General features: G+C 48.5%; 8 protein-coding genes across 9 annotated transcripts; 4 read left to right on the top strand and 4 right to left on the bottom strand.

Annotated features, from left to right (window-relative positions):
- Nucleotides 1-21,142: 21,142 nt before the first annotated feature.
- On the top strand, nucleotides 21,143-25,175 carry LOC542113 (Nucleosome assembly protein 1-4). Of its 2 annotated transcripts, NM_001111745.1 has the most exons (12): nucleotides 21,302-21,369; nucleotides 21,453-21,496; nucleotides 21,585-21,680; nucleotides 23,197-23,289; nucleotides 23,407-23,497; nucleotides 23,572-23,633; nucleotides 23,718-23,902; nucleotides 24,006-24,183; nucleotides 24,270-24,313; nucleotides 24,426-24,624; nucleotides 24,715-24,738; nucleotides 24,933-25,175. In NM_001111745.1, the coding sequence occupies exons 1-12, from the start codon at nucleotides 21,303-21,305 to the stop codon at nucleotides 24,990-24,992; spliced, it is 1,143 nt and encodes a 380-aa protein (NP_001105215.1). In that variant the 5' UTR covers nucleotide 21,302; the 3' UTR covers nucleotides 24,993-25,175. The 2 variants fall into 2 exon arrangements, with proteins under 2 accessions (XP_035818325.1, NP_001105215.1); XM_035962432.1 differs by lacking the exons at nucleotides 24,715-24,738; nucleotides 24,933-25,175 and having other exon boundaries at nucleotides 21,143-21,369; nucleotides 24,426-24,639.
- A 2,536-nt stretch (nucleotides 25,176-27,711) lies between these two features.
- LOC100276867 (uncharacterized) lies at nucleotides 27,712-29,875 on the top strand. The gene is made up of 2 exons (NM_001150571.1): nucleotides 27,712-28,039; nucleotides 29,290-29,875. Exons 1-2 carry the CDS (start codon nucleotides 27,724-27,726, stop codon nucleotides 29,331-29,333), a joined length of 360 nt encoding a protein of 119 aa, NP_001144043.1. The 5' UTR covers nucleotides 27,712-27,723; the 3' UTR covers nucleotides 29,334-29,875.
- A 2,090-nt stretch (nucleotides 29,876-31,965) lies between these two features.
- Nucleotides 31,966-33,502, bottom strand: LOC109942483 (uncharacterized). The gene has a single exon (XM_020544543.2). The coding sequence runs from the start codon at nucleotides 33,500-33,502 to the stop codon at nucleotides 32,459-32,461; it is 1,044 nt and encodes a 347-aa protein (XP_020400132.1). The 3' UTR covers nucleotides 31,966-32,458.
- Nucleotides 33,503-51,465: 17,963 nt separating this feature from the next.
- Nucleotides 51,466-53,135, top strand: LOC109942192 (putative inactive cysteine synthase 2). The gene is made up of 5 exons (XM_020543902.1): nucleotides 51,466-51,740; nucleotides 51,979-52,106; nucleotides 52,201-52,403; nucleotides 52,535-52,759; nucleotides 52,874-53,135. Exons 1-4 carry the CDS (start codon nucleotides 51,603-51,605, stop codon nucleotides 52,705-52,707), a joined length of 642 nt encoding a protein of 213 aa, XP_020399491.1. The 5' UTR covers nucleotides 51,466-51,602; the 3' UTR covers nucleotides 52,708-52,759; nucleotides 52,874-53,135.
- A 618-nt stretch (nucleotides 53,136-53,753) lies between these two features.
- LOC109942482 (uncharacterized) lies at nucleotides 53,754-54,797 on the bottom strand. Its single transcript, XM_020544542.1, has one exon. It carries the CDS (start codon nucleotides 54,795-54,797, stop codon nucleotides 53,754-53,756), a length of 1,044 nt encoding a protein of 347 aa, XP_020400131.1.
- Nucleotides 54,798-59,225: 4,428 nt separating this feature from the next.
- LOC103639792 (uncharacterized) lies at nucleotides 59,226-63,102 on the bottom strand. The gene is made up of 5 exons (XM_020543984.2): nucleotides 62,188-63,102; nucleotides 62,032-62,074; nucleotides 61,749-61,951; nucleotides 59,870-60,002; nucleotides 59,226-59,781 (listed from the first exon to the last, which is right to left on the bottom strand). Exons 3-5 carry the CDS (start codon nucleotides 61,913-61,915, stop codon nucleotides 59,725-59,727), a joined length of 357 nt encoding a protein of 118 aa, XP_020399573.1. The 5' UTR covers nucleotides 61,916-61,951; nucleotides 62,032-62,074; nucleotides 62,188-63,102; the 3' UTR covers nucleotides 59,226-59,724.
- On the top strand, nucleotides 62,316-64,111 carry LOC109939155 (putative inactive cysteine synthase 2). The gene is made up of 5 exons (XM_008661068.3): nucleotides 62,316-62,722; nucleotides 62,957-63,084; nucleotides 63,179-63,381; nucleotides 63,511-63,735; nucleotides 63,850-64,111. Exons 1-4 carry the CDS (start codon nucleotides 62,585-62,587, stop codon nucleotides 63,681-63,683), a joined length of 642 nt encoding a protein of 213 aa, XP_008659290.1. The 5' UTR covers nucleotides 62,316-62,584; the 3' UTR covers nucleotides 63,684-63,735; nucleotides 63,850-64,111.
- Nucleotides 64,112-64,236: 125 nt separating this feature from the next.
- Nucleotides 64,237-65,773, bottom strand: LOC109942481 (uncharacterized). Its single transcript, XM_020544540.2, has one exon. It carries the CDS (start codon nucleotides 65,771-65,773, stop codon nucleotides 64,730-64,732), a length of 1,044 nt encoding a protein of 347 aa, XP_020400129.1. The 3' UTR covers nucleotides 64,237-64,729.
- Between the last annotated feature and the right edge of the window lie 2,728 nt (nucleotides 65,774-68,501).

Below are 68,501 nucleotides of genomic sequence, written 5' to 3'. Positions count from 1 at the left end.
CGTATTTCCTTTATACAGAATACATGGTCGCTTCGGCTGTTTTGAAATACAGCTAGGGGTAGAACTTTCGGAGGTGCTCTATGTTCCAGGAGTTCCCAACTTCCGTGCCATCCATTTGGGTGAGGCGATATGATCCGGGACGAGTGACTTCTGCTACTACGAAAGGTCCTTCCCATAAGGGTGATAACTTGTGCCGTCCCTCCCCCGCTAGAATTCGGCGGAGGACGAGGTCTCCCATCGAAAAGAAACGTTGCCGCACAGCTTTGTCGTGGTAGCGCCTTAGAGTCTGCTGGTATCGTGCTGATTGAATCACCGCATTCAGTCGTTCTTCCTCAAGTACGTCAATATCCTCCAGCCTAGTAGCTTCGGCTTCTGCTATGCTTTCGAAGATCAATCTTGGCGCCCCAAACTTGAGATCAGCGGGTAGCACTGCCTCCGACCCATAGACCATGAAGAAAGGAGTGTTTCCATGCAGGGCCCGGCTAGGTTGGGTTCTCAAGCTCCAAACAACATAAGGCAATTCTCTTATCCATTTTCCTGCGAATTTTTCATTTTTATCGAAGATCCTTTTTCTAAGTGCCTCCAATATCATTCCGTTGGCTCGCTCAACCTGCCCGTTGGCTCTCGGATGGGCTACAGATGCATACTTGATCTGAATGCTTTTTTGCTCGCAGAAGTCAAAGAATTCTGAACTGGTAAAGTTGGATCCCAAGTCAGTGATGATACTGTTCGGTATCCCAAATCTGAATATTATGCTTTGTATGAATTCCACGGCTTTAGCAGAGGTTAAAGAGGCAATGGGCTGAAACTCTATCCATTTAGTGAATTTGTCAATTGCCACCAATACATGGGTGTATCCTCCTTGAGCTTTCTTGAAAGGTCCAATCATATCCAATCCCCAGCATGCGAAAGGCCAAGTTACTGGTATGGTTTGTAGCTGCTGCGCTGGCATGTGCTGTTGCTTCGACAGATATTGGCAAGCTTCGCATCTCCGAACTAACTCGGCTGCATCATTCTTCGCCGTCGGCCAATAGAATCCTGACCTGAAAACCTTTCCGACTAACGTTCTGGATGCTGCGTGTACTCCACACTGCCCTGCATGGACTTCCTCCAGAAGTTGCTTCCCGGTGGACGGGAGAACGCACTTCATGAGGACGCCTGACGCGCCCCTCCTGTATAATACCTCCCCAATGAGTGTATAGTGAGCTGATTGTCTGGCAATGCGCTCTGCCGAGTTCTTGTCATCTGGCTCTTCTTCATTCTTTATATACTTGATAATCGGTTGCCTCCAGTCATCAGAGTCTGACTCGGGTTGATCTATGATAATGCACTTTTCTATTTGATCCGTCAAGATGCTCGGCTGGAGAATTTCTTGCACGAAGACCCCGGGCGGGACTTGAGTCCGACCGGATCCAAGCTTGGACAGTACATCAGCCGCCGTGTTCCGATCTCTTTCTATATGATGAAACTCCAGACCTTCGAATTTATCTTCTAGCTTTCGGACGGCGGCGCAGTATCTTCCCATTGAATCACTTGAACAATCCCATTCCTTGTTTATCTGACTGATGACTACCAGAGAATCTCCGTACACCATCAGTCTCTTGACACCCAGTGATATAGCGATGTTTAATCCGTGTATCAAAGCTTCATACTCGGCTGCATTGTTAGAGGCCGGGAATAGCAATTGGAGTGCATACTTGAGGTGCTCGCCTCCAGGTGCAGTGAAGAGAATTCCTGCTCCTGCTCCCTGCAGCTTCAGCGAGCCATCAAAATACATTCGCCATACTTCTGCGGTTTCTGGATTATCCGGCACTTGCTGTTCTGTCCACTCTGATACGAAATCGACCAGTGCTTGAGTTTTGATGGCAGTGCGAGGTCGGAACTCGATATCATGGGATCCCAACTCGCAAGCCCACTTGGCTATTCGGCCAATGGCTTCCTTGTTGTGAAGAATGTCCCCTATTGGAAAACCAGTAACTACTATGACTTTGTGGTCGTCAAAGTAGTGGCGCAGCTTGCGGGCAGTTAGAAGTACTGCATATAATAGCTTCTGAACTTGAGGATACTTTTTCTTCGATGGGCCTAGAACTTCACTGATGAAGTAGACAGGATGTTGTACCGGGTAGGCATGCCCCTCTTCCACTCGCTCGACTACCAACGCAGTGCTTACCACGTGAGTCGTGCAAGAGATATATAGCAGCAAATCTTCAGCCGGCTGAGTCGGCGTAGCTCGCCGGGGCGGTTTCAATACTGGCGGTGTTGCCAGGAATTTCTTCAGTGCGTCTAGAGCTTCTTGTGCCTCTGAAGTCCATTGAAACTTATCCACCTTCTTCAGCAGTTTATAAAATGGCAGACCTTTTTCTCCCAGCCTGGATATGAATCTGCTCAGGGCTGCCATACATCCAGTGAGTCGCTGAACCTTCTTTTGCGATCGAGGAGCTTCCATCTTCATGATAGCTTCAATCTTATCTGGATTAGCTTCAATTCCCCGGTGGCTGACAATAAATCCGAGTAACTTTCCTGCTGGTACCCCGAAGGCGCATTTCTCAGGATTGAGCTTCCATCTATATCTTCTCAGGCTGTTGAAAACCAGCTGTAAGTCTTCGATGAAGTTTTCCGGATTCTCCGTCTTAATCACCACGTCGTCCACGTAAGCCTCCACACGCTTGCCCCAGTGATCGGCTAAGCATGTTTGAATAGCTCTCTGATAAGTCGCTCCAGCGTTTTTGAGGCCGAACGGCATGGAGGTATAACAGAAAGCACCAAACGGGGTGATGAACGCCGTTTTTTCCTCGTCTTCTTTTGCCAAACTAATCTGATGATACCCGGAATAGCAATCTAAGAAAGACAGCATCGAACATCCAGCGGTGGAATCCACCACCTGATCTATCCTTGGGAGCCCGAAGGGATCCTTCGGACAGTGTTTGTTGAGATCAGTATAGTCGACGCACATGCGCCAATCCACTTTATTCTTTTTGAGTACAAGAACATGGTTGGCTAACCACTCGGGGTGTAATACTTCTCTAATAAATCCGGCCGCGACCAAGCGAGCTAACTCGGCACGAATGGCCTCTCTCTTGTCGGGCGTGAAACGACGCAGCTTTTGCCGGATCGGCCTCGCCTGAGGATAGACTTTCAATTTGTGCTCGGCCAGTTCCCTCGGGACTCCCGGCATATCCGCAGGTTGCCATGCGAATACGTCTCGGTTATCTTGCAGGAACTGGACGAGCGCGCTTTCCTATTTGTCATTTAGACTGGAGCTGATGATGGCTGCCTTGCGCTCATCAGCAAACCCCAAGTTGATCCGCTTGGTGTCTTCAGTCGGCCGCATAGAGGTCGCGGCCTGAGCTTCGTTTGCCGGCACGGCGAGGTCTTCTTCAGGCTTAGAGTTCGCCGGTGTAGAAGGAACCGTTGACGGCTTGGTGGTGAGGGCTGCTTGGATGGCCACTCGGAAACATTCTGCGGCGCCTTGGAAGTCGGCGCGCACAGTTATGATTCCTTGTGGTCCTGGCATCTTCAGTATCATGTACGTATAGTGTGGGATGGCCATGAACTTGGCCAGCCCTGGCCTCCCGATGATGGCGTTGTACCCGCAGTCGAAGTTCGCCACCTCGAACCTCAGGAACTCGGTTCTGTAGTTATCCGGAGTCCCGAAGGTGACCAGCATGTAGATGTGGCCCAGCGGGTATTCCCCTTCCATCGGCACGATGCCGAAGAAAGGAGTGTCTGACTCGTGGAGCTCTTTGAGGTGAACTCCCAAGCCTTGGAGCGTACGGGGGAAGGTGACGTTGATGCTGCTCCCCCCGTCCACTAGCACCTTCTTCACCCGGCTCTCTCGGATCACCGGATCGACGAGGAGCGGGTATTTGCCCGGGTGGTCGAAGTTGAGCCATTGATCCTCCCGAGTGAACGTGATTGGGTGTTCCGACCACCGGTACGGGGCGGGAGGGCCGGTGGTCGCCACCAGTATCTGGCGATCGTTGAGCTTTTGTTGTCTCTTGTTCTCCTGCGACCCATGTCCACCGAAGATGACGTTGACCTCCCTGTCAACGCGCGGGAATGCTCCTCCTCCCCCCTCCTCCGGCTGATGGGGCTGTCGTGGTTCATCTGGTCCTCCCCTCGGCGGAGGAGGTGGTAGAGGTTGGAAGGGTCGGCCATGCCCGACGGAGTGCTCGAAATCCCGGCAGTTGCGGAGAGTGTGGCGCATATCCTTGTGGTACGGGCACTGGGCGTCGAGGATGTCGTCCAGCGTGCGTTCGCCTCCACGAGGTCCTCCTCGGGCGCGAGAGGCGGGTGGTCCGGCGGCGTGTACCTCTTCGCGAGGCCTCTTCTCCCAGCGCTTGTCGGGCGGCTGGTTCGCGTCGCGTCGTGGTGCTGCTGGTGCGGGCTTTGCTCCTCCGATGAGGTCCTGGGCCCGCTCGTCAGCGGTGATGTAGAGGTCGGCTTCCCGGAACAGCTCCTCGGAGGTAGTCGGCGCCTTTTGCAGTATGGCTCGGACGAAAACCGAGTCGTTAGATCCTCTGTAGAAGTCCTCGATCACGGCCGCCTCCGTGACCTCGGGGATGCGGTTTCTCATGGTCTGGAACCTTTTAAGGTATGACCGGAGAGTCTCATCCCCCCGGCGCTTGATGGATTTGAGGTCCCATGGTTGCGCTGGCTTGTCGGAGAGAGATTGGAAGTTGGCGGTGAAACGTCGACTGAAGTCTCCCCAGTCGTCGATGCAGTGTCGGGGTAGATGTCGTAGCCACTGCAGCGCGTCTTGCCCGAGGACGATGGGCAGATACGCAGTCATGACGTCTTCGGATGCCCCGGCAGCCCGAGCAGCGGTGGTGTAGACGGCTAACCAGCCCCCTGGATCCTGCTTAGGTTCATATTTGTCGACATTGGATACCTTGAAGTTGGGAGGCCATTGGATGGCCCTAAGGCGCGGAGTAAGGGCGGATACTCCGCACGTGTCCTCCTGTCGTCGAGGATGTCGTCTGTCCCGGGGAGGGGAGTGGCGGTGGTGGTTCCTCGACCGTCCCCGGGTGGTTCCACCAGTTGAAGTTGTTGCCGACTCAGTTCGGGTGGCCTGGCTTTGAGTCGGGAAGCCATGATCTCGATCATACTCCTCCCGACGGCGAATTTCGTTCTCGTGCCGCCGTTCGCGCGAAGCATTGATAGAGCTTCGCGCGTCTCGGCGACTGTTGATGGCGTGTCGCAGATCGTTCGGCGGGTGAGCGAGCGGTAGAAGATGGTTGGCTGCCTGAGTGAACAGGCGCCGGTATCCCTCGGCGTCGGGGGTCCGAGGAAGTCCGTCAGCTATCCGGGCTAGAACGCCTCCGACTTCGCTCGGCGTATTCATAGCTCGGGCGAAGTCGGGGTTCAGGTTGCGCCCGAAGAGCGGATTCTCGCGTCGTTGCCTTGCATCTTGCTCGGCTTGCTCCTGAGTCCGACGGCGATCTCGTCGTCGGGAGTTCCTTCGTTCCCTGAAGATGCGTTCTTCCAGAGTTTCTCCTATCTCTGAGACCTCGTCTCGCGAGACAGGCTGCTCCGGATCCCGTTCTCCAGCTGCGTGATGTCGTCGAACGTTCCTGCGTCGATTCCTTCGTCGGCGTGATTCTCGCTGAGGCGGTTCTTCTCCAGGCGCGGTCGGTTCATCGTCGGAGACGGCGGGCGACTCTGCTCTCCCGATGAAGAGGACGTCGGGGTAGAACGGTATTGCTGCCACGACGACTTTCTTTCCGTTCTCCTTTGAGGTCGGAGGAACGGGAAGAACGACTGGCCTCTCCCTGGTCTCCTTCTTTCTCACGACCCGTGTCCATTCTTTCGTCGGGGAAGTAGACAGCGGAGTCTTCCGGGTCAGCGAGCTTCTCGCTCCAGCCTCACCGGAGACGATCTTTTTCCGAAGAGCCGGAGGTATCGTCTTTCCAGCATTTTCGGAGTTTGTTGGAGGAGACTTCTGTTCCGGCAGATCCGCGAGGCGGTGTAGAATTCCTTCTTCGTCCGCCACGGATGAGATTGTCCCGAAGCAGAATATGGATCCGGGACGCATGGTGATCTTGTTGTGGAAGGTGACGGCCATTGAGCTAGCTTGGATCGTCGACACACCCCCTACCTGGCGCGCCAGCTGTCGGTGTTTTGGGTCCGACCGCACACCTGGGGTTGCCCCTCAAGGTGTTTTTAGGAGTAGGACGGTGTCAACGACTGTAGCAAAATGGTTCGTGCCGATCGCACGAGGGACAATGGACAAGATTTGCAGGTTCGAGCCGCTTAGAAGTGCGTAACACCCTACGTCCTGGTGAGTATGTGTGCGTGGTTACAAGAGGATTCTCTGGATAGAGGACGCAGAGAGTTTTTGTGGGTGGCTAAGTAGAACAGGGTCGATCGATCTGAAGGGGTGCCCCCTAGGCCTTATATACTCGGCCGTGGAGCAGTACATGTGATACGATAACAACAAGTAGCTGAAAGATAGTGAACCTCTTGAGTTTATCCCTACGTAACCTTCGCCGACTTATCCTCGCACGGCTCTGTTGCATGGGGGCTTCAGCGCGGGAAAGTCGGGTCTCTGTTGTGATTCATTCGTTCGACGTTGTGGACCGCCTGTGTTTGCACTAATCAGTCTCACGTCTTCTTTGTTGGTTGTCTTTCCCTAGGCCCACGAAAGAATGACCTTACGAATTATTGGGCCCTTGGGCCTTTCGTGAGGCCTTTTACTTCTTTAGTGGACCCAGGGGATATCTATTCCCCACAGGTTTGGACTCGCCTCTACGAGAGCGTCCGCCAAAGCGAAGTCGCTTGGCGGGTCGAGGCTGAATCCAAAGGGCGTGAGATGGGAATCGGTGGGTACCTCTTGGTCGACGGGCGGTGATGAAGTTATGTCAGGGACTGACTGCACCGTCGTCTCAGGTACGACGGTGACGCCCAGCAAGCCTTTCGCGAGCGTGCTGGCGTCGTCCGTTTGGTTGGAATTGGCGTGTTGCGGGGAGACGGCGCTCGTCTTCGTCTCAAACGCGAGGTCGATGCCCGACGTGCCCCCCGTTGGGGCGCCGGTGCTGTCGACTCGCTCGACAGCCGACGAGGTGCCGCCTCCTGCTTGGCCTTGGTTGCCCCGCCTCCTCCTCCGTCGGCGGGGGAGAGGGCGGGGTGAGCTCGAATGTTGTTCTTCCACCACGCGGGGAAGACGTCGTCGATTCCGCCGCCGGCGGGCGGGCTGTCGGCCGCCATTGTCGCTGTCGCACGGCGGGGGAAGGAGTATCATGTCGTAGCTGCCGTCGAGGGACATGAACTCAAGACTCCCGAAACGGAGCACCGTCCCGGGCTGGAAAGGTTGCTGGAGACTGCCCATCTGGAGCTTGACAGGAAGCTGTTCATCAACACGCAACAGGCCCCTACCTGGCGCGCCAACTGTCGGCGTTTTGAGACCGGGGGGTCCTTGGGCCGACGAGTGAAATGTCGTCGCGTGTCCCAGCCCAGATGGGTCGGCGCGAGACAGAGCGCGAAGGGGGGAAAAAGGCAGCCGGAGCGAGAGAGAGGTGGAAATCCCGCGGCCTTCATGTTTGTCCCGCGCCTAGGTCGGGTGCGCTTGTAGTAGGGGGTTACAAGCGTCCACACGGGAGGGGAGCGAGCGGCCTCACGCGAGCGCCTGTCCCGTCCTCTTCCCTGCGCGGCCAACCCTCTGTAAGAGGGCCCTGGTCCTTCCTTTTATAGGCGTAAGGAGAGGATCCATATGTACAATGGGGGGTGTAGCAGAGTGCTAACGTGTCTAGTAGAGGAGAGCTAGCGCCCTAAGTACATGCCATCGTGGCAGCCGGAGAGGTTTTGGCACCCGGTTCGTGTGGTGTCGTGGTCGTCGGAGGAGCGCTGGAGCCTGGCGGAAGGACAACTGTCGGGGTTGTCGAGTCCTTGCTGACGTCCTCTTGCTTCCGTAAGGGGGCTGAGAGCCGCCGTCGTCATAGAGCGTGCGGGGCGCCATCATTACTTGTCTGGCGGAGCAAGCCAGATGGGACACCGGTCTTGTTTCCCATAGCCTGAGTCAGCTTGGGGTAGGGTAATGATGGCGCTTCCTGTTGACGTGGTCGGTCCGTGCCCTAGGTTGGGCGATGTGGAGGCTCCGCTGAGGTCGAGGTCGAGTCTGTCTTCCGAGGCCGAGGTCGAGTCCGAGCCCCTGGGTCGGGCGAGGCGGAGATCGTCGGCGGAGGCCAGGGCTGAGTCCGAGCCCTGGGGTCGGGCGAAGCGGAGTTCGTCGTCTTCAGGGGCTGAGCCCGAGTCCGAGCCCTGGGGTCGGGTGGAGCGGAGTTCATCGTCTTCCGGGGCTGAGCCCGAGTCCGAGCCCTGGGTCGGGCGGAGCGGAGTTCGCCGTCTTCCGGGGCCGAGCCCGAGTCCGAGCCCTTGGTCGGGCGGAGCGGAGTTCGTCGTCTTCCGGGGTTGAGCCCGAGTCCGAGCCCTGGGTCGGGCGGAGCGGAGTTCGCCGTCTTCCGGGGCTGAGCCCGAGTCCGGGCCTGGCTGCCTGTTAGCCTCACTCTGTCGAGTGGCACAGCAGTCGGAGCGGTGCAGGCGGCGCTGTCCTTCTGTCAGGCCGGTCAGTGGAGCGGCGAAGTGATTGCGGTCACTTCGGCTCTGTCGACTGGAGGACGTGCGTCAGGATAAAGGTGTCAGGCCACCTTTGCATTAAATGCCCCTGCAATTTGGTCGGTTGGCGTAGCGATTTGGCCAGGGTTGCTTCTTGGCGAAGACTGGGCCTCGGGCGAGCCGAAAGTATGTTCGTCGCTGGAGGGGGGCCTCGGGCGAGACGTAGATCCTCCGAGGTAGGCTGCCCTTGCCCGAGGCTGGGCTCGGGCGAGGCGTGATCGAGTCCCTCGAACGGACTGATCCCTGACTTAGTCGCACCCATCAGGCCTTTGCAGCTTTGTGCTGATGGGGGTTACCAGCTGAGAATTAGGAGTCTTGAGGGTACCCCTAATTATGGTCCCCGACAAGTTTATCATATGAAGAAATGTTCAAAATATAAAATGTACATCAATTTATATTTAGCTTGATGTGAGACAATAAGCTAAACCCACAGGTTTTCCATGGGTTTCCACCCAATTACGGGTTGGTTTGGGATCAATAATGTTATTGGATGGGTTGGGTTTAACTTCCTTCTAGTATTTTTGGTTGGGTGTGGGATGGATATCAAAGTAATTAGATTCGGGTATGGGTGGTAGTGGATTGGATTTTTTGCCATTAGCAGGCCTAGTTACAGAGGGGGAGGATTGTACCTTGCTGTTGCGCTGGAACGAGAAGCATAGCTCAGGGTCGATCAACTCCTTGTCGAAGTCATCGATGGCACGCTCATGGTGGCAGTCTCACCAAGGTTGTGGCCTTGCAGGTGACACTCACCTTCCCCTCGTTGCTCGACCAGGCAGCATCGTCGTCCTCCCTCGCTCTCCTCCTCCTCCACCACCCACCTCAGAGTTCTGCGAGAATCAAACTTAGGATAGGACTATTGCATTTGATAATACTGAATTCAAACAAGAAAACTCACATGTCCGGCCCAAAACGCTTTCTCCTTCCCTAATCATAATCAACAGTTCAACACCAACTCCCACCCAAATCAACACGAACCCCAACCTCCATCTCGTTCCCCATCCCAAATCAACACCAATCCCCCATATTTGTTCCACTCCTTTTGAGAGTGCAAGGGATTTGTTCCTAGGCTAGAGAGGGAGAAGGTTGCAGCAATGATTCGTGTATCCCACTCAGCAAGCAACCGAACCCCAGATTCATGTATCCCAGTTAACAACCATCAGGGGAAATGTAATTAGGATATGGGGCAGCCATGGCACTACCTCTCGCAGCTGCTCGTCGGTGAGCGCACCCTCGAAGGCTTCCTCCTATTCTACCGCCACCGTCGATGCTCACCCCTCCACACGTCGCAGACCCCCGACAGGCTAGATCGACGGAGATCTCGAGCGGGAGGGGAATAGGGGCTAGATGCCTGTGCGGGCGTGGGAGCGGGGGCACGACGGGGGGTCCGCGAACTTGACCTCGAACCTCTTGGCTCGCGGCGGGGTGGGAATGACGCCGAGCACCGACTGTCTCCCGTGGCCGCCATCACCGCCTGCGTGCTTGCGCTAGATTCGGGTGGCCGGTTCGAATGGGGCTACGTCGGAGTCATCCTTAGAGTCCTCGGCAACGGGAGGGAGAAGAGAGAGGTGGGCATCGACAGGAGCGCGATTGAGGGGCAGAGGGAGAATGGAGGTGGCGTCAGCTGGTAGCAAAGGGAGGGTTAGGGTTTGCCCCCACCCTTCCTTCCGCCTCTGGATCTGGGCCCAACGACGACGACGGAGTGAGGCGGAGGTGAGAGCACCTAGAGGGGGGGGTGAATAGGTGATCCTGTAAAACTTAAACTTATGGCCACAAAAACTTGTTAAGTGTTAGCACAATTATTGCCAAGTGGCTAGAGAGGAGTCTCAACAAAACACAGTACCACAAGAGATCAAACACAGAGAGAACACAGTGGTTTATCCCGTGGTTCGGCCAAGACCGACGCTTGCCTACTCCACGTTGTGGCGTCCCAACGGACGAGGGTTGCAATCAACCCCTCTCAAGCGGTCCAAAGACCAACTTGAATACCACGGTGTTTTGCTTTGCCTTTCAATATCCCGTTTGCGAGGAATCTCCACAACTTGGAGTCTCTCGCCCTTACACTTAAGATTCACAAAGAAATACGGAGTAAGGGAGGGAATGAGCAACGCACACAAGACTTCAAAAGATCAGAGCACCACGCACACAAGCAGCAACAAGAGCTCGCAACACAACTCAAAGAGTTCATAACTCCACAAGAGCTCTATATGCTATCACAATGAAACGAATGCGCGAGATCGATGTCTTGGTGCTTAGGAATGTTGTAGGAATTGCTTGGTGTCTCCTCCATGCGCCTAGGGGTCCCTTTTATAGCCCCAAGGCAGCTAGGAGCCGTTGAGAACAAATCTGGAAGGCCATCCTTGCCTTCTGTCGTCGGGTGCACCGGACAGTCCGGTGCACACCGGACACTGTCCGGTGCCCGATTTATTTCCATAATCAGCGCAGTCGACCGTTGCAGTCCGTTGGAGATCTGGGAGCCGATGACGCACCGGACATGTCCGGTGCACACCGGACAGTCCGGTGCCCCCTTCCGACCGTTGGCTCGGCCACGTGTCTCGCGCAGATCGCGCGGCCGACCGTTGGCCCAGCCGACCGTTGGCTCACCGGACAGTCCGGTGCACACCGGACAGTCCGGTGAATTATAGCCGTACGCCGTCGGCAAATTCCCGAGAGCGGCGTCTTCGCCCGAGGCAGCCTGGCGCACCGGACACTGTCCGGTGCACCACTGGACAGTCCGGTGCCCCAGACCGAAGCAGCCTTTTGGCTGTACACAGCCAACTCTTCTTCTTTCTTCTTCTCTCTGTTTCTATCACTTAGACAAGTATATTAGTACACAAAACCAATGTACTAAGACTTAGAAACATACCTTTACTTGTGATTTTCACTTTGTTCATCCATGGGCATAGATTTACATTTAAGCACTTGTGTTGACACTCAATCACCAAAATACTTAGAAATGGCCCAAAGGCACATTTCCCTTTCAATCTCCCCCTTTTTGGTGATTTATGCCAACACAACATAAAGCAACTAGAACAAGTGCAAAATCACTTCAAATAAAATAACTTTGAGTTTTATTCAATTTTGGTATATATGGATCATCCTTTGCCACCACTTGGTTTGTTTTTGCAAATCAAACTCAAATCTCTATCTCTAAGTCAAACACACATGTTGAAGCATAAAGAAAGTCATTCCAAAAGAGATTGATCAAAGATTTCAAAAACTCCCCCTTTTTCCCATAATCACTACTTCTCCCCACAAGAAGCCAACTTTCGACAAAGGAGACAATAAGAGAGTTTTGACAAAACAAAAAGCTCTATTTCACTATTTTCAATAATCACTACTTCTCCCCACAAGAAGCCAACTTTCGACAAAGGAGACAATAAGAGAGTTTTGACAAAACAAAAAGCTCTATTTCACTATTTTCAAAATTTCTCAAGTGGTAGCTGATCCATTTATTGCTTTGGCCTTTATTTTCTCCCCCTTTGGCATCAAGCACCAAAACGGGATCAATCTTGGCCCTTTAACCCTATTGCCTCACCAAAATCTTCAAATAAGAGCAAATGACAATAAGAGTTCATGAGATGGACTTGGAATAAGTTACCCTCTCATCGGAGTGCAGTGGAAGTCTTTCATGGTCCAAGTCCACCTTTTCACTTTCAATTCTCCTTCGAGACTAAATCAAGCAAACTCAAGCATATGGTTAGTCTCAAAGGGTCAAGTTGTAACACATCTCCCCCTAAACATGTGCATCACTTTGCAACGGACTTGTGAGGTCCAGGGAGTGTTTGTACAACTTGAGCACCACAATAAGCAACAAAATGCAGAATGAACATGATCAAAGGCATAAACACATGTATGCTACAATTCAATCCAAGTTCCGCGAATCTAAAACATTTAGCTCACTGCGCAGCCTGCAAAAGGTCTTCTCATCTAGAGGCTTGGTAAAGATATCGGCTAGCTGGTTCTCGGTGCTAACATGAAACACTTCGATATCCCCCTTTTGCTGGTGGTCTCTCAAAAAGTGATGCTGGATGTCTATGTGCTTTGTGCGGCTGTGCTCAACAGGGTTTTCCGCCATGCGGATAGCACTCTCATTATCACATAGGAGTGGGACTTTGCTCAGATTGTAGCCAAAGTCCCGGAGGGTTTGCCTCATCCAAAGTAGTTGCGCGCAACACTGTCCTGCGGCAACGTACTCGGCCTCAGCGGTGGATAGGGCAACGGAAGTTTGTTTCTTAGAGTTCCACGACACCAGGGACCTTCCTAAGAATTGGCACGTCCCCGATGTGCTCTTCCTATCTACCTTACATCCAGCATAGTCGGAATCTGAGTATCCAACCAAGTCAAAGGTAGACCCCTTTGGATACCACAGCCCGAAGCAAGGCGTAGCAACTAAATATCTAAGGATTCGCTTCACCGCCACTAAGTGACATTCCTTAGGATCGGATTGAAATCTAGCACACATGCATACGCTAAGCATAATATCCGGTCTACTAGCACATAAATAAAGCAAAGAACCTATCATGGACCGGTATGCTTTTTGATCAACGGACTTACCTCCTTTGTTGAGGTCGGTGTGTCCGTCGGTTCCCATCAGAGTCTTTGCGGGCTTGGCGTCCTTCATCCCAAACCGCTTTAGCAGATCTTGCGTGTACTTCGTTTGGGAGATGAAGGTGCCGTCCTTGAGTTGCTTCACTTGGAACCCAAGGAAGTAGTTCAACTCGCCCATCATCGACATCTCGAATTTCTGCGTCATCACCCTGCTAAACTCTTCACAAGACTTTTGGTTAGTAGAACCAAATATTATGTCATCGACATAAATTTGGCACACAAACAAATCACCATCACATGTCTTTGTAAAAAGAGTTGGATCGGCTTTCCCAACCTTGAAAGCATTAGCAATTAGAAAGTCTCTAAGGCATTCATACCATGCTCTTGGGGCTTGCTTAAGTCCATAGAGCGCCTTAGAGAGCTTACACACATGGTCGGGGTACCGATCATCCTCGAAGCCAGGGGGTTGCTCCACGTACACCTCCTCCTTGATTGGCCCGTTGAGGAAAGCGCTCTTCACATCCATTTGGTACAACCTGAAAGAATGATGAGCGGCATATGCTAGCAAGATACGAATTGATTCTAGCCTAGCCACAGGAGCAAAAGTCTCCTCGAAATCCAAACCTGCGACTTGGGCATAACCTTTTGCCACAAGTCGAGCCTTGTTTCTCGTCACCACTCCGTGCTCGTCTTGTTTGTTGCGGAACACCCACTTGGTTCCCACAACATTTTGCTTCGGACGAGGCACCAGTGTCCAAACTTCATTCCTATTGAAGTTGTTGAGCTCCTCCTGCATGGCCAACACCCAGTCCGGATCTAGCAAGGCCTCCTCTCAGCGCCGGCCCTGAGGGCGGGCAGACGGGGCGGCCGCGCCGGGCCTCGCATCTTCAAGGGCCCCAACAATATAGCGTTGTATATAGTTGTATATATACGTAACTAGTCAGTCCTGGTGCCATATTGTTGTATGTATATGAGTGCTGCCATATGTAACTTATCTGGTCTCTGGGCCTGTCTACACGAGACTAGTCCTCGCGAGGCATCTGAGGCGATGGGTCTACGTTTAGAATTTTAGATGAAGCAGATGAGCGGGTTTGACAAAGCGCATGCCAGCTGCCAGGCGATCAACGATTCGATGAAGGCTACTATGGATCTCCGGCGGGTTTGACAACTATCATCAACGTCAGCGCTGAGATTTTTAAGGGCACACTACTGCCTCTCGCCTGCCGCCGATGGATCAGATCGTTGAGATATAAATATTTTTTATAAGTCAACAATGATTGAAATACTAGATTGTATATTGGATTTTAGATTTTAAATATTATCTATTAACTTCTTGAGTTAGAGTCATGTCGTCTATAAGACAGTCATGTCATCTATAAGACATGCATCTAGCACTGGCAGTGAAAACAGATAAATTGCTTATAGGAGTTGTGAAGGAACAACCTAATATTAATTCAGAAGATTAGGATTTTACATCATTTTAAGATCCCTAAAATTTCAAGGCCTCTATTTTAAATTTTGCCCCGGGCCCCTAAAATCTCAGGGCCGCCGCTGCCTCCTCTACCCTGAAAGGCTCAATAGAAGAGACAAAAGAGTAATGCTCACAAAAATTAACTAATCTAGATCGAGTAGTTACTCCCTTGCTAATGTCACCCAGAATTTGGTCGACGGGATGATCCCTTTGAATCATCGCTCGAACTTGGGTTGGAGGTGCCAGTTGCGCTTCTTCCTCCATCACATGATTATCTTGTGCTCCCCCTTGATCACACGCCTCCACTTGAGGTACCTGTTCGTCATCTTGGGTTGGGGGATGCACCATGGTTGAGGAAGAAGGTTGATCTTGCTCCAAGTGTTCCTGTGGTCGCACATCACCAATCGCCATGGTGCGCATAGCGGCCGTTGGAACATCTTCTTCATCTACATCATCAAGATCAACAACTTGCTCTCTTGGAGAGCCATTAGTCTCATCAAATACAACGTCGCTAGAGACTTCAACCAAACCCGATGATTTGTTGAAGACTCTATACGCCTTTGTATTTGAGTCATAACCTAATAAAAACCCTTCTACTGCTTTGGGAGCAAACTTAGAATTTCTACCTTTCTTCACTAGAATGTAGCACTTGCTCCCAAATACACGAAAGTAAGATACATTGGGTTTGTTACCGGTTAGCAGCTCATACGAAGTATTCTTAAGGAGGCGGTGAAGGTAGACCCTGTTGATGGCATGGCAAGCCGTGTTCACGGCTTCCGTCCAAAAGCACTCGGGGGTCTTGAACTCTCCTAGCATCGTCCTCGCCATATCGATGAGCGTCCTGTTCTTCCTCTCTACCACACCATTTTGCTGTGGTGTGTAGGGAGCGGAGAACTCGTGCTTGATCCCTTCCTCCTCAAGGAATTCCTCCACTTGAAGGTTCTTGAACTCGGACCCGTTGTCGCTCCTTATCTTCTTCACCTTGAGCTCAAACTCATTTTGAGCCCTCCTGAGGAAGCGCTTGAGGGTCCCTTGGGTTTCAGACTTATCCTGCAAAAAGAACACCCAAGTGAAGCGGGAAAAATCATCTACAATAACTAGACCATACTTACTCCCTCCTATGCTCAAATAGGCGACGGGTCCGAAGAGATCCATATGCAGCAGCTCCAGGGGTTTTGAGGTGGTCATCACATTCTTGCTGTGATGCGCTCCTCCCACTTGTTTACCTGCTTGACAAGCTGCACAAGGTCTATCCTTTTCGAATTGCACGTTAGTCAAACCTATCACGTGTTCTCCCTTTAGAAGCTTGTGAAGGTTCTTCATCCCCACATGTGCTAAGCGGCGATGCCACAGCCAGCCCATGCTAGTCTTAGCTATTAAGCATGCATCTAGACCGACCTCTTCTTTTGCAAAATCAACTAAATAAAGTTTGCCGTCTAATACACCCTTAAAAGCTAGTGAACCGTCACTTCTTCTAAAGACAGACACATTTACATTTGTAAATAGACAGTTATACCCCATGTTGCATAATTGACTAACAAATAGCAAATTATAACCAATAGACTCTACTAAAAACACATTAGAGATAGAGTGCTCATTAGAAATTGCAATTTTACCTAACCCTTTTACCTTGCCTTGATTCCCATCGCTGAATACAATTGAATCTTGGGAATCCTTATTCTTGACGTAGGAGGTGAACATCTTCTTTTCCCCCGTCATATGGTTTGTGCATCCGCTGTCGATAATCCAGCTTGAACCCCCGGATGCATAAACCTGCAAGGCAAATTTAGGCTTGGGACTTAGGTACCCAACTCATGTTGGGTCCTACAAGGTTAGTGCAAATATCCTTAGGGACCCAAATGCAAGTTTTGTCTCCCTTGCATTTTGCCCCTAATTTCCTAGCAACAATTTTCTTATCCTTTCTACAAATAGCAAAGGAAGCATTTAAAGCACAATAAATTGTAGAAGGTTCATTCACTACTTTCCTAGGAGCATGAGTAATATTCTTTCTAGGCATAGCATTTTTCCTAGACATATTTCTACCATGCATAAAGGAAGAACTAGAAGCAAACATGGCATGGGAGTTAAAATCATCATATGCATTATAACTCCTATAAGCATTTCTAGTTTGTCTCCTATCATGATATATAAAAGCATGATTCCTTTTAGTGCTACTTGCCATAGGGGCCTTCCCTTTCTCCTTGGCGGAGATGGGAGCCTTATGGCTTGTTAAGTTCTTGGCTTCCCTCTTGAAGCCAAGCCCATCCTTAATTGAGGGGTGTCTACCAACCGTGTAGGCATCCCTAGCAAATTTTAGTTTCTCAAAATCACTTTTGCTAGTCTTAAGTTGGGCATTAAGACTAGCTACCTCTTCATTTAATTTAGAAATGCAAGCTAGGTGTTCACTATAAGCATCAATGTTAATATCTTTACACCTAGTGCACGCTACAACATTTTCTACACAAGAGGTGGATTTACTAGCAATCTCTAACTTAGCATTCAAATCATCATTAATGCTCCTTAATTTAGAAATTGTATCATGGCAAGAAGATAATTCACAAGAAAGCATTTCATTTCTTTTAACTTCTAGAGCATGAGATCTTTGAGCTTCTACAAATTTATCATGTTCTTCATACAACAAATCCTCTTGCTTTTCTAAAAGTATGTTCTTATCATTCAAGGCATCAATCAATTCATTAATTTTGTCTACCTTGGTTCTATCTGGGCCCTTAAATAAACACGAGTAATCTACTTCATCCTCATCACTAGATTCGTCCTCACTTGAAGAAGCATAGGTAGAGTTCTGAGTACATACCTTCTTCTCCCTTGCCATAAGGCATGTGTGACGCTCGTTTGGGAAGAGGGTTGATTTGTTGAAGGCGGTGGCAGCGAGTCCTTCATTGTCGGAGTCGGAGGAGGAGCAGTCCGAGTCCCACTCCTTGCCTAGATGTGCCTCGCCCTTTGCCTTCTTGTAATTCTTCTTCTTTTCCCTCTTATTTCCCTGTTCCTAGTCACTATCATTATCGGGGCAGTTAGCGATAAAATGACCAATCTTACCGCACTTGAAGCATGAGCGCTTCCCCTTTGTCTTGGTCTTGCTTGGCTGCCCCTTGTGACCTTTTAGTACCGTCTTGAAGCGTTTAATGATGAGAGCCATCTCTTCATCATTAAGTCCGGCCGCCTCAATTTGTGCCACCTTGCTAGGTAGCACCTCCTTGCTTCTTGTTGCTTTGAGAGCAAAAGGTTGCGGCTCGTTGATCGGTCCATTCAAGGCGTCGTCCACGTACCTTGCTTCCTTGATCATCATTCGCCCGCTGACGAATTTTCCTAGGACTTCTTCGGGCGACATTTTGGTGTACCTGGGATTCTCACGAATATTATTCACCAAATGAGGATCAAGAATGGTAAAGGACCTTAGTAATAGTCGGACGACGTCATGGTCCGTCCATCTCGTGCTTCCATAGCTCCTTATTTTGTTGATAAGGGTCTTGAGCCGGTTGTATGTTTGGGTTGGCTCCTCGCCCCTTATCATCGCAAACCTTCCAAGCTCGCCCTCCACCAACTCCATTTTAGTGAGCATGGTGATGTCGTTCCCTTCGTGGGAAATCTTTAGGGTGTCCCATATCTGCTTGGCATTGTCCAAGCCGCTCACTTTATTGTATTCGTCCCTGCACAAAGAGGCTAGCAACACAGTAGTATCTTGTGCATTTTTATGAATCTGTTCATTGATAAACATAGGGCTATCCGAGCTATCAAATTGCATTCCACTCTCTACAATCTCCCATATGCTAGGATGGAGAGAGAACAAGTGAGTACGCATTTTGTGGCTCCAAAATCCGTAGTCCTCTCCATCAAAGTGAGGGGGCTTGCCAAGTGGAATGGGAAGCAAATGCGAATTTGAACTTTGCGGAATACGAGAGTAGTCAAAAGAAAAGTTCGAATTAACCGGTTTCCTTTTCTCGTAGTCGTTGTGGTCGTCGTCCTTTTGGGAAGAAGAGGATTCGTCGCTGTCGTAGTAGACGATCTCCTTGATGCGCCTTGTCTTCTTCTTCTTCCCATCTTTGCGCTTGTGGCTTGAACCCAAGTCGGTAGACTTGTCATTCTTCGGCTCGTTGAAGATAGACTCCTTCTCGTTGTTGTCGACCACCATCCCCTTTCCCTTAGGATCCATCTCTTCGGGCGATTAGTCCCTTTCTTGAAGAGAACGACTTTGATACCAATTGAGAGCACCTAGAGGGGGGGTGAATAGGTGATCCTGTAAAACTTAAACTTATGGCCACAAAAACTTGTTAAGTGTTAGCACAATTATTGCCAAGTGGCTAGAGAGGAGTCTCAACAAAACACAGTACCACAAGAGATCAAACACAGAGAGAACACAGTGGTTTATCCCGTGGTTCGGCCAAGACCAACGCTTGCCTACTCCACGTTGTGGCGTCCCAACGGACGAGGGTTGCAATCAACCCCTCTCAAGCGGTCCAAAGACCAACTTGAATACCACGGTGTTTTGCTTTGCCTTTCAATATCCCGTTTGCGAGGAATCTCCACAACTTGGAGTCTCTCGCCCTTACACTTAAGATTCACAAAGAAATACGGAGTAAGGGAGGGAATGAGCAACGCACACAAGACTTCAAAAGATCAGAGCACCACGCACACAAGCAGCAACAAGAGCTCGCAACACAACTCAAAGAGTTCACAACTCCACAAGAGCTCTATATGCTATCACAATGAAACGAATGCGCGAGATCGATGTCTTGGTGCTTAGGAATGTTGTAGGAATTGCTTGGTGTCTCCTCCATGCGCCTAGGGGTCCCTTTTATAGCCCCAAGGCAGCTAGGAGCCGTTGAGAACAAATCTGGAAGGCCATCCTTGCCTTCTGTCGTCGGGTGCACCGGACAGTCCGGTGCACACCGGACACTGTCCGGTGCCCGATTTATTTCCATAAACAGCGCAGTCGACCGTTGCAGTCCGTTGGAGATCTGGGAGCCGATGACGCACCGGACATGTCCGGTGCACACCGGACAGTCCGGTGCCCCCTTCCGACCGTTGGCTCGGCCACGTGTCTCGCGCAGATCGCGCGGCCGACCGTTGGCCCAGCTGACCGTTGGCTCACCGGACAGTCCGGTGCACACCGGACAGTCCGGTGAATTATAGCCGTACGCCGTCGGCAAATTCCCGAGAGCGGCGTCTTCGCCCGAGGCAGCCTGGCGCACCGGACACTGTCCGGTGCACCACCGGACAGTCCGGTGCCCCAGACCGAAGCAGCCTTTTGGCTGTACACAGCCAACTCTTCTTCTTTCTTCTTCTCTCTGTTTCTATCACTTAGACAAGTATATTAGTACACAAAACCAATGTACTAAGACTTAGAAACATACCTTTACTTGTGATTTTCACTTTGTTCATCCATGGGCATAGATTTACATTTAAGCACTTGTGTTGACACTCAATCACCAAAATACTTAGAAATGGCCCAAAGGCACATTTCCCTTTCAGGAGTGGAGGAGTCGAGAAAGGCTAGGGGACGGGACTGACCTGCTCCTTTGCCATGGGGGTCGCCATTAGATCGACAAGCGCATCGACCTCGTGCGGGAGGCGCTGCGATGCTGGGGATAGGGGGTCCGGACGGGCGTGGGGATGATGACGCGGTGGAGGTCGTGGCGGGCGTCGAGCAGGACGACGAGGACAGGGGTGGGGATGACGACACGACGTAGGTCGCGAACGCCGACCGAAGACAACTTGGGCTCCATGCCGCACCGGTGGATAGGGACTGAGGGGCGAGGGACTACGACGGGCATCACGCGGGCGGGGAAGAGACACCTATGACGGGGCGGGGCGAGGATGGGGGCGTAGCAGCCCTGGATTGCCGGCGAGGGCGTCGGGGGCGGGTGCCAATCTCGCAACGGCGAGGGGCGAGGCCCATCGAGTTTGAGCGGGGCGAGCCCGAGGATGGCGGACGCGGACGCGGAGGCTCCCTGAATGGCGCCTTCCATTCACGGAGAGCGAGCGCGGAGGCGAGGATGTCGGGGGCGGGCGCCGCTGCGAGATTGACGGGGGAGGGCGAGGGCGGAACCGTGGTGATGCTGGTGAACGCCCTCGGTATCTACATATAGAGTAGTCATCATATCCAAAACTTTACGATCGATACACACTCCAACTATCCACAATCTCATCCTTTATGTGGCCTCGTACATGATTGAGAGTGCCATTTAGAGCGAAAATTTTATGAAACATATCCTATGTTTAAAGAGATAGGATGCTTATGTGGATATTTTAAATTTAAGATATCCTTCTTATGTCTAAGAGCAACGATGTTTTTTTACAAAGAGCCATTTACATCTCCCTTCTATGATGTGAGTTTTTTTTTTTATAAAGTGATGCTGCTATTAAATTGAACTTTATCTTTCTGAGCACAAGATGTGTTCCCAATTTTTACGGCGTCGGCCAACAACTACTGCAACAGATTCTTCCGAGGTTAACTTGGGTGGCATTGCTAGTTTCGCACACTTCCAAGGTCTGGAACGGAAAACACACGCGCCTTCTTATACCCACGAGTGAGACTAGGGTTTTAGTGGCCTCATCTCTCTCTTCCTCTTCTCCCGCCGCCCAGCTTCTCTCTTCTCTCGGCGGCGCCACCACGGCGATCAAGCGCGATACGGGCGTAACCGAAGAATCGACAATGGGCGGCGAGAAGGAAACCTTTGATACGTCCGACCTCAACGCCTCCCTCCCCGCGGCCGCTGCAGGTAAGCCACCGCTCCGCCGATACAGCATCGCATCCGCTCGCCGCCCCTAACCGATCCGCCTTGTATTCGTGGTTTGCCTGTAGCCCTCAGCGCCGAGGACCGCGCCGGCCTCGTCAATGCCCTTAAGGTGCGCCGATTTGGGATTTGGGTTACCGGCTCATGTGATTTCCTCGCACGCCTTTTGCTCACGTGCGTGTGGTCTGATTCGGTTGCAGGATAAGCTGCAGAGCCTGGCGGGCCAGCACGCCGATGTGTTAGAGACGCTGTCGCCCAATGTTAGGAAGCGGGTTGAGTTTTTGAGAGAGATCCAGGTTGGCGAGACTGATCCCTACTCCGCATTCCACTTCTATTCAAGTCTGATGTAAACTCCTTGAGCTGACATAACTACTTATGGACATCATCTGAACGTGGTGTGCCTTTTCAGGTTTAGCTTATTTTCTCTGATTGTCTTGTCTTTTAGAACGAACTGTGGATACACAATTCCCCTAGTCATAATATTAGCCTGAGTGTTGTCCTGAGTCTGCAAAGGTCTACAGTTTGTTGATATGATGGATTGACCAAACTACCTTGTAGGTGGTTGAATGAACTTGTAGGACATTTGTATTCAGTTGCTGCTACTACTTTGTTCTGATTGATGAATAAAACTAATGAACAAGCCTATACTCCTGGGCCGGGAAAGCACATTTCATTAACCGATTGTCCGATTCATGTTTAATAACTACGATAGTTAGATATTTTAGCTGGTGTAGGGGAGTTGGTTATGAATAAAACACACAAGAATATAAGATGATATGTAGAGTGGATTACTCTATTTGAATCAGTTAAGTATTGTTCCAAAATGCCTCTGGTGTATCGTGTGTATGGTTGACTCTTAACAACATTCCACTTGCCATTCATTCCCTATCAGTCATAAACATGTCAAAAGAAATGTTCCGTTCACTCTTTGCATTTGTATTTAACTTGAGTTTTTTAACATGGTAAAACGTCTTGACTGGTGTCAGGTTTTGTAAGAAACCTATTACACAATACCATTTTTACATGGACAGGGGTATCTGTGTCTAGTTTGAGTTTGGGTGTGTGATATGGTAATTTTTCTTGGGGCGTGCCAATTACCACTGGGAATCTGACATGGATGTCTGGGTAGCATTGTAACACGAACAGTTAGATTCATTCTTTTGTGTGTTGATGTGTCAAGTAAAGAGGAACAATACATATGGAGTAATTTCTAGAATGAGACAATCAAGGAGGACATGCACATGAAATATCACATGACTTAAGCTATGTTGTAGGCTACCATTCAAATTGCAGTTCCAATGCATGGAAACACCTAGGCCTAATGCCAGTCATTGGTACGAGGGAAACAAGATTTGGTATTTTATATAGGCATGGACTCATTGAAGGCACATCATTCGCATTTTTCATCCCCATTGGATTTGTTTGCAAAATGAACCAGTGATTAGCCTATGCCAACTTTATTACCATTTTTGTTACATAATTGAGGAGCCAGATTTTACAATGTAGTACAAAGATCTTATGTTTATTTTTGTAAGTTGCAAGCATTTCAGTGCACTGCCATTTTGTGTGCCTCTTTTAACAATTATTAACTGTGATAAGCCAGCTAAACTGTGTTAAATGGCCAGTTGTGGATCCTTTTTTGTTTTTGGTCTCCAAGCATAAAGGCTCTTGTCTGTTTTTTTTCCTGCCTTTGGAAATGTGATGCCAACTTTGGGGGACACAAACCCGTCTCACATGCTCCCTTAGTCTGTGCTTAGCTATCATGATTGGAACTGAATTCTTTCCTACTTTTTCTTTGTGGTAATGATGTAGAGTCAACACGATGAAATTGAGGCCAAGTTTTTTGAAGAACGAGCTGCCCTTGAGGCAAAGTACCAGAAGCTTTATGAACCTTTATACACAAAGGTATAATATTTTAATGTTTTTCTGTTTATACTATTTCATCTATTTTTTAAACATCTAATTTCTGGTGTTCTTTTTGTGCAAATTGCTGGTGTCACATGTTTTATTTTATGTCATCAGAGGTATGGAATTGTAAATGGAGAAGTGGAGGTAGATGGTGTTTGTGATGAACCGGCCAGTGAGAATACTGTTGAGGGAAAAGAACCAGACGGTATAAAACTGAATGTAAACTCATTTTTAGTTCCCATTCCGAATCTCTTATTTGTGTTTAAACCGTGTTTTCAGCTAAAGGAGTTCCAGACTTTTGGCTTACTGCCATGAAAACAAACGAGGTTTTGTCTGAGGAGGTAAATATTGATACTGCCCTTCTGTGTTGTTTTCTTTCGATGCATTGTTCTATGATGCTGAGTAGAGTTGTGCTTAATTTACAGATACAAGAGCGCGATGAAGCCGCTTTGAAATATCTAAAAGATATCAAGTGGTCTAGAATCGAGGATCCTAAGGGTTTCAAGCTGGATTTTTTCTTTGATACAAACCCATTCTTCAAGAATTCTGTCCTGACAAAAACGTACCACATGGTTGATGAAGATGACCCAATTTTGGAGAAAGCTATTGGGTTTGTGTTTTGTATTCTCCTTTTCCCTCTAGGTTTCTGTCGCTTTGTCCTTCTGTTTTGATGCATGTTTATGCATGGCTTACTGGACACATTGTGTTTGCAGAACTGAAATCGAGTGGTATCCTGGGAAAAACCTAACACAGAAGATTCTAAAAAAGAAACCTAAAAAAGGTTCAAAGAATACGAAGCCTATCACTAAAACCGAGGACTGTGAGAGTTTCTTCAACTTTTTCAATCCCCCGCAGGTCCCTGAAGATGATGATGACATCGATGAAGACACTGTATGCCTAAGATTTCTTGTTAACTTTATTTGAGTTATCACATTTCATATTGCTCCATATTGAAATGCATTCATTGTTCTTTGTAGGCTGATGAGCTGCAGAGTCAAATGGAGCATGATTATGACATTGGGTAAGTGCATTGTTTCCACGTCCCAAGTAATTTTGAATGCATTGCTTGCTTTATAGCATTTCTGTATATTATATCGCTCATGTACTGATATATTACTGAAATTGGTTTTCAGGACCACCATAAGGGATAAGATTATCCCTCACGCAGTTTCCTGGTTTACTGGTGAGGCTGTGCAAGGTGAGGATTTTGGTGAGTTGGGCGATGATGATGAAGATGATGATGATGAAGACGATGACGAAGATGATGAGGATGAAGAAGAGGATGATGATGAGGAAGAGGATGATGAGGAAGAAAGCAAGCCAGCAAGGAAGGTAGGTTTTCAGTAGACCTGCAATCTGTTTTAATATGGGAACTGAACCTTTCCTCTTGCTAATACATTTCATTTCTAATTGTCTGAACAGTCAGGATCTGGTCGCAGACATAAGGTACATGATCTGAAATTCACAGGCTGATCTGAAGTGTCCCTCCCTATATATTCCCTCCGTTCTTTTTTATTTGTCGCGGTTTAGTTAAAAAATGAACTAGCGGGCGACAGATATTCGAGAACGGAGGTAGTATCTATTTTCTTATTTCCCAGGTATCGAATCAATGCCAATATCTAACTGATGGCGTGTTACAGGCGCCACAGAAGGTGTCGCAGGGAAATGCGGAACAACCAGCGGAGTGCAAGCAGCAGTAGAATGGCCTGTTGATGTTGGTTGATGCAGTATTTTCCATTGAGCTGCCTAGAGGTTATGTGTGCGCAGGCCAGATGTTGGTGTTGATATCTCAAGTGTGGTTTTTATTAGTAGGCGGTGAGGGTGTTGTCTGGAGCACTTTGGTGCTGCGTTGGTGGATGGATATTGGTTTGCAACTTGTCTGCTAGTGTCTTGGGGATTCAGCTACGTGCAATCGGATGATATTATATGGTTGTAATTATCTTTGCACTCGGCCTATAACGGCTCTTTATTTGCACTGTGTCTATGTTGGCTATCTTGAATTGATTTGTAGTTGCTTAGGCTGTTCCATTGCTATGCCAACCATTATCTTGTATTCTTGTATATGTAGTTCAGTCCTGTTAGATAGTAACGCACAGGCGATTCTTCGCGAGACGAGCATCGGCGACAGGACAATCAACACAATCGGATCTGTGGCTCGTGGTCTTGTAATTGACAAAATCGGATCTTTGGCGGTGCAGCGTGCTGGAGATGAAGATTTTGGATTATTCCCGACTGCGATTTGTTAGTTTGATAATGATTTTGGCAGCAACCCTGTCTTGTTAGCTTGATGTTGTTGACCATTGTCTTGTTGTCAACTTTGACGTTGCACGGTGACGCTGCGAAGACGCCAATTACGACCCTTGCTATCTAGCTCCCTAGCTGTGCCCTGCTCATGTATACGTATAATGGTGATTGGCCATTGTATTTCAGACTTGCGGTAAACTAAGATACTTTTTTTCATCGTAAAATAGTTGTCGCTACGGTATTCATACCAGTTAAACATTTTTATGTTTAATTAGATTGGATTTTAGAAGATATTAAAACATTTGTACCTCTAAATAATTTATTATACAAAAGAAATTTTAGTTAAACTTCAGATATTTTGAATCTTTTTAAATAAAATAACTTATCGTTTCGAAGAGTGAGAGGAAGTACTCTATGACAGGGAAGTATAGTTTTGGTACTGCATCAGTATCTTTCTTTTGCAGAAGAGAGGATAATGGTCCAGTATAGTCTCTTTGTGATTTGTCATTAACCATTTTTTTCTCTGTTGATATATATACAAATGATTTAAAACTTGTACTACCTCCGTTCTCGATTATTTATCGTTGGTTAGTTTTATTTTTGAACTAAACCGCGACAAATAAAAAAATGGAGGGAGTACTCAGAAGTACATGCCGAATCATAGTACGAGAGAACATGTCTTGCATCTATACTTTAACGATAATAGACTTCTCAATAAAGGAAGTAAACTGGAATCTTGTTAGAGAAGGGTGGGAGGGTGGGTTTGGGTGTTAAACTTCTAATAGGATGTTCTACTTCTATACGTAGGCATCTATACTTTAACAATAATAGACTTCTCAATAAAGGAAGTAAACTGGAATCTTGTTAGAGAAGTGAGTTCTCGAATATTTATCGCCGACTAGTTTATTTTTGAACTAAACCGCGACAAAAAAAAATGGAGAGAGTACTCAGAAGTACATGTCGAATCATAGTTTGAGAGAACAGGTCTTGCATCTATACTTTAATGATAATAGACTTCTCAATAAAGGAAGTAAACTGGAATCTTGTTAGAGAAGGGTGGGAGGGTGGGTTTGGGTTTGGGTGTTAAACTTCTAATTGGATGTTCTACTTCTATACGTAGGCATCTATACTTTAACAATAATAGACTTCTCAATAAAGGAAGTAAACTGGAATCTTGTTAGAGAAGTGAGTTCTCGAATATTTATCGCCGACTAGTTTATTTTTGAACTAAACCGCGACAAATAAAAAAATGGAGAGAGTACTCAGAAGTACATGTCGAATCATAGTTTGAGAGAACAGGTCTTGCATCTATACTTTAATGATAATAGACTTCTCAATAAAGGAAGTAAACTGGAATTTTGTTAGAGAAGGGTGGGAGGGTGGGTTTGGGTTTGGGTGTTAAACTTCTAATTGGATGTTCTACTTCTATACGTAGGCATCTATACTTTAACGATAATAGACTTCTCAGTAAAGGAAGTAAACTGGAATCTTGTTAAAGAAGGGGGGGTGGGTGGGTTTGGGTGTTAAACTTCTAATTGGATGTTCTACTTCTACACGTAGGATTTCACTATGTTTTATTATTATTATTGTGGTTATTATTGTTATTATCGTCGTCGTCATTATTATTATTATTATTATTATTATTATTGTTATTATTATTATTATTATTATTATTATTATTATTATTATTATTATTATTATTATCATTAGTCCATTAGTTTAGTGAGTATCAAATGAGTAAACATAGCTTGAGGTGCAAACCAATAATTTGGTGCAAATTGTGCAAATCAATATGTTGTTGGAAGTGGAGGATGTATTTGAAAATATACTAGGGAGGTGGAAGGATTGTTTTGAAAGCTAATGCACGGTGACAGGTTGTTTTGAATTTTTTTTATAACTGCTTGCACAATTTACACAAAGTTTGGTTTGCAGCTGATGCGTTCCCTTTTAAAAGAGTAAAATAAGGGTACACAGATCGTCGTTCCGCAGCGATAGAAATACAAACCGTGTGCTGCATCCAAAGGGAAAATTGCAAACGTGCAAATCGTTTTGAACTGAGCCCGCCAACACAAGGCCCACTGAACGCTGCGTCCCGATGGGCCGTTCACACGTTCACGGCTGGGCCCGACTAACCGCACGGGTCGCCGTCGGAGCTCGGCGAATCTGCGCAGACGACGAGTGAGCGCGATGGAGGCGGCGCTGCGCGGGATCAGGGCCAAGCTGACGGAGCACCGGGAGAAGGTGATCAGCGGTCTGCTGCTGGGCTCGGCGGTGGCGCTGGGGTGGAAGTCGTCGGAGCAGCAGCGCGAGATCCAGAGCCTGTTGGCCGAGAAGAGCTCTCTCCGAGCCACCAACGCCTCTATGTCCGCCGCCATGTGGGCCTGGCGGGAGGAGCTCTTCGCCCTCGCCGCCGCGCCCTCCTCCCCCATTTCCGCGTCCCGGCTCCGCCACATCTACGGCGAGGAGGAGCCCGCGCCGCTCGCGCCCGCGCCCGCGCCGCCAGGTAATGTGATCCAGTATGTCGAAGTGCCGCAGTGTTATGATTAGCGTGCTATATAATTCGATTCTGTATATATATATTTTTTGTCTTGTAGAGCTAGAGCATAGTAGTACTCCGATGAAATTTCCCGTTTGATTGGCACCGAAACGTATACTAGTTGCGATTTAGTACCCCATTTAGTTTGCAATCTCGTACATACGAATTGTTATACGATCTGGTAGGTCGTCGAAATGCCACTAATCTAGTGCGATTTCGCTGTTCTAACTGTGGAGGTTATGCTCTTGCACCTGACTTGCCAAGGTGCTTTGCTGCACTAGTATACTATGATTGTGATTATCTTTACTGTACTGAATTTACAATTTCCTGTGTGAAGAGTGGAGGGACTTAAACAGCACATCATATAGTGTCAAAATTATAATCTGGAAATCAGTTTGTGGGTTGCACACTTGCTCTCCTGGAACCATATTTTAGAGAATTGCTTATAATGTTTTTACACTTTTTCCATTTGATAATGCATACCATTTTATCCATTTGAAGTTCCCTGTCCAATTAGTATTAATTTATTCCAGGATTCTGTTGCAAAAAAATGCTTATGCTATACTACCATATTGAATGAGATTACACAATAAGCACTAAATATACGTCAAGGTTTTTTTTGTAGCCGCAATTCTGCAAATGTGTGGTTATGCTCTTTTCCTTGTTCATGTATCAGGCATCTCAATCACATTGTACTAATGGTCTAATACTGGTACTTGATAACGAGGATGCGAAGAACAAATTTATTCTATGTCAGAACAATTCATCGTCATAGTTGAATTTACCATCCAGTCCATAATCTCAATGGTAGATGTTCTGGTTTTTCATGTTCTCCGTGTTTTCATTGGAGGCGTGGAGTATGCATTCTGTTCTTCTATTAACAAGGTATTATGATTTATGAATCCACAGTTTGTCCACCAAAGCACCAACCATGCCTTAATCTGTACATGTTGGCATGGCTTTACCACCAGAGTCCCTTAACAAATAACAAGTGTGTGCAGTGAGGGTGATTCTGTCTCCCCTTCCCAATTCTTGAACTAGAATTCTTCGGGTCACAGAATCACACCTGTGTTTTTATTCGCAAAACAAAAGCATCGCATCTACGTTGCTCGTGGCAAGTAATCGCGAAAAAATGATCAGCTCACTGAATCTCGCATCTGAATTTCGAATGCATCGTGGCTAGAATAAAACCCTTGGCCTTTTTTTTCAATGTGCAGGAGCAAATGATGGGAAGGAAGAGGAACCGATCTCCATAGCCTGAACTCTTTCCGCACTTTTTTCCAGTCGAGCGTGTGCCGTCCGTGTACAGCATGGCCGGCTCCCTGAAGGCTAGGAGGATGCTTTGCTAGATAATCACGAGTACCTGTGCGCTGAATCGCAAATAATTTTCATGGACCTCACCTAACGAAAGGAACAGTGGAGCTGTACCGTTACCGTGGACTGACATAAAGTCCAGTCACAGTCAATGTTATATTTCGGTGCTGCTACTATGATGATGATGAGCTTCAGGCTCTAGATTTTTTTTTTGTCTACTTCAGATGCTGTGCTTCAAGCAAAGTCGAGTGCCAAATGGACAAGGGAATAGACAACAAAACGTACACGATTTGAGATGAACGTGCCAGCCGCCGTGCAGGAAACGACGAAGCTGCAGGCATAACTGTGCTTGTCTGCAAATGTTTTGCATCGTCTTTTAGCATAAAAATAACTCATAAGACAGTCTCCAACAGGCTATCCTGTTTTATCTTTTATTTTAAACTGTGCTCTGTAAAGCCGTGTAGTCTGAAATGTAAGATAATATTTTACATAGAACATAGTCTGCTTGGCACAGTCTAAAGCAGTGAAAGTAGGCGCTTCGTATATCATGAGAATTAACAGGGAAACGCTAACTGTTTTAATTTTGCATGGTTGAGAGCACAAAAGGATGACAACATGCGCGCTCAGCCTGTGAAATACCGAAGGAGAGGAGGCTTCAACTGCAACGCGTTCAAAAAACGGATGGGCTTCTTGAACGCAAGTGAAGCATGCAGGCCTCAGGGAGGGGCTTTAGGGCTTGCAGCGGGTAGGAGGGGCTCAATGCAAGCCCACCGAACTAGATGACACTACTAGTGCTAGTAGTTTATTGGTAGGTGATTGCATGTTTGTATAAACTACAATAGCCTTGCAGAACTCAGAGGGAACGAATAGAGTAGTGCTGGGAGTTTAATTTAGTGGGTCGAGGTAGTAGCTGAAGACCAAACAAACACGCTGGAGAGAGCATGGAGGCAGGGGCAGGGAGGAGAGGGATCCCCTCGCTGCTGAAACCGCCGGCGGCGCGGGCTGATGAATCCGGAGGAGCCACTTCGCCGCAGCAGGAGCACATCGCCTCCGATATTACCCAGGTGAGGCACTGAGGCCCAATCTTATCTAGCTAGTCTCTCCGCCCTGGGCTCCTCACATCGCTTTCTGACCTTTTTTTCTCCAGTTTATTTTCTTGCTAGCTTGCTTGCATTTTTTTTGTGCGTGTGTGGAAGATCTGTTTCCATGTATTTCAGTGCTAGTTTGAGCTGCCATGATACATGTAAAGTTTGAGTTGCCATGATACATGTAGATCAATCCCAGTTCCCCTGCTGCAGCTTGTAGGATGGACGCCACTGGTAGAGCTGAAGAGAATAGCCCAGAAGGACAACGTCGACGCCCGAGTCGTCGGCAAGCTGGAGTGCTACCAGCCCCTCTGCTCCGTCAAGGACCGCAGCGCTCTGAGGTATTACCTACTATCTATGGTTCGAGCTCCTACGACGCTGGTCATTTTTTTTTTCTACCAATGTCCAGTCGTGTGGCTGTCATGTTCTTCACAGAATGATCGAGGACGCAGAGGAGAGAGGGCTGATCTCGCCTGGCGCCACGACGCTGGTCGAGCCGACGAGCGGCAACATGGGCATAGCCCTGGCGTACATCGCTCTGGCCCGAGGCTACAGGTTCGTCGCGGTCATGCCCGCCGAGTACTCGCTCGACAAGCAGATCCTGCTGCGGTACCTGGGGGCAGATTTGGTGTTAACCGGTAAGGAAGTGAAGGTTGCAGCTCATCGTCATCGATGTCCGTTGGTTTCGCGTTTGCAGGACTGGCCGGCTCGGCTTTTACCATGTTCTGAAATCTAACATCAAATGCCATGCTGTTTTTTTTTTTCCAGATCCTGCGCTTGGCTTCCAGGGACAGCTCGACAAGCTGGAGCAGCTCAGGAAAGAAATACCCAACGCGCATGTTCTTGACCAGTTCGCAAACGCGGCGAACCCTGAAGCGCACTTTAGATGGACTGGTAGTACCGATCTTTGCACAGGAGCATCTGATCTCATAAGAGAGTGATAAATGAACTTGCCTGTGATAGAACGGCTCCCTGAGGCCACAATTGGTGGAGGTATGTGATATCTTCATCTGACAAACTTTGTTACTGTGTTCTCTCTGTCCCTAGCTTATATCCTACAATCACATAAGATTGCAGTACTCTGATGCTTTTTTGGCATTCTTGCAGCACCAAGAATCTGATCGGTGCAGACATGAGATGTTCTGGGATGCAATACTGTGGCGGTACTTGTCCATCTGACCAAGTCACTGTTTCATGTTTGAAGCCACGGCAAGGACTAGGATAAGAATGCTGCTTTGTAGGTTGAGCTTACTGTAACTACTAAGAAATTTTTATTATGTACCAACCTTATCATTTCTACAATGTTGCGGGATGTCTGAAGTAATTCTTTGTTAAAAGATCGGGTATCCTGCTCCCTTTTGCTTCTCAATCTTGTGCGCTACAAGCCATAATCCCAAATCCCAATAGAGTGGCTCTTCCTGAATCTCTTATAGAGAATGAACAAAAGAGTCCCTCATAATGTGGAACGGAGGTGACAACAATCTGCGACAGTCGTTGGATATTTATGCCTTGTTGTATTTCTACAGTGCTACAACACTTTACTAAAGTTTAGCACATGAAATCAAACAAGCAGCACGAGCAGTGCTGAAGTTTAGCACTCACTAACACACTAGCTCTTATTTTAATGCTAAACTATGTTATAGGTAGCTGATGAATTTGATGCTCGCTGTGATCTCACCCACCGGACACAACAAGTTTAAGTGCTGCGATAAACGCTTTGAACATGACGAGTCGCTGAAGCCTTTGACCTCTACCTCTTATAATAATAGATCCATGTTTTTCAATACGCTCGCTAGAATAGGGCTAGGCGAGCTGAATATTTCTCGCATTGCAACTTACAGGTAGATTTACCAGTGGCTTTTGAAAATCAAAGTATTTTATAAATCTGTCGTTTATTTCTCTAATGCTTCAAAAAAAACCCCTTTACGAAGAAACAGTGCCTCGGTATGTAAACTAATGTAAATAAACTGTATTAGTTGATAGATCTTTAACGACGACCCGATTCATTCCTAGGTATGATCCAGTGCGGACGGCCCCACATTGGCTCAACCTCGCCGGTGTTTAGATTCAGCCGCCCCATGCGCTCTGGCCTCGTAAGGTCTGTGAAGCCGACGTCGTATGCGACGGCCAGACGCCCACATGGGTGCGTCAGCTGATGGGCAAGGATCACGTACGCGCGGTTCGCCTTCGCTCCCGTCGGGTCGGCGGTGACTGTGAACCCATGCGCGCCGTCGACGAACACCGCGCGGTCACCGATGTCGAGCACTGGCCTCCACCTCGGCGGCCTCTGGCTGTCCCTGTGCCGCGCGCGGTACGCTTTGGTAAAGACCACGCCGTCGCTGTCCCCGGCGCGGTGCACCAGGAGAATCGTGTCGTCCGTAGATGGCGCTAGGTAGGCGTAGTCGACGTCGCCGAAGCCCGGCGGCGCAGGGATCTTCGTGCGGGCCTGCAGCGTGCCGGCGTCGATGATTGTAGTTTTCAGCGTGCGCAGCTCGAGGACGAAGAAGAGCCCGCCGCGGTAGTTGACGGTCATGGGCGAGCCGAGCTTTGACTGGTGCACCGGCATCCACCGCTCGCCGCCGTGCTCGCAGAAGAAGGCCGTGTCGCCGCGGGCCACCATGACGCCTCGCCGGGACCAGTCCCACGCCAACCCGTCGTCGGTGACGCGCGCGCAGCGCAGACGTGGCTCGTCGCTGAGACACCCGACCGGCTCCTTCTCCGAGAAGGGGATGGGCAGGTCCGACAGCGGTGCGCGCGAGCCGGTGAAGGGGTCGACGAGGTGGCACGGGTGCCTGTAGCACACATCCGTGGCTAGCACCATCCCGTCGTACGGAGACGGCACGAGCCGGCGGCCGAGCACCGGAGGCATTGGCCGCACGTCGGCGCTGTTAAGCATGCGCATGTGGGCGAGGGAGAAGAACTTGTAACCGTGCTCCGATGCGAACGCGACGCACGGGAGCATCGCCGATTCCTCTTCGTGGCCACCATGCTCCGTCTCCATGCTCATCTCAGGTACAGGCGGCGCGAGCATTGTGTTGGTTGGAGAACAAAACGATGGGTATATATATCTCTACTCCTGCCCTTCCATATGTTACAAATCAACCCGCACGCCCCGCCCCCGACCCGTAGGCCGTAGCCGGCACCTCACACACACCGCCGCCTCCCCGAGCCTGCCCCCCGACGATGCCACACCCGCCCGCCACCTCGCTCTAACGGTGCTCCGCGCATGTCGCGCCCGCCTACCAGCTTACCGCATCTCGCGCGCCGTTCACGACCTCCGCCTGCTCCGCAATGAATCCCCCTCACCTCGCTCTGCCCGCCCCTCCTCCCTATAAAGCCTAGCTATTCTGCTCACCTCGCTGCGCCCCGACGGCGCCACAACTCCACCACCTCCTCCAGTTACCCGACATCGGTGCCACGCTCCTCCTCGCCATGTGTGACTCCTACTCCCCGTGGCCACCAGGGCGATGTGGTGGCGTCCGCTGATGCGATCGCTCCTCCGCCTGTGTCTGGCGCCCTGGCCAACGCGTCGGTGGTGCCAGTCGCGGTGCGGATCCACAAGGCAGGGCGAAGTCACCGTCAAGCTCTCGGTCGCGCCTGGCCGGGCTAGCCGCCTAGCTCTTTCCCGCCTCCCGTGGCCTGGGCGCCTGGCTAGGGCCAGCTATTCAGGCGACCAACCGCACCACCGTCCCCCTACCTTCCACGTTATCGTCGACTCCGACTATGTCTGGGTCCGCTTCTTGCCATGTTCTTCTCGGTACTCTACTGTACACGAGGTATGGCACTGGGTTGGTGACTAGAGACATGCTGGGGCTCCCCAAACGCCGGTTCGTTGCGTTTGGTATGCTGGTGGTACTTACAGTGTGTTTGGTTGGATGCGTGCTTAACTGTTTACAACCAGGCGCAGGGTATGCGTTGACTTCAGGTAAGCACATGTTTGAATGGCTGCACGCAAGCGAGCGGGCCTGCTTCTGCTGGTGCAGCACAGACCAATTTGTGGCTCTCTGCCTGCACGCACAGAAACGTGGGAATATTGCATCTCCCGCGAGCCAAGCTCGGACAAGCCTGCATGTGCGTATGCGGACAACCAATCATGAGGTTAGAGTCGCTGCTGGCATGTCTGCTGGAGGTAGTTTTGTTCATGTTCACTCTGAGAATGGTGTGATTGATTTTTACAGATGAAATTGCATTTCTTGCTCGATTATAAAGGAAGGGGCAAAATGGTTTGGTTCCATCCAGTTTTATGTCCTAATACAAATTTGTTAATTAGCTGTTGTTTATGGAACTTGCGGCTATGCTACCAGGGCATGTTATTTCCTATATTGTCCCAGGCATATATGTACTTTGGTTAGATTTTGTTGCAATCCATTAACTCTGTTCACTTATATCTCTTGGTTCTTTGATCTAGGTTATTTCAATTATTAGCAATGATTCTGTTGCAATCCGTTAACTTTGTTCACTTATATTTCATGGTTCTTTGAGCTATTTGAATATGTTTGTTCAGTAATGTTCGATGCCTCTAATAATTGTAATGATTGGATGTCACTTGTTCTATTTCTTCCTCCAAGTGGTTCTCTCACTGTTTTGTTTCTGAATATTTTCCAGGCACCCTGACGCCCGCACGCGGGGCACCTGACCGCCTGCTTGCGCGTTTCCCCACATTTATGCGGCTTGGCCCTTATTTACCTTTTTTCTTAAAAAGAGAGAAAAAAAGAACTCCTTTCATGTGTCCCGTCATTTTCAGTTAGAGTGACCAACAATTGTGAGTTCTCGTTATGTTCTCCCCACGACACCCATATACCTACCGAATGCTGATGATGATGCCAAAACTGTTTTACTTGAGGAATGCTGATAATGATACACAAGGTGTTATACTTGAGGCATCTGAGGTTGGGACTGGTGCTATCAGTTTGATCTCGATGTCAACTTGGCTGCGTGCCTGCGTGGGGAGAAATGTGCTAATGCCATCCTTCTTGCCAGCATGGAGCACTAGTACAGAGAAGTTCTATAGTGGCGGTTGTAAACCTATTTATAGTGGCGTTTTTCGTAACCGCCAGTGCTAGGGGCCAGTAGAAATCATCATTTTTACAGGCGGGTAACTGAGGACCGCCAGTGAAAATCGATTTTCACTGGCGGTCGGCGTAATAAAACCGCCAGTGAAAATCGATTTTCACTGGCGGTCGACGTAATAAAACCGCCAGTGCAAATCGTTTCCAGGAAACATAAAACATATTTTAAAAATAGTAAAAAATTTATTTGTATTAGGACCACCCCACCCGCCCGTCTCCGTCGCAAGTCGCGGCATTTTTCGCGCGCTACGCGGTTGTTAGTATTCGAACCGTAGACCTCACCCTCGCGCGTACCCTCCACTACCACTCCGTCTATGACATGCCTTGTGTCTAGTTTGTAGTTGTTTTCTCCACATATTACAACCATTTGAGTGTAAATTGCTTATTTGAGACCCTAAACGAATTCAAATAAAAAAGTTGTCAACTACAAAGATAAATAACTTTTGAAGTTCTACAACTTTTATTTTGACACTTTTTTCACCCTCTCTTTCGGACTCGTTTATATTTCTAACGCTAACCCGACTTGTAGTTGTGCTTAAGTTCATAAATTTCAGATTCGCCCTATTCACCCCCCTCTAGGCGACTTTCAATCATCAATGAAGATGTTTAGCAATCACATAACAAGAAGATAGTTAGATTAGGGTTCGAACCAACACAGATCACAAATACAAGCATTGGATTAATAACTTACTAGAGTCGGAGCACCAGATCGGTCCCTCACGGGCGGCTATAATCAGAGTAGATTAGGGTTTAGGCTTCAAACACATATCACAAGTAAAGATCACAAGAACAAGCACCAAATTAAGCACTTACCAAAGCCGGAGCACCAGATCGGTCCCTCACGACGACTATAATCAGAGAACAAGATCACAAGAATGTATTAGAGTAGATTAGGGTTTAGGGTTGGTACACAGATCACAAGCATAGATCACAAGAACAAGCACCAGATTAAGAACTTACTAAAGTCGGAGCACCAGATCGGTCCCTCACGGCGGCTATAATCAGAGAACAAGATCACAAGAAGGTATTATAGTAGATTAGGGTTTATGGTTCGAACACAGATCACAAACATAGATCACAAGAACAGGTTAAGCACTTACCAAAGCCGGAGCACCAAATCGGTCCCTCACAGGTACAATCACAGAGCAAGAAGGCAATAGAGTAGATTAGGGTTTGGGATTGAGCACAGATCACAAGAACAAGCACCAGATTAAGAAGTCTCAAACTCGTCGGAGACGTCGACTAGAGGAAGAAGAAGACGAACATCGAAAGCTTACCGTAACGGCGTAACCAAATCCGTGACCGAACAACCAGCCAAGCAACCACCAGGTGAGGGGAAGCCAGAGCCCAGAGGTGGAGGGAGCGGTGGAGGACCCTACCGGAGGGCGGAGGCTCGAACCCGGAGGCGAGGCGGCGGCGGAGTCGAACAGTGAGGCGGCGGTGGAGACGAATCGACGAATCACCCCCCAAAATCGCCCCTAAATCGCAGACGGAGAGAAGGAGGGCGAGAGACAACAGGCGAGGCAAGCGAGTGAGACTGACGAGGCGGGGCCCGATGGGGGGGAGGGGGCGACGTGTTTTAGGTTAACAAACAGAGCGGGCTAACCGTGCTTCCGGGATAATCGGGCTGTGCCCGTGCCGGCCCAGCGTGCCCGGTGCTCGGCCCAGGCACAACAGTACCCATCGGGCCATGCCGTGCCGTGATGTCCCGATTAGCCCGACACTATTGGCCATCTATAGTTTGGGGCGACTAAAGTTTAGTGACTAAAATTTAGTTACTTTTAGTCACTAAATAAGCAAACATGATAGCTAAAGTGAGGTGACTAAACTTTAGTTCGCAATGACTAAAAGGGACTAAATTAGGATTTTTACCTTATTTGTCCTCTACACTTTCTTCTTGCAGCAAACATCCACTAATTAATAGGGGTAATACAATCATTATTCACAACAATTAATGTTCTTTAGTCCGGTTTAGTCACTAAAACCAAACAATGTACTTTAGTGACTAAACTTAGTCACTAAAGTTTAGTCTAGTGACTAAAGGAACCAAACGGGTAGTAAGGCCCAGTTTGGTAGTCCCTAAATAGCCGAACACTGGGACTAAAATATGGACTAAACTGTTTTATTATCTAGTCCCTCAAGGGATGACTAAAAGGGACTAAACCATATTAATTCCACTTTTTGCCCTTCTTTATTTCAGTTGCACTAATGGCGGGAGAATACTAAAAGGTATTTGGTCCTCTTATGATTCATTTAATATTTTTTAAATATTTTTAGTCCCAGAACCAAACAGGGTAGGGACTAAACTTTAGTCTTCCAACTAAATTTTAGTCCCTAGACTAAAGGAAACCAAACGGGGCCTAAAAGTGAAAAAAATAGAACAGTGCAGCTACACACAAGTTAACAGCAACTTTATGGTCCACAATTATACTGTCAGAACAAATGCTTACAGAAGAATTTCAATTACATGGATGATCAGGGGCAGAGCACTCCTGCACTTGAATTGCAAATTGAAACTACGCACACATGTAATGTCAGTCAAACTACAACTGAAACTTGAATTAGATGTACTGGCACAATGCCATGAAGCAAGGCCATGACCGAGCAGGACCACTGAAACCTGGCTTCAGCTTACCACGACGACCTGCTAGGCACATTCAGTTCGAGAAAAATGTGTATCATAACCAGCAGCACGAGGAAGAGAATGGTAGACTGCAAACCATCCACCGTGTCTCTCGTGATTTTGCTAACAAAAGGAGTTCTGCCACTTCATGCACACCAGACCCAGTAAGTTGTCTTACGCGGAAAGATCTTTTGCCGGACATACACATCAGTCTTCAGTGAGTGGTTAATGGAACTTCTCAATACTTTCGTTGTGACACGAGTTCTTCAAGCTGGCTCGTACAGGCCTAGCATGTGCCCATCGATGCATCGCAGTGTTGCAACCTGCGTTGGAAGAAACATGAAACGTCATGTAAATGATTCTGCGTCCTGAAATACATAAATGGAAATCGTGGGAATATAGAGACAATACTTTTCCATGGATCTCATACTTGATTGGCCCATCCAACTCGGCTCCCAATGCCATTAGCTTCGATACGGCACTGTTTATGTCTGGTACAGTGAAGGAGAGCATTGAAGAATAGACTCTCTGCGATGCAAGATTACTGCAAGCATGTACAGAATATAAGATAATAGTTATGAATTTATGATTTCATGCACTGGCCAATTGGGGGGGGGGAATCCCCTATGTGTTTTTGTGTAGCTTATGTTTATGTGATGATGGAATTTGAAATCCACACAAAAAACTGAGAAAAGCTCCAAGGAGAGCAATTTCTTTTGACTCTTGGGGGGGTCACTTGTTTTCATGCACTGCCTTTGACATAGCAAGATTGTAACGAGGACTATGAAATGTATTGGAGAGTTGAAGTATCATTTTCAAGCAATGTTTGGGATTTTTTTCCCAAGAACTGGCAACCTCCCAGATCCAACACTTCAGAGCTGTTATGTTTATAGGGTCACAAAGTTTGTCCAGTATGTTTTGGTCTACTTTTCCATGGATCTCATATTTTCATGCGATAGATCCAACACTCCTTCCATACAATTCACTTTCAGAGTTATTTTCTTTATGGGGTCACTAAGTTTGTGTTGTATGTTATGTTCTTTGGTACATGTCCTATTGTAAGTCTGACCAAGCTGATCAACATAAAGAACTTTTACTCGAAAGTCTGAGCTTGCTCAAAGCCCACTATCAACCTGCAGTGCAAATCATTGCCCACAAATGAAGGATTCGTTGACATTTTCCATTTGGCGGGCACTCCTACACACAAAAACGAGATTAGTTTAGCGTCCCCCCCCTCCCCAGGATGCAGCGAAGCTAGCCTGCCTCACTACTCCTCTATGTTGATAGATGCTAGTGAAAATAAAAAGAAGGAATTTTGAACCGCCAGATCGACAGATCATATCCACAGAAGAAGTTACTGGGTACTTATAGACGCCACAAGGTTAACCACATTTGGAATGCAAGAGCTGAGAAGTGCAATTTGTTTGCATGGATTCTCATTCAGAATAAGCTGCTCACTGCCAACAATCTAGCCCGCCGTGGATGGCCACACCAAACCTCTTGCTCGCTCTGCCAAGGACCTATAGAACCTAAAATCCACCTCTGCTTGCAATGCCCTTTCGCTCTCGATATCTGGAACCAGATCCTCTCCTGGGAAATGGCTGGTCTTACTGCAGCAAGTAGACCCATCAAATTTCGACAGCATCAGCGAGTGGTGGGTTTGACAACCTCTCTCATCACAAAAGACTGAAGAAGAGACTTCGATGGAATCACGATCTACATCATGTTCATGTGGAACATTTGGAAAGAGCGTAATTAAAAGGATTTTCGAGAATAGCTCACTGTCGGCGTTGCAGCCTTGCAGGTGGGTGCAGGGAAAATAAAAGAGTCTTTCGCTGTATAGGAGTGCTGATGTTCACTAGCAGCCTCGCCTATTGTGTTTGATATTCTCTTAGTTTCACCTGCGGGTCTTTTTATGCAGGAGGAGGTGTGCTCCTGGTGTGTGTGAGATCTGTGATCATGTTTCTATAACTCTTTTCCCTCTTCAATGAAGGCATAGCTCCTACCATTTGCTTTCAAAAAAAAAATCCGCAGGAGAAGTTCCAGGGCAAGGTATCTCGAGCCAAAGTTGACACGACTGTCATATGAAAACTGACTTGATTCTTCACTAATCTCGCAGCCCATCACCCAAGTTTTCAGAACTTAAATAAAACCAAGTGCTGCACACACACATTTCATCGAACACATGAACCTCACACAAATCCGAATCCGCATCCATCTGAAGGCCGAAGTTATACGAAGAGGATAATACTACGAGGAGAGCGCGGTATAAACAAACAGCAGTAGCCGCACCTGTCGTTGGTGTACATGAGTGCGAGCTTGAGCGGCCCCGACTGCAGCTCGGCCCAGCGGAGCGTGCAGACGTTTATGAAAGGGAAATGTGCCCTTGGCCATTTCTAAGTATTTTGGTGATTGAGTGCAAACACTAATGCTTAAATGTGGATCTATGCCCATGGATGAACAAAGTGCAAATCACAAGAAAAGGTATGTTTCTAAGCCTTAGTACATTGGTTTTGTGTACTAATATATTTTTCTAAGTGTTAGAAACAGAGAGAAGAAGAAATGGAGAATGTTGGCTGTGTACAGCCAACAGGATGTTTCGGTCTGGGGCACCGGACTGTCCGGTGGTGCACCGGACAGTGTCCGGTGCGCCAGGCTGCCTTGACCTGAAGACGCCGCTCTCGGGAATTTGCCGACGGCGTTCGGCTAAAATTCACCGGACTGTCCGGTGTGCACCGGACTGTCCGGTGAGCCAACGGTCGGCCGAGCCAACGGTCGGCCGCGGAATCTGCGCGCGACACGTGGCCGAGCCAACGGTCGGAAAGGTACACCGGACTGTCCGGTGTGCACCGGACATGTCCGGTGCGCCAACTGTGCGCAGATCTGCATCAGAAAGCAACGGTCGGATGAGCTGTTTAAGGAAACAAATCGGGCACCAGACAGTGTCCGGTGTGCACCGGACTGTCCGGTGCGCCGCGAGACAGAAGGCAAAGATGGCCTTCCAGATTTGTTCCCAACGTCTCCTAGCTGCCTTGGGGCTATAAAAGGGACCCCTTGGCGCATGGAGGAGGACACCAAGCATTCCTACAACACTTCTAAGCACCAAGACATCGATCCCACGCATTCGTTTCATTGTGATAGCATCTAGAGCTCTTGTGGAGTTTTTGAGTTGTGTTGCGAGCTCTTTGTGCGACTTGTGTGCGTGTTGTTGCTCTGATCTTTGAAGTCTTGTGTGCGTTGCTAATCCCTCCCTTACTCCGTGATTCTTTGTGAACATCTTTTGTAAGGGCGAGAGGCTCCAAGTTGTGGAGATTCCTCGCAAACGGGATAAGAAAAGAAAAGCATAACACTGTGGTATTCAAGTTGATCATTGGATCACTTGAGAGGAGTTGAGTGCAACTCTCGTCCGTTGGGACGCCACAACGTGGAGTAGGCAAGTTTTGTACTTGGCCGAACCACGGGATAAACCACTGTGTCTTCCCTGTGTTTGATCTTCTGTGGTTATCGTATTGTGCAAGGCCTTCACTCTAGCCACTTGGCATCAACTATGCTAACACTTAATCAAAGCTTTGTGGCTTAAGTTTTTAAGATTTACAGGATCACCTATTCACCCCCCCTCTAGGTGCTCTCAATTGGTATCGGAGCCGTTCTCTTCAAGTAAGGGACTAACCGCCCGAAGAGATGGATCCTAAGGGGAAGGGAATTGTGATCAACGACAAGGAGAAGGAGTCCTTCGTCAATGAGCCAAGGGATGACAAGTCCAACAACTCGGGCTCGGGCCACAAGCGAAAAGATGGGAAGAAGAAGAAGACAAGACGCATCAAGGAGATCGTCTACTACGACAGCGATGAGTCCTCTTCTTCCCAAAAGGACGACGACAACGACTACAGGAAGACGGTCAATTCGAACTTCTCATTTGATTATTCGCGTATTCCACATAGTTCGAATTCGCATTTGCTTTCCATTCCTCTTGGCAAACCTCCACACTTTGATGGGGAGGACTACGGATTTTGGAGTCACAAAATGCGTAGTCATTTATTCTCTCTCCATCCAAGCATATGGGAGATAGTAGAGAATGAAATGAAATTTGATAGCTCGGATAGCCCTATGCTTATAAATGAACAAATTCATAGAAATGCACAAGCTACTACTGTTCTCTTAGCATCTTTGTGCAGGGAAGAGTACAATAAGGTGAGTGGCTTGGACAATGCCAAGCAGATATGGGACACCCTCAAGATCTCTCACGAGGGGAACGACATCACCATGCTCACCAAGATGGAGTTGGTGGAGGGCGAGCTTGGACGATTCGCCATGATAAGGGGAGAAGAGCCAACTCAAACTTACAACCGGCTCAAGACCCTTATCAACAAAATAAGGAGCTACGGAAGCACACGTTGGACGGATCACGACGTCGTCCGCCTAATGCTCAGGTCCTTTACCGTTCTTGATCCTCATCTCGTGAACAATATTCGTGAGAATCCCAGGTACACGATGATGACGCCCGAGGAAGTACTTGGAAAATTCGTGAGCGGGCGGATGATGATCAAGGAGGCAAGATACGTCGACGACGCGTTGAACGGTCCACTCCACGAGCCTCAACCCATTGCTCTAAAGGCAACAAGGAACAAGGAGTCGCTACCTAGCAAGGTGGCGCAAGTTGAGGCGGCCGGGCTCAATGATGAAGAGATGGCTCTCATCATCAAGAGATTCAAGACGGTGCTGAAGGGTCACAAGGGGCAGCCAAGCAAGAACAAGACAAAGGGGAAACGCTCATGCTTCAAGTGCGGTAAGATTGGTCATTTTATCGCTAACTGCCCCGATAACGATAGTGACCAGGAACAGGGAAACAAGAGGGAAAAGAAGAAGAATTACAAGAAGGCCAAGGGCGAGGCGCATCTAGGCAAAGAGTGGGATTCGGATTGCTCCTCCTCCGACTCCGACAATGAGGGACTCGCCGCCACTGCCTTCAACAAATCGGCCCTCTTCCCCAACGAGCATCACACTTGCCTCATGGCAAGGGAAAAGAAGGTAATCACTCGTAATGCTAATACTTATGATTCTTCTAGTGATGATGAATCTAGTGAGGATGAAATTGATTACTCTAGTTTATTCAAAGGATTGGATAGAACTAAGATAGCTAAGATTAATGAGTTGATTGATGCCTTAAATGAAAAGGATAGAATCTTAGAGAAACAGGAAGACCTTTTATATGAAGAACATGATAAATTTGTTAGTGCTCAAAATTCACTTGCTCTAGAAGTTAAAAGAAATGGAATACTTTCTTGTGAACTTTCTACTTGTAATGAAACCATTTCTTCTTTAAAAGGTGAAATTAATGTTTTAACTGCTAAACTAGAAGTAGCAAGTAACTCTTGTGTTGAAAATATTACCATTTGCACTAGGTGTAAGGATTTTGATGTTAATGCTTGTAGTGAACACTTAGTTTCAATTTCAAAACTAAATGATGAAGTGGCTAGTCTTAATGCTCAACTTAAGACTAGCAAAAGTGATTTTGAAAAACTAAAATTTGCTAGGGATGCCTACACGGTTGGTAGACACCCCTCAATTAAGGATGGACTTGGCTTCAAGAGGGAAGCCAAGAACTTAACAAGCCATAAGGCTCCCATTCCCGCCAAGGAAAAAGGGAAGGCCCCTATGGCTAGTAGTGTGCAAAAGAACCATGCTTTCATGTACTATGATAGGAGATACTCTAGAAATGCTTTTAGAGGTAATGATGTTTTTGATTCACATGCTTATGACTCTTATGCTATGACTGCTTCTAGTTCTCATGTTATGCATGGTAGAAATGTGTTTAGGAGAAATGTTGTTCACCAAATGCCTAGGAGAAATGTAGTTCATAATGCTCCTAGGAAAATAGTGAATGAACCTTCTACAATTTATTGTGCTTTAAATGCTTCCTTTGCTATTTGTAGAAAGGATAAGAAAATTGTTGCTAGGAAGTTAGGGGCAAAATGCAAGGGAGACAAAACTTGCATTTGGGTCCCTAAAGATATTTGCACTAACCTTGTAGGACCCAACATGAGTTGGGTACCTAAGTCCCAAGCCTAAATTTGCCTTGCAGGTTTATGCATCCGGGGGTTCAAGCTGGATTATTGACAGCGGATGCACAAACCATATGACAGGGGAGAAGAAGATGTTCACCTCCTACGTCAAGAATAAGGATTCCCAAGATTCAATCACATTCGGTGATGGAAATCAAGGCAAGGTAAAAGGGTTAGGTAAAATTGCAATTTCTAATGAGCACTCTATATCTAATGTGTTTTTAGTAGAGTCTCTTGGTTATAATTTGCTATCTGTCAGTCAATTATGCAACATGGGGTATAACTGTCTATTTACAAATGTAGATGTGTCTGTCTTTAGAAGAAGTGATGGTTCACTAGCTTTTAAGGGTGTATTAGACGGCAAACTCTATTTAGTTGATTTTGCAAAAGAAGAGGCCGGTCTAGATGCATGCTTAATAGCTAAGACTAGCATGGGCTGGCTGTGGCATCGCCGCTTAGCACATGTGGGGATGAAGAACCTTCACAAGCTTCTAAAGGGAGAACACGTAATAGGTTTGACTAACGTTAAATTCGAAAAAGATAGACCTTGTGCAGCTTGTCAAGCAGGTAAACAAGTGGGAGGAGCGCATCACAGCAAGAATGTGATGACCACTTCAAGACCCCTGGAGCTGCTGCATATGGACCTCTTCAGACCCGTCGCCTATCTGAGCATAGGAGGGAGTAAGTATGGTCTAGTTATTGTTGATGACTTTTCCCGCTTCACTTGGGTGTTCTTTTTGCAGGATAAGTCTGAAACCCAAGGGACCCTCAAGCGCTTCCTCAGGAGAGCTCAAAATGAGTTTGAGCTCAAAGTAAAGAAGATAAGGAGCGACAACGGGTCCGAGTTCAAGAACCTTCAAGTGGAGGAGTTTCTTAAGGAGGAAGGGATCAAGCACGAGTTCTCCGCTCTCTACACACCACAGCAAAATGGTGTGGTAGAAAGGAAGAACAGGACGCTAATCGACATGGCGAGGACGATGCTTGGAGAATTCAAGACCCCCGAGCGGTTTTGGTCGGAAGCCGTGAACACGGCTTGCCACGCCATCAACAGGGTCTACCTTCACCGACTCCTCAAGAAGACATCGTATGAACTTCTAACCGGTAACAAACCCAATGTATCTTACTTTCGTGTATTTGGGAGCAAGTGCTACATTCTAGTGAAGAAGGGTAGAAATTCTAAGTTTGCTCCCAAAGCTGTAGAAGGGTTTTTGTTAGGTTATGACTCAAATACAAAGGCGTATAGAGTCTTCAACAAATCATCGGGTTTGGTTGAAGTCTCTAGCGACGTTGTATTTGATGAGACTAATGGCTCTCCAAGAGAGCAAGTTGTTGATCTTGATGATGTAGATGAAGAAGATGTTCCGACGGCCGCAATTCGAACCATGGCGATTGGTGATGTGCGACCACAGGAACAAGATGAGCAAGATCAACCTTCTTCCTCAACCAAGGTGCATCCCTCAACCCAAGATGACGAACAGGTATCTCAAGTGGAGGCGTGTGATCAAGGGGGAGCACAAGATAATCATGTGATGGAGGAAGAAGCGCAACCGGCACCTCCAACCCAAGTTCGAGCGATGATTCAAAGGGATCATCCCGTCGACCAAATTCTGGGTGACATTAGCAAGGGAGTAACTACTCGATCTAGATTAGTTAATTTTTGTGAGCATTACTCCTTTGTCTCTTCTATTGAGCCTTTCAGGGTAGAAGAGGCCTTGCTAGATCCGGACTGGGTGTTGGCCATGCAAGAGGAGTTAAACAACTTCAAGCGCAATGAAGTTTGGACACTGGTGTCTCGTCCCAAGCAAAACGTTGTGGGAACCAAGTGGGTGTTCCGCAACAAACAGGACGAGCACGGGGTGGTGACAAGGAACAAGGCTCGACTTGTGGCAAAAGGTTATGCCCAAGTCGCAGGTTTGGACTTTGAGGAGACGTTTGCTCCTGTGGCTAGGCTAGAGTCCATTCGTATCTTGCTAGCATATGCCGCTCACCATTCCTTCAGGTTGTTCCAAATGGATGTAAAGAGCGCTTTCCTCAACGGGGCAATAAAGGAGGAGGTGTACGTAGAGCAACCCCCTGGCTTCGAGGATGAACGGTACCCCGACCACGTGTGTAAGCTCTCTAAGGCGCTCTATGGACTTAAGCAAGCCCCAAGAGCATGGTATGAATGCCTTAGAGATTTCTTAATTTCTAATGCTTTCAAGGTCGGGAAAGCCGATCCAACTCTCTTTACAAAGACATGCGATGGTGATTTATTTGTATGCCAAATTTATGTCGATGACATAATATTTGGTTCTACTAATAAAAAGTCTTGTGAAGAGTTTAGCAGGGTGATGACGCAGAAATTCGAGATGTCGATGATGGGCGAGTTGAACTACTTCCTTGGGTTCCAAGTGAAGCAACTCAAGGACGGCACCTTCATCTCCCAAACGAAGTACACGCAAGACCTGCTTAAGCGGTTTGGGATGAAGGACGCCAAGCCCGCAAAGACGCCGATGGGAACCGACGGACACACCGACCTCAACAAAGGAGGTAAGTCCGTTGATCAAAAAGCATACCGGTCAATGATAGGGTCATTACTTTACTTATGTGCTAGTAGACCGGATATTATGCTTAGCATATGCATGTGTGCTAGATTTCAATCCGATCCTAAGGAGTGTCACTTAGTGGCGGTGAAGCGAATCCTTAGATATTTAGTTGCTACGCCTTGCCTCGGGCTCTGGTATCCAAAGGGGTCTACCTTTGACCTGATTGGATATTCAGACTCCGATTATGCTGGATGTAAGGTCGATAGGAAGAGTACATCGGGGACGTGCCAATTTTTAGGAAGGTCCTTGGTGTCATGGAAATCCAAGAAACAAACCTCCGTTGCCCTATCCACCGCTGAGGCCGAGTACGTTGCCGCAGGACAGTGTTGCGCGCAACTACTTTGGATGAGGCAAACCCTCAGGGACTTTGGCTACAATCTGAGCAAAGTCCCACTCCTATGTGACAATGAGAGTGCTATCCGCATGGCGGAAAATCCTGTTGAGCACAGCCGCACAAAGCACATAGACATCCGGCATCACTTTTTGAGAGACCACCAGCAAAAGGGGGATATCGAAGTGTTTCATGTTAGCACCGAGAACCAGCTAGCCGATATCTTTACCAAGCCTCTAGATGAGAAGACCTTTTGCAGGCTGCGTAGTGAGCTAAATGTCTTAGATTCGCGGAACTTGGATTGAATTGTAGCATACATGTGTTTATGCCTTTGATCATGTTCATTCTGCATTTTTGTTGCTTATTGTGGTGCTCAAGTTGTACAAACACTCCCTGGACCTCACAAGTCCGTTGCAAAGTGATGCACATGTTTAGGGGGAGATGTGTTACAACTTAACCCTTTGAGACTAACCATATGCTTGAGTCTGCTTGATTCAGTCTCGAAGGAAAATTGAAAGGGAAAAGGTGGACTTGGACCATGAAAGACTTCCACTGCACTCCGATGAGAGGGTAACTTATTCCAAGTCCATCTCATGAACTCTTATTGCCCTTTGATCTTGATTGAAGATTTTGGTGAGGCAATGGGGTTAAAGGGGCCAAGATTGATCCCGTTTTGGTGCTTGATGCCAAAGGGGGAGAAAATAAAGGCCAAAGCAATAAATGGATCAGCTACCACTTGAGAAATTTTGAAAATAGTGAAATAGAGCTTTTTGTTTTGTCAAAACTCTCTTATTGACTCTTTTGTCAAAAGTTGGTTTCTTGTGGGGAGAAGTAATGATTATAGGAAATAGGGGGAGTTTTTGAAATGTTTGATCAATCTCTTTTGGAATGACTCTCTTTATGCTTCAACATGAGTGTTTGACTTAGAAATAGAGATTTAAGTTTGATTTGCAAAAACAAACCAAGTGGTGGCAAAGGATGATCCATATATGCCAAAAATGAATCAAAATTGATTTAAGTTCTATTTGAAATGATTTTGCACTTGTTCTAGTTGCTTTATGTTGCGTTGGCATAAATCACCAAAAAGGGGGAGATTGAAAGGGAAATGTGCCCTTGGCCATTTCTAAGTATTTTGGTGATTGAGTGCAAACACTAATGCTTAAATGTGGATCTATGCCCATGGATGAACAAAGTGCAAATCACAAGAAAAGGTATGTTTCTAAGCCTTAGTACATTGGTTTTGTGTACTAATATATTTTTCTAAGTGTTAGAAACAGAGAGAAGAAGAAATGGAGAATGTTGGCTGTGTACAGCCAACAGGATGTTTCGGTCTGGGGCACCGGACTGTCCGGTGGTGCACCGGACAGTGTCCGGTGCGCCAGGCTGCCTTGACCTGAAGACGCCGCTCTCGGGAATTTGCCGACGGCGTTCGGCTAAAATTCACCGGACTGTCCGGTGTGCACCGGACTGTCCGGTGAGCCAACGGTCGGCCGAGCCAACGGTCGGCCGCGGAATCTGCGCGCGACACGTGGCCGAGCCAACGGTCGGAAAGGTACACCGGACTGTCCGGTGTGCACCGGACATGTCCGGTGCGCCAACTGTGCGCAGATCTGCATCAGAAAGCAACGGTCGGATGAGCTGTTTAAGGAAACAAATCGGGCACCGGACAGTGTCCGGTGTGCACCGGACTGTCCGGTGCGCCGCGAGACAGAAGGCAAAGATGGCCTTCCAGATTTGTTCCCAACGTCTCCTAGCTGCCTTGGGGCTATAAAAGGGACCCCTTGGCGCATGGAGGAGGACACCAAGCATTCCTACAACACTTCTAAGCACCAAGACATCGATCCCACGCATTCGTTTCATTGTGATAGCATCTAGAGCTCTTGTGGAGTTTTTGAGTTGTGTTGCGAGCTCTTTGTGCGACTTGTGTGCGTGTTGTTGCTCTGATCTTTGAAGTCTTGTGTGCGTTGCTAATCCCTCCCTTACTCCGTGATTCTTTGTGAACATCTTTTGTAAGGGCGAGAGGCTCCAAGTTGTGGAGATTCCTCGCAAACGGGATAAGAAAAGAAAAGCATAACACTGTGGTATTCAAGTTGATCATTGGATCACTTGAGAGGAGTTGAGTGCAACTCTCGTCCGTTGGGACGCCACAACGTGGAGTAGGCAAGTTTTGTACTTGGCCGAACCACGGGATAAACCACAGTGTCTTCCCTGTGTTTGATCTTCTGTGGTTATCGTATTGTGCAAGGCCTTCACTCTAGCCACTTGGCATCAACTGTGCTAACACTTAATCAAAGCTTTGTGGCTTAAGTTTTTAAGATTTACAGGATCACCTATTCACCCCCCCCTCTAGGTGCTCTCAGTTTACACTGAAGTCGAGACCCTCCGAGTAGAACCGTGCTGCCCGCGGTACGTCCCGGTGCAGCTGCAGCACCCACCGGAGCGTCGCCGCCGCCATTCCCCACCACCTCCCTCCCCAGTGGCGGAGCACGACCTAAAAATAAGGTATGGCAATGACAAAAATATATCTTGCAGTAAAACAAAATTTAGTATAAAAACATTATTAAGAAGTACCTTAGATGAAGAATTCCTTGTAGATTATATGTCAAATCAGTAACTTAACCAAATATAAGTTGTCAAACAAAGAGCAAGCATACATTAGCATTAAAATAAAGAGCTAAATTTAATAAAAAAATGTATAGACAATATTGTTACACATAACACAACTACCTCTTTCTAGAGCCTTTCTTTTTGCCGACCTTGCTGAGCTTGAATCTATTGCAATTTGCAACTGCAGGGCAGCTAAATTTGCAAATAGCAAGCAACAAAGCAAGCAGAAACTGCAAGCAGCAACGCGGCCAACGCAACTACGCGAGCAACTAAGCCAACTAGCCAAAGCCAAGCAACCAGGCAAGCAGCCGGAGCACTGTAGAAGGCTAGCAAGCAGCAAATTGAGCAAAGCAACTTAGCAAGCAGTCTGCAGTAGGACTGGGCGTTCGGGTTTACCCGAAATTTCGGGTCGGGTTTTTTGGGTTTTTTAGATTTCGGGTTTCCAGCAGTAGAACCCATACTCGTACCCGAACTTTCGGGTACCCGCAATTTCGGGTACCCACAAATTCGGGTTTGGGTTTGGGTAAATTTCGGATACCCGTTACTATAAATCATATACAAGACATCTATATGACAATGGAATCACAAAATACTAGAGTTACATAACAATGCCTAAATAAAGGGATTACAATTTACATCCACCGAGTTTCATATGCAATAGGTAAATAAGTAAAAAAAACCCAGAATTGAGCATTGAATTGTCTTAAGAACTAATCCAAACTAAAGCAGTTTTCCTATCCGATTGTGGTCGTGCTTGTCTGAAATAAAACCATCCACAAATTTATAGCTACTGTTTATAGCTACTGTTCCGAGAATTGAGCATTGAGTTTATAGCTACTGTTCCGAGGCCCTGCAAATGGTATTATGCCAAAGAAAGTTAACCATCCACAAATTTCCTAGTGATTAGTGACAAATGCAGCAGGACATCTAGCTCTATATTCAGCAGGAGTGCAGGACATATGAAGTAAACACTATACCAGTTATATTCTACCTCTATATTCAGCAGGACATCTACCTCCTGCCGCGGTGCCTCCCTGCTGGTTGCTGCGGTGCTGCCTAGGAGCTGGCTGCTACCTACTACCTACTGCCTGCTGGTGCGCGAGTGGAGGTGGAGCAGTGGGACTGGGCGACTGGCCGGCTGCTCCGGTGCTGCCTGCTGGTGCCCGTGCGCCGTGCCGTGGTGCCGCCTGGGACTGGCCGACTGGGAGAGGACAGAGGAGTGAGGAGGACGCCGCCTGGGAGCCTGGTAGCCTGGGAGTGGGACTCTGGGAGGATTGGCCTGGCCGCTTGGCCGCCTGGGAGGGTTGGAGCCTTGGTTGGACTTGGACTGGGAGGAGGAGGATGCCGCCGGCCGCCTGGGAAGACTTGAAGCGCGTGGGAGCCTGTGGGAGCTAGGGACTAGGGTTGCGAGTTGCTGCCGGTTGTGAGTTTGCGACATCAGGTAGTAGGCTGAACTGGGCGTGGCCCGTGGACTGTGCCGCTGTTGGGCTGCCAACGGCTAGCGCTCAGACTGGTGGGTGATACCTAATTTCGGGTAGAATGGGTATTTCGGGTACCGCGGGTGAATACCCGATTAGGCCCAAACTTAGTTCGGGTATTCAGTTTTGTTACCCGTTGGAATTGTTCGGGTAACGGGCATCGGGCTAAACGGGTACGGGTTCGGGTTTTTTGGGTAACGGGCTTCGGGCTCGGGTTTTATGCCCAGTCCTAGTATAAACTACACTAGCCTTGCAGAACTCAGAGGGAACGAATAGAGTAGTGCTGGGAGTTTAGTGGGTCGAGGTAGCTGAAGAGCAAACAAACACGCTGTTCGGTGTTCGCCGCTCTCCCATTTCACCGAGAAAGAAGGGACTAATGAGAAGAGAGAGCATGGAGGCAGGGGCAGGGAGGAGAGGGATCCCCTCGCTGCTGAAACCGCCGGCGGCGCGGGCTGATGAATCCGGAGGAGCCACTTCGCCGCAGCAGGAGCACATCGCCTCCGATATTACCCAGGTGAGGCACTGAGGCCCAATCTTATCTAGCTAGTCTCTCCGTCCTGGGCTCCTCACATCGCTTTCTGACTTTTTTTTTTTGTCCAGTTTATTTTCTTGCTAGCTTGCTTGCATTTCCTTTGTGCGTGTGTGGAAGATTTGTTTCCATGTATTTTCAGTGCTAGTTTGAGCTGCCATGATACATGTAAAGTTTGAGTTGCCATGATACATGTAGATCAATCCCAGTTCCCCTGCTGCAGCTTGTAGGATGGACGCCACTGGTAGAGCTGAAGAGAATAGCCCAGAAGGACAACGTCGACGCCCGAGTCGTCGGCAAGCTGGAGTGCTACCAGCCCCTCTGCTCCGTCAAGGACCGCAGCGCTCTGAGGTATTACCTACTATCTATGGTTCGAGCTCCTACGACGCTGGTCATTTTTTTTTTCTACCAATGTCCAGTCGTGTGGCTGTCATGTTCTTCACAGAATGATCGAGGACGCAGAGGAGAGAGGGCTGATCTCGCCTGGCGCCACGACGCTGGTCGAGCCGACGAGCGGCAACATGGGCATAGCCCTGGCGTACATCGCTCTGGCCCGAGGCTACAGGTTCGTCGCGGTCATGCCCGCCGAGTACTCGCTCGACAAGCAGATCCTGCTGCGGTACCTGGGGGCAGATTTGGTGTTAACCGGTAAGGAAGTGAAGGTTGCAGCTCATCGTCATCGATGTCCGTTGGTTTCGCGTTTGCAGGACTGGCCGGCTCGGCTTTTACCATGTTCTGAAATCTAACATCAAATGCCATGCTGTTTTTTTTTTTTCCAGATCCTGCGCTTGGCTTCCAGGGACAGCTCGACAAGCTGGAGCAGCTCAGGAAAGAAATACCCAACGCGCATGTTCTTGACCAGTTCGCAAACGCGGCGAACCCTGAAGCGCACTTTAGATGGACTGGTAGTACCGATCTTTGCACAGGAGCATCTGATCTCATAAGAGAGTGATAAATGAACTTGCCTGTGATAGAACGGCTCCCTGAGGCCACAATTGGTGGAGGTATGTGATATCTTCATCTGACAAACTTTGTTACTGTGTTCTCTCTGTCCCTAGCTTATATCCTACAATCACATAAGATTGCAGTACTCTGATGCTTTTTTGGCATTCTTGCAGCACCAAGAATCTGATCGGTGCAGACATGAGATGTTCTGGGATGCAATACTGTGGCGGTACTTGTCCATCTGACCAAGTCACTGTTTCATGTTTGAAGCCACGGCAAGGACTAGGATAAGAATGCTGCTTTGTAGGTTGAGCTTACTGTAACTACTAAGAAATTTTTATTATGTACCAACCTTATCATTTCTACAATGTTGCGGGATGTCTGAAGTAATTCTTTGTTAAAAGATCGGGTATCCTGCTCCCTTTTGCTTCTCAATCTTGTGCGCTACAAGCCATAATCCCAAATCCCAATAGAGTGGCTCTTCCTGAATCTCTTATAGAGAATGAACAAAAGAGTCCCTCATAATGTGGAACGGAGGTGACAACAATCTGCGACAGTCGTTGGATATTTATGCCTTGTTGTATTTCTACAGTGCTACAACACTTTACTAAAGTTTAGCACATGAAATCAAACAAGCAGCACGAGCAGTGCTGAAGTTTAGCACTCACTAACACACTAGCTCTTATTTTAATGCTAAACTATGTTATAGGTAGCTGATGAATTTGATGCTCGCTGTGATCTCACCCACCGGACACAACAAGTTTAAGTGCTGCGATAAACGCTTTGAACATGACGAGTCGCTGAAGCCTTTGACCTCTACCTCTTATAATAATAGATCCATGTTTTTCAATACGCTCGCTAGAATAGGGCTAGGCGAGCTGAATATTTCTCGCATTGCAACTTACAGGTAGATTTACCAGTGGCTTTTGAAAATCAAAGTATTTTATAAATCTGTCGTTTATTTCTCTAATGCTTCAAAAAAAACCCCTTTACGAAGAAACAGTGCCTCGGTATGTAAACTAATGTAAATAAACTGTATTAGTTGATAGATCTTTAACGACGACCCGATTCATTCCAAGGTATGATCCAGTGCGGACGGCCCCACATTGGCTCAACCTCGCCGGTGTTTAGATTCAGCCGCCCCATGCGCTCTGGCCTCGTAAGGTCTGTGAAGCCGACGTCGTATGCGACGGCCAGACGCCCACATGGGTGCGTCAGCTGATGGGCAAGGATCACGTACGCGCGGTTCGCCTTCGCTCCCGTCGGGTCGGCGGTGACTGTGAACCCATGCGCGCCGTCGACGAACACCGCGCGGTCACCGATGTCGAGCACTGGCCTCCACCTCGGCGGCCTCTGGCTGTCCCTATGCCGCGCGCGGTACGCTTTGGTAAAGACCACGCCGTCGCTGTCCCCGGCGCGGTGCACCAGGAGAATCGCGTCGTCCGTAGATGGCGCTAGGTAGGCGTAGTCGACGTCGCCGAAGCCCGGCGGCGCAGGGATCTTCGTGCGGGCCTGCAGCGTGCCGGCGTCGATGATTGTAGTTTTCAGCGTGCGCAGCTCGAGGACGAAGAAGAGCCCGCCGCGGTAGTTGACGGTCATGGGCGAGCCGAGCTTTGACTGGTGCACCGGCATCCACCGCTCGCCGCTGTGCTCGCAGAAGAAGGCCGTGTCGCCGCGGGCCACCATGACGCCTCGCCGGGACCAGTCCCACGCCAACCCGTCGTCGGTGACGCGCGCGCAGCGCAGACGTGGCTCGTCGCTGAGACACCCGACCGGCTCCTTCTCCGAGAAGGGGATGGGCAGGTCCGGCAGCGGTGCGCGCGAGCTGGTGAAGGGGTCGACGAGGTGGCACGGGTGCCTGTAGCACACATCCGTGGCTAGCACCATCCCGCCGTACGGAGACGGCACGAGCCGGCGGCCGAGCACCGGAGGCATTGGCCGCACGTCGGCGCTGTTAAGCATGCGCATGTGGGCGAGGGAGAAGAACTTGTAACCGTGCTCCGATGCGAACGCGACGCACGGGAGCATCGCCGATTCCTCTTCGTGGCCACCATGCTCCGTCTCCATGCTCATCTCAGGTACAGGCGGCGCGAGCATTGTGTTGGTTGGAGAACAAAACGACGGGTATATATATCTCTACTCCCGCCCTTCCATATGTTACAAATCAACCCGCACGCCCCGCCCCCGACCCGTAGGCCGTAGCCGGCACCTCACACACACCGCCGCCTCCCCGAGCCTGCCCCCCGACGATGCCGCACCCGCCCGCCACCTCGCTCTAACGGTGCTCCGCGCATGTCGCGCCCGCCTACCAGCTTACCGCATCTCGCACGCCGTTCACGACCTCCGCCTGCTCCGCAATGAATCCCCCTCACCTCGCTCTGCCCGCCCCTCCTCCCTATAAAGCCTAGCTATTCTGCTCACCTCGCTGCGCCCCGACGGCGCCACAACTCCACCACCTCCTCCAGTTACCCGACATCGGTGCCACGCTCCTCCTCGCCATGTGTGACTCCTACTCCCCGTGGCCACCAGGGCGATGTGGTGGCGTCCGCTGATGCGATCGCTCCTCCGCCTGTGTCTGGCGCCCTGGCCAACGCGTCGGTGGTGCCAGTCGCGGTGCGGATCCACAAGGCAGGGCGAAGTCACCGTCAAGCTCTCGGTCGCGCCTGGCCGGGCTAGCCGCCTAGCTCTTTCCCGCCTCCCGTGGCCTGGGCGCCTGGCTAGGGCCAGCTATTCAGGCGACCAACCGCACCACCGTCCCCCTACCTTCCACGTTATCGTCGACTCCGACTATGTTTGGGTCCGCTTCTTGCCATGTTCTTCTCGGTACTCTACTGTACACGAGGTATGGCACTGGGTTGGTGACTAGAGACATGCTGGGGCTCCCCAAACGCCGGTTCGTTGCGTTTGGTATGCTGGTGGTACTTACAGTGTGTTTGGTTGGATGCGTGTTTAACTGTTTACAACCAGGCGCAGGGTATGCGTTGACTTCAGGTAAGCACATGTTTGAATGGCTGCACGCAAGCGAGCGGGCCTGCTTCTGCTGGTGCAGCACAGACCAATTTGTGGCTCTCTGCCTGCACGCACAGAAACGTGGGAATATTGCATCTCCCGCGAGCCAAGCTCGGACAAGCCTGCATGTGCGTATGCGGACAACCAATCATGAGGTTAGAGTCGCTGCTGGCATGTCTGCTGGAGGTAGTTTTGTTCATGTTCACTCTGAGAATGGTGTGATTGATTTTTACAGATGAAATTGCATTTCTTGCTCGATTATAAAGGAAGGGGCAAAATGGTTTGGTTCCATCCAGTTTTATGTCCTAATACAAATTTGTTAATTAGCTGTTGTTTATGGAACTTGCGGCTATGCTACTAGGGCATGTTATTTCCTATATTGTCCCAGGCATATATGTACTTTGGTTAGATTTTGTTGCAATCCATTAACTCTGTTCACTTATATCTCTTGGTTCTTTGATCTAGGTTATTTCAATTATTAGCAATGATTCTGTTGCAATCCGTTAACTTTGTTCACTTATATTTCATGGTTCTTTGAGCTATTTGAATATGTTTGTTCAGTAATGTTCGATGCCTCTAATAATTGTAATGATTGGATGTCACTTGTTCTATTTCTTCCTCCAAGTGGTTCTCTCACTGTTTTGTTTCTGAATATTTTCCAGGCACCCTGACGCCCGCACGCGGGGCACCTGACCGCCTGCTTGCGCGTTTCCCCACATTTATGCGGCTTGGCCCTTATTTACCTTTTTTCTTAAAAAGAGAGAAAAAAAGAACTCCTTTCATGTGTCCCGTCATTTTCAGTTAGAGTGACCAACAGTTGTGAGTTCTCGTTATGTTCTCCCCACGACACCCATATACCTACCGAATGCTGATGATGATGCCAAAACTGTTTTACTTGAGGAATGCTGATAATGATACACAAGGTGTTATACTTGAGGCATCTGAGGTTGGGACTGGTGCTATCAGTTTGATCTCGATGTCAACTTGGCTGCGTGCCTGCGTGGGGAGAAATGTGCTAATGCCATCCTTCTTGCCAGCATGGAGCACTAGTACAGAGAAGTTCTATAGTGGCGGTTGTAAACCTATTTATAGTGGCGTTTTTCGTAACCGCCAGTGCTAGGGGCCAGTAGAAATCATCATTTTTACAGGCGGGTAACTGAGGACCGCCAGTGAAAATCGATTTTCACTGGCGGTCGGCGTAATAAAACCGCCAGTGAAAATCGATTTTCACTGGCGGTCGACGTAATAAAACCGCCAGTGCAAATCGTTTCCAGGAAACATAAAACATATTTTAAAAATAGTAAAAAATTTATTTGTATTAGGACCACCCCACCCGCCCGTCTCCGTCGCAAGTCGCGGCATTTTTCGCGCGCTACGCGGTTGTTAGTATTCGAACCGTAGACCTCACCCTCGCGCGTACCCTCCACTACCACTCCGTCTATGACATGCCTTGTGTCTAGTTTGTAGTTGTTTTCTCCACATATTACAACCATTTGAGTGTAAATTGCTTATTTGAGACCCTAAACGAATTCAAATAAAAAAGTTGTCAACTACAAAGATAAATAACTTTTGAAGTTCTACAACTTTTATTTTGACACTTTTTTCACCCTCTCTTTCGGACTCGTTTATATTTCTAACGCTAACCCGACTTGTAGTTGTGCTTAAGTTCATAAATTTCAGATTCGCCCTATTCACCCCCCTCTAGGCGACTTTCAATCATCAATGAAGATGTTTAGCAATCACATAACAAGAAGATAGTTAGATTAGGGTTCGAACCAACACAGATCACAAATACAAGCATTGGATTAATAACTTACTAGAGTCGGAGCACCAGATCGGTCCCTCACGGGCGGCTATAATCAGAGTAGATTAGGGTTTAGGCTTCAAACACATATCACAAGTAAAGATCACAAGAACAAGCACCAAATTAAGCACTTACCAAAGCCGGAGCACCAGATCGGTCCCTCACGACGACTATAATCAGAGAACAAGATCACAAGAATGTATTAGAGTAGATTAGGGTTTAGGGTTGGTACACAGATCACAAGCATAGATCACAAGAACAAGCACCAGATTAAGAACTTACTAAAGTCGGAGCACCAGATCGGTCCCTCACGGCGGCTATAATCAGAGAACAAGATCACAAGAAGGTATTATAGTAGATTAGGGTTTATGGTTCGAACACAGATCACAAACATAGATCACAAGAACAGGTTAAGCACTTACCAAAGCCGGAGCACCAAATCGGTCCCTCACAGGTACAATCACAGAGCAAGAAGGCAATAGAGTAGATTAGGGTTTGGGATTGAGCACAGATCACAAGAACAAGCACCAGATTAAGAAGTCTCAAACTCGTCGGAGACGTCGACTAGAGGAAGAAGAAGACGAACATCGAAAGCTTACCGTAACGGCGTAACCAAATCCGTGACCGAACAACCAGCCAAGCAACCACCAGGTGAGGGGAAGCCAGAGCCCAGAGGTGGAGGGAGCGGTGGAGGACCCTACCGGAGGGCGGAGGCTCGAACCCGGAGGCGAGGCGGCGGCGGAGTCGAACAGTGAGGCGGCGGTGGAGACGAATCGACGAATCACCCCCCAAAATCGCCCCTAAATCGCAGACGGAGAGAAGGAGGGCGAGAGACAACAGGCGAGGCAAGCGAGTGAGACTGACGAGGCGGGGCCCGATGGGGGGGAGGGGGCGACGTGTTTTAGGTTAACAAACAAAGCGGGCTAACCGTGCTTCCGGGATAATCGGGCTGTGCCCGTGCCGGCCCAGCGTGCCCGGTGCTCGGCCCAGGCACAACAGTACCCATCGGGCCATGCCGTGCCGTGATGTCCCGATTAGCCCGACACTATTGGCCATCTATAGTTTGGGGCGACTAAAGTTTAGTGACTAAAATTTAGTTACTTTTAGTCACTAAATAAGCAAACATGATAGCTAAAGTGAGGTGACTAAACTTTAGTTCGCAATGACTAAAAGGGACTAAATTAGGATTTTTACCTTATTTGTCCTCTACACTTTCTTCTTGCAGCAAACATCCACTAATTAATAGGGGTAATACAGTCATTATTCACAACAATTAATGTTCTTTAGTCCGGTTTAGTCACTAAAACCAAACAATGTACTTTAGTGACTAAACTTAGTCACTAAAGTTTAGTCTAGTGACTAAAGGAACCAAACGGGTAGTAAGGCCCAGTTTGGTAGTCCCTAAATAGCCGAACACTGGGACTAAAATATGGACTAAACTGTTTTATTATCTAGTCCCTCAAGGGATGACTAAAAGGGACTAAACCATATTAATTCCACTTTTTGCCCTTCTTTATTTCAGTTGCACTAATGGCGGGAGAATACTAAAAGGTATTTGGTCCTCTTATGATTCATTTAATATTTTTTAAATATTTTTAGTCCCAGAACCAAACAGGGTAGGGACTAAACTTTAGTCTTCCAACTAAATTTTAGTCCCTAGACTAAAGGAAACCAAACGGGCCCTAAAAGTGAAAAAAATAGAACAGTGCAGCTACACACAAGTTAACAGCAACTTTATGGTCCACAATTATACTGTCAGAACAAATGCTTACAGAAGAATTTCAATTACATGGATGATCAGGGGCAGAGCACTCCTGCACTTGAATTGCAAATTGAAACTACGCACACATGTAATGTCAGTCAAACTACAACTGAAACTTGAATTAGATGTACTGGCACAATGCCATGAAGCAAGGCCATGACCGAGCAGGACCACTGAAACCTGGCTTCAGCTTACCACGACGACCTGCTAGGCACATTCAGTTCGAGAAAAATGTGTATCATAACCAGCAGCACGAGGAAGAGAATGGTAGACTGCAAACCATCCACCGTGTCTCTCGTGATTTTGCTAACAAAAGGAGTTCTGCCACTTCATGCACACCAGACCCAGTAAGTTGTCTTACGCGGAAAGATCTTTTGCCGGACATACACATCAGTCTTCAGTGAGTGGTTAATGGAACTTCTCAATACTTTCGTTGTGACACGAGTTCTTCAAGCTGGCTCGTACAGGCCTAGCATGTGCCCATCGATGCATCGCAGTGCTGCAACCTGCGTTGGAAGAAACATGAAACGTCATGTAAATGATTCTGCGTCCTGAAATACATAAATGGAAATCGTGGGAATATAGAGACAATACTTTTCCATGGATCTCATACTTGATTGGCCCATCCAACTCGGCTCCCAATGCCATTAGCTTCGATACGGCACTGTTTATGTCTGGTACAGTGAAGGAGAGCATTGAAGAATAGACTCTCTGCGATGCAAGATTACTGCAAGCATGTACAGAATATAAGATAATAGTTATGAATTTATGATTTCATGCACTGGCCAATTGGGGGGGGATCCCCTATGTGTTTTTGTGTAGCTTATGTTTATGTGATGATGGAATTTGAAATCCACACAAAAAACTGAGAAAAGCTCCAAGGAGAGCAATTTCTTTTGACTCTTGGGGGGGGTCACTTGTTTTCATGCACTGCCTTTGACATAGCAAGATTGTAACGAGGACTATGAAATGTATTGGAGAGTTGAAGTATCATTTTCAAGCAATGTTTGGGATTTTTTTCCCAAGAACTGGCAACCTCCCAGATCCAACACTTCAGAGCTGTTATGTTTATAGGGTCACAAAGTTTGTCCAGTATGTTTTGGTCTACTTTTCCATGGATCTCATATTTTCATGCGATAGATCCAACACTCCTTCCATACAATTCACTTTCAGAGTTATTTTCTTTATGGGGTCACTAAGTTTGTGTTGTATGTTATGTTCTTTGGTACATGTCCTATTGTAAGTCTGACCAAGCTGATCAACATAAAGAACTTTTACTCGAAAGTCTGAGCTTGCTCAAAGCCCACTATCAACCTGCAGTGCAAATCATTGCCCACAAATGAAGGATTCGTTGACATTTTCCATTTGGCGGGCACTCCTACACACAAAAACGAGATTAGTTTAGCGTCCCCCCCCTCCCCAGGATGCAGCGAAGCTAGCCTGCCTCACTACTCCTCTATGTTGATAGATGCTAGTGAAAATAAAAAGAAGGAATTTTGAACCGCCAGATCGACAGATCATATCCACAGAAGAAGTTACTGGGTACTTATAGACGCCACAAGGTTAACCACATTTGGAATGCAAGAGCTGAGAAGTGCAATTTGTTTGCATGGATTCTCATTCAGAATAAGCTGCTCACTGCCAACAATCTAGCCCGCCGTGGATGGCCACACCAAACCTCTTGCTCGCTCTGCCAAGGACCTATAGAACCTAAAATCCACCTCTGCTTGCAATGCCCTTTCGCTCTCGATATCTGGAACCAGATCCTCTCCTAGGAAAGGGCTGGTCTTACTGCAGCAAGTAGACCCATCAAATTTCGACAGCATCAGCGAGTGGTGGGTTTGACAACCTCTCTCATCACAAAAGACTGAAGAAGAGACTTCGATGGAATCACGATCTACATCATGTTCATGTGGAACATTTGGAAAGAGCGTAATTAAAAGGATTTTCGAGAATAGCTCACTGTCGGCGTTGCAGCCTTGCAGGTGGGTGCAGGGAAAATAAAAGAGTCTTTCGCTGTATAGGAGTGCTGATGTTCACTAGCAGCCTCGCCTATTGTGTTTGATATTCTCTTAGTTTCACCTGCGGGTCTTTTATGCAGGAGGAGGTGTGCTCCTGGTGTGTGTGAGATCTGTGATCATGTTTCTATAACTCTTTTCCCTCTTCAATGAAGGCATAGCTCCTACCATTTGCTTTCAAAAAAAAATATCCGCAAGAGAAGTTCCAGGGCAAGGTATCTCGAGCCAAAGTTGACACGACTGTCATATGAAAACTGACTTGATTCTTCACTAATCTCGCAGCCCATCACCCAAGTTTTCAGAACTTAAATAAAACCAAGTGCTGCACACACACATTTCATCGAACACATGAACCTCACACAAATCCGAATCCGCATCCATCTGAAGGCCGAAGTTATACGAAGAGGATAATACTACGAGGAGAGCGCGGTATAAACAAACAGCAGTAGCCGCACCTGTCGTTGGTGTGCATGAGTGCGAGCTTGAGCGGCCCCGACTGCAGCTCGGCCCAGCGGAGCGTGCAGACGTTTACACTGAAGTCGAGACCCTCCGAGTAGAACCGTGCTGCCCGCGGTACGTCCCGGTGCAGCTGCAGCACCCACCGGAGCGTCGCCGCCGCCATTCCCCACCACCTCCCTCCCCAGTGGCGGAGCACGACCTAAAAATAAGGTATGGCAATGACAAAAATATATCTTGCAGTAAAACAAAATTTAGTATAAAAACATTATTAAGAAGTACCTTAGATGAAGAATTCCTTGTAGATTATATGTCAAATCAGTAACTTAACCAAATATAAGTTGTCAAACAAAGAGCAAGCATACATTAGCATTAAAATAAAGAGCTAAATTTAATAAAAAAATGTATAGACAATATTGTTACACATAACACAACTACCTCTTTCTAGAGCCTTTCTTTTTGCCGATCTTTGCTGAGCTTGAATCTATTGCAATTTGCAACTGCAGGGCAGCTAAATTTGCAAATAGCAAGCAACAAAGCAAGCAGAAACTGCAAGCAGCAACGCGGCCAACGCAACTACGCGAGCAACTAAGCCAACTAGCCAAAGCCAAGCAACCAGGCAAGCAGCCGGAGCACTGTAGAAGGCTAGCAAGCAGCAAATTGAGCAAAGCAACTTAGCAAGCAGTCTGCACTATAAACTACACTAGCCTTGCAGAACTCAGAGGGAACGAATAGAGTAGTGCTGGGAGTTTAGTGGGTCGAGGTAGCTGAAGAGCAAACAAACACGCTGTTCGGTGTTCGCCGCTCTCCCATTTCACCGAGAAAGAAGGGACTAATGAGAAGAGAGAGCATGGAGGCAGGGGCAGGGAGGAGAGGGATCCCCTCGCTGCTGAAATCGCCGGCGGCGCGGGCTGATGAATCCGGAGGAGCCACTTCGCCGCAGCAGGAGCACATCGCCTCCGATATTACCCAGGTGAGGCACTGAGGCCCAATCTTATCTAGCTAGTCTCTCCGCCCTGGGCTCCTCACATCGCTTTCTGACCTTTTTTTCTCCAGTTTATTTTCTTGCTAGCTTGCTTGCATTTTTTTTGTGCGTGTGTGGAAGATCTGTTTCCATGTATTTCAGTGCTAGTTTGAGCTGCCATGATACATGTAAAGTTTGAGTTGCCATGATACATGTAGATCAATCCCAGTTCCCCTGCTGCAGCTTGTAGGATGGACGCCACTGGTAGAGCTGAAGAGAATAGCCCAGAAGGACAACGTCGACGCCCGAGTCGTCGGCAAGCTGGAGTGCTACCAGCCCCTCTGCTCCGTCAAGGACCGCAGCGCTCTGAGGTATTACCTACTATCTATGGTTCGAGCTCCTACGACGCTGGTCATTTTTTTTTTCTACCAATGTCCAGTCGTGTGGCTGTCATGTTCTTCACAGAATGATCGAGGACGCAGAGGAGAGAGGGCTGATCTCGCCTGGCGCCACGACGCTGGTCGAGCCGACGAGCGGCAACATGGGCATAGCCCTGGCGTACATCGCTCTGGCCCGAGGCTACAGGTTCGTCGCGGTCATGCCCGCCGAGTACTCGCTCGACAAGCAGATCCTGCTGCGGTACCTGGGGGCAGATTTGGTGTTAACCGGTAAGGAAGTGAAGGTTGCAGCTCATCGTCATCGATGTCCGTTGGTTTCGCGTTTGCAGGACTGGCCGGCTCGGCTTTTACCATGTTCTGAAATCTAACATCAAATGCCATGCTGTTTTTTTTTTCCAGATCCTGCGCTTGGCTTCCAGGGACAGCTCGACAAGCTGGAGCAGCTCAGGAAAGAAATACCCAACGCGCATGTTCTTGACCAGTTCGCAAACGCGGCGAACCCTGAAGCGCACTTTAGATGGACTGGTAGTACCGATCTTTGCACAGGAGCATCTGATCTCATAAGAGAGTGATAAATGAACTTGCCTGTGATAGAACGGCTCCCTGAGGCCACAATTGGTGGAGGTATGTGATATCTTCATCTGACAAACTTTGTTACTGTGTTCTCTCTGTCCCTAGCTTATATCCTACAATCACATAAGATTGCAGTACTCTGATGCTTTTTTGGCATTCTTGCAGCACCAAGAATCTGATCGGTGCAGACATGAGATGTTCTGGGATGCAATACTGTGGCGGTACTTGTCCATCTGACCAAGTCACTGTTTCATGTTTGAAGCCACGGCAAGGACTAGGATAAGAATGCTGCTTTGTAGGTTGAGCTTACTGTAACTACTAAGAAATTTTTATTATGTACCAACCTTATCATTTCTACAATGTTGCGGGATGTCTGAAGTAATTCTTTGTTAAAAGATCGGGTATCCTGCTCCCTTTTGCTTCTCAATCTTGTGCGCTACAAGCCATAATCCCAAATCCCAATAGAGTGGCTCTTCCTGAATCTCTTATAGAGAATGAACAAAAGAGTCCCTCATAATGTGGAACGGAGGTGACAACAATCTGCGACAGTCGTTGGATATTTATGCCTTGTTGTATTTCTACAGTGCTACAACACTTTACTAAAGTTTAGCACATGAAATCAAACAAGCAGCACGAGCAGTGCTGAAGTTTAGCACTCACTAACACACTAGCTCTTATTTTAATGCTAAACTATGTTATAGGTAGCTGATGAATTTGATGCTCGCTGTGATCTCACCCACCGGACACAACAAGTTTAAGTGCTGCGATAAACGCTTTGAACATGACGAGTCGCTGAAGCCTTTGACCTCTACCTCTTATAATAATAGATCCATGTTTTTCAATACGCTCGCTAGAATAGGGCTAGGCGAGCTGAATATTTCTCGCATTGCAACTTACAGGTAGATTTACCAGTGGCTTTTGAAAATCAAAGTATTTTATAAATCTGTCGTTTATTTCTCTAATGCTTCAAAAAAAACCCCTTTACGAAGAAACAGTGCCTCGGTATGTAAACTAATGTAAATAAACTGTATTAGTTGATAGATCTTTAACGACGACCCGATTCATTCCTAGGTATGATCCAGTGCGGACGGCCCCACATTGGCTCAACCTCGCCGGTGTTTAGATTCAGCCGCCCCATGCGCTCTGGCCTCGTAAGGTCTGTGAAGCCGACGTCGTATGCGACGGCCAGACGCCCACATGGGTGCGTCAGCTGATGGGCAAGGATCACGTACACGCGGTTCGCCTTCGCTCCCGTCGGGTCGGCGGTGACTGTGAACCCATGCGCGCCGTCGACGAACACCGCGCGGTCACCGATGTCGAGCACTGGCCTCCACCTCGGCGGCCTCTGGCTGTCCCTGTGCCGCGCGCGGTACGCTTTGGTAAAGACCACGCTGTCGCTGTCCCCGGCGCGGTGCACCAGGAGAATCGCGTCGTCCGTAGATGGCGCTAGGTAGGAGTAGTCGACGTCGCCGAAGCCCGGCGGCGCAGGGATCTTCGTGCGGGCCTGCAGCGTGCCGACGTCGATGATTGTAGTTTTCAGCGTGCGCAGCTCGAGGACGAAGAAGAGCCCGCCGCGGTAGTTGACGGTCATGGGCGAGCCGAGCTTTGACTGGTGCACCGGCATCCACCGCTCGCCGCCGTGCTCGCAGAAGAAGGCCGTGTCGCCGCGGGCCACCATGACGCCTCGCCGGGACCAGTCCCACGCCAACCCGTCGTCGGTGACGCGCGCGCAGCGCAGACGTGGCTCGTCGCTGAGACACCCGACCGGCTCCTTCTCCGAGAAGGGGATGGGCAGGTCCGGCAGCGGTGCGCGCGAGCCGGTGAAGGGGTCGACGAGGTGGCACGGGTGCCTGTAGCACACATCCGTGGCTAGCACCATCCCGCCGTACGGAGACGGCACGAGCCGGCGGCCGAGCACCGGAGGCATTGGCCGCACGTCGGCGCTGTTAAGCATGCGCATGTGGGCGAGGGAGAAGAACTTGTAACCGTGCTCCGATGCGAACGCGACGCACGGGAGCATCGCCGATTCCTCTTCGTGGCCACCATGCTCCGTCTCCATGCTCATCTCAAGTACAGGCGGCGCGAGCATTGTGTTGGTTGGAGAACAAAACGACGGGTATATATATCTCTACTCCTGCCCTTCCATATGTTACAAATCAACCCGCACGCCCCGCCCCCGACCCGTAGGCCGTAGCCGGCACCTCACACACACCGCCGCCTCCCCGAGCCTGCCCCCCGACGATGCCGCACCCGCCCGCCACCTCGCTCTAACGGTGCTCCGCGCATGTCGCGCCCGCCTACCAGCTTACCGCATCTCGCGCGCCGTTCACGACCTCCGCCTGCTCCGCAATGAATCCCCCTCACCTCGCTCTGCCCGCCCCTCCTCCCTATAAAGCCTAGCTATTCTGCTCACCTCGCTGCGCCCCGACGGCGCCACAACTCCACCACCTCCTCCAGTTACCCGACATCGGTGCCACGCTCCTCCTCGCCATGTGTGACTCCTACTCCCCGTGGCCACCAGGGCGATGTGGTGGCGTCCGCTGATGCGATCGCTCCTCCGCCTGTGTCTGGCGCCCTGGCCAACACGTCGGTGGTGCCAGTCGCGGTGCGGATCCACAAGGCAGGGCGAAGTCACCGTCAAGCTCTCGGTCGTGCCTGGCCGGGCTAGCCGCCTAGCTCTTTCCCGCCTCCCGTGGCCTGGGCGCCTGGCTAGGGCCAGCTATTCAGGCGACCAACCGCACCACCGTCCCCCTACCTTCCACGTTATCGTCGACTCCGACTATGTCTGGGTCCGCTTCTTGCCATGTTCTTCTCGGTACTCTACTGTACACGAGGTATGGCACTGGGTTGGTGACTAGAGACATGCTGGGGCTCCCCAAACGCCGGTTCGTTGCGTTTGGTATGCTGGTGGTACTTACAGTGTGTTTGGTTGGATGCGTGCTTAACTGTTTACAACCAGGCGCAGGGTATGCGTTGACTTCAGGTAAGCACATGTTTGAATGGCTGCACGTAAGCGAGCGGGCCTACTTCTGCTGGTGCAGCACAGACCAATTTGTGGCTCTCTGCCTGCACGCACAGAAACGTGGGAATATTGCATCTCCCGCGAGCCAAGCTCGGACAAGCCTGCATGTGCGTATGCGGACAACCAATCATGAGGTTAGAGTCGCTGCTGGCATGTCTGCTGGAGGTAGTTTTGTTCATGTTCACTCTGAGAATGGTGTGATTGATTTTTACAGATGAAATTGCATTTCTTGCTCGATTATAAAGGAAGGGGCAAAATGGTTTGGTTCCATCCAGTTTTATGTCCTAATACAAATTTGTTAATTAGCTGTTGTTTATGGAACTTGCGGCTATGCTACCAGGGCATGTTATTTCCTATATTGTCCCAGGCATATATGTACTTTGGTTAGATTTTGTTGCAATCCATTAACTCTGTTCACTTATATCTCTTGGTTCTTTGATCTAGGTTATTTCAATTATTAGCAATGATTCTGTTGCAATCCGTTAACTTTGTTCACTTATATTTCATGGTTCTTTGAGCTATTTGAATATGTTTGTTCAGTAATGTTCGATGCCTCTAATAATTGTAATGATTGGATGTCACTTGTTCTATTTCTTCCTCCAAGTGGTTCTCTCACTGTTTTGTTTCTGAATATTTTCCAGGCACCCTGACGCCCGCACGCGGGGCACCTGACCGCCTGCTTGCGCGTTTCCCCACATTTATGCGGCTTGGCCCTTATTTACCTTTTTTCTTAAAAAGAGAGAAAAAAAGAACTCCTTTCATGTGTCCCGTCATTTTCAGTTAGAGTGACCAACAGTTGTGAGTTCTCGTTATGTTCTCCCCACGACACCCATATACCTACCGAATGCTGATGATGATGCCAAAACTGTTTTACTTGAGGAATGCTGATAATGATACACAAGGTGTTATACTTGAGGCATCTGAGGTTGGGACTGGTGCTATCAGTTTGATCTCGATGTCAACTTGGCTGCGTGCCTGCGTGGGGAGAAATGTGCTAATGCCATCCTTCTTGCCAGCATGGAGCACTAGTACAGAGAAGTTCTATAGTGGCGGTTGTAAACCTATTTATAGTGGCGTTTTTCGTAACCGCCAGTGCTAGGGGCCAGTTGAAAGGGAATTAGGCTTACACCTAGTCCCTAATTAATTTTGGTGGTTGAATTGTCCAACACAAACAATTGGACTAACTAGTTTGCCCAAGTGTATAGATTATACAGGTGTAAAAGGTTCACACTCAGCCAATAAAAAGACCAAATTTTGGATTCAACTAAGGAGCTAAGTGGCAACCGAAGGCCCTCTGGTCTGGGAGCACCGGACTGTCCGGTGTACACCGGACAGTGTCCGGTGCACCAGAGGACTCCAACTCGAACTCGCCACCTTCGGGAATTTCCAGAGGCGACTCCGCTATAATTCACCGGACTGTCCGGTGTACACCGGACAGTGTCCGGTGCGCCAAAGGTGGTCGGCCTCAGGAACTCGCCAGCTTCGGGAAACTTCAACGGCTAGTCCGCTATAATTCACCGGACTGTCCGGTGTGCACCGGACTGTCCGGTGCGACTCCGGAGCAACGGTCTTCTCCGCGCCAACGGCTCTCTGCCGCGCATTTAATGCGCGCTCTGCGCGCGCAGATGGCAGGCGCGCCCACTCCGGCACACCGGACAAGGAACAGTGCATGTCCGGTGTGCACCGGACACCCAGGCGGGCCCACAAGTCAGAAGCTTCAACGGTCGAATCCAACGGCAGTGATGACGTGGCAGGGGGCACCGGACTGTCCGGTGTGCACCGGACTGTCCGGTGC

Source organism: Zea mays, chromosome 9 (assembly GCF_902167145.1).
Source record: "Zea mays cultivar B73 chromosome 9, Zm-B73-REFERENCE-NAM-5.0, whole genome shotgun sequence".
Taxonomy (NCBI): Eukaryota; Viridiplantae; Streptophyta; class Magnoliopsida; order Poales; family Poaceae; genus Zea; species Zea mays.
This window is presented reverse-complemented; position numbering and strand designations above follow the sequence as displayed.

Excerpts from the sequence above, each read along its gene's own strand:
- LOC542113 (NM_001111745.1), top strand. The coding sequence starts at position 21,303 with ATGGGCGGCGAGAAGGAAACCTTTGATACGTCCGACCTCAACGCCTCC. Across the intron at positions 24,314-24,425 it reads GAGCATGATTATGACATTGG|GACCACCATAAGGGATAAGA; the intron begins GTAAGTGCATTG and ends ATTGGTTTTCAG. Across the intron at positions 24,625-24,714 it reads AAAGCAAGCCAGCAAGGAAG|TCAGGATCTGGTCGCAGACA; the intron begins GTAGGTTTTCAG and ends TTGTCTGAACAG.
- LOC100276867 (NM_001150571.1), top strand. The coding sequence starts at position 27,724 with ATGGAGGCGGCGCTGCGCGGGATCAGGGCCAAGCTGACGGAGCACCGG. Across the intron at positions 28,040-29,289 it reads GCCCGCGCCCGCGCCGCCAG|GAGCAAATGATGGGAAGGAA; the intron begins GTAATGTGATCC and ends TTCAATGTGCAG.
- LOC109942483 (XM_020544543.2), bottom strand. The coding sequence starts at position 33,502 with ATGCTCGCGCCGCCTGTACCTGAGATGAGCATGGAGACGGAGCATGGT.
- LOC109942192 (XM_020543902.1), top strand. The coding sequence starts at position 51,603 with ATGAGAAGAGAGAGCATGGAGGCAGGGGCAGGGAGGAGAGGGATCCCC. Across the intron at positions 51,741-51,978 it reads TCGCCTCCGATATTACCCAG|CTTGTAGGATGGACGCCACT; the intron begins GTGAGGCACTGA and ends CCCCTGCTGCAG. Across the intron at positions 52,107-52,200 it reads AAGGACCGCAGCGCTCTGAG|AATGATCGAGGACGCAGAGG; the intron begins GTATTACCTACT and ends TGTTCTTCACAG.
- LOC109942482 (XM_020544542.1), bottom strand. The coding sequence starts at position 54,797 with ATGCTCGCGCCGCCTGTACCTGAGATGAGCATGGAGACGGAGCATGGT.
- LOC103639792 (XM_020543984.2), bottom strand. The coding sequence starts at position 61,915 with ATGGCGGCGGCGACGCTCCGGTGGGTGCTGCAGCTGCACCGGGACGTA. Across the intron at positions 60,003-61,748 it reads CTCATGCACACCAACGACAG|TAATCTTGCATCGCAGAGAG; the intron begins GTGCGGCTACTG and ends ACATGCTTGCAG. Across the intron at positions 59,782-59,869 it reads AGTATGAGATCCATGGAAAA|GTTGCAGCACTGCGATGCAT; the intron begins GTATTGTCTCTA and ends CTTCCAACGCAG.
- LOC109939155 (XM_008661068.3), top strand. The coding sequence starts at position 62,585 with ATGAGAAGAGAGAGCATGGAGGCAGGGGCAGGGAGGAGAGGGATCCCC. Across the intron at positions 63,085-63,178 it reads AAGGACCGCAGCGCTCTGAG|AATGATCGAGGACGCAGAGG; the intron begins GTATTACCTACT and ends TGTTCTTCACAG. Across the intron at positions 63,382-63,510 it reads GGCAGATTTGGTGTTAACCG|ATCCTGCGCTTGGCTTCCAG; the intron begins GTAAGGAAGTGA and ends TTTTTTTTCCAG.
- LOC109942481 (XM_020544540.2), bottom strand. The coding sequence starts at position 65,773 with ATGCTCGCGCCGCCTGTACTTGAGATGAGCATGGAGACGGAGCATGGT.